Below are 72,089 nucleotides of genomic sequence, written 5' to 3' on the forward strand. Positions count from 1 at the left end.
TTGTAAAGAGGTAAATATATATGGTATATGTATACACATGTTCTTTTGGAAGAGTCTTATCAGTAAAGTCATGGCCTCATTTTGAAAATAAACACCTGGTTTATCATGAGCACTTATTAAAAACTAGTTATTTGAGACAGAAAACTATTTATATCGTAACCAGAGGCTGCTGTAGTTTTTAAACAAAAATCCCATTGATTTCTGTGGAGTTCCACATTTTAAAATGTCGTTTTATGTCCCATCATGGTTATTTATTGTCCTTAGGAACTCAGAAGGATGAAAACAAGTGATTCAAAGTAAAATCAGATAAATATTGCATAGAAAATACTTCTAAACCGTAAAGAATTTCTTTAAAAATATGCCTTGTCTATTTGACTTTCAAAATAGCAAATATAATATTATAAAATTATAATCCTGTTACAGATTTCTATAGTTTGAATTTATATGTACATTTTGAAAGTGCCTATTGCTAGCGAGGTAACAATACTTGCTATTACCTGCTTTTAAAAAATCGGGCCTTTAATAATTATCTGAGTATCAGTACTTTGGACAGGAAAACCCTGCTAATATCTTGCTAGCAATAGCATGGTGTAATAAGACCAGCTGGATCGCTTCTGCGTATGATTAGGATCATTTTTCTACCCAGAGGAATCTCATTCCAGTTACTGTATTTCCTCTATTCAAATTACATCTCTATGATCTATAGAGGTGTCATTTTGTTCCGCCTGGGCCGTACTCTTGAATTTGCTTCTTAATTATAGATATAATCAATCCAATGCAACTTCTGAGTCATTTCTGAAGTATGTTGGCTCTTTGTGATGTCCTGACATCTCTGTCTCTCACCCAAAACTTTGGCCTTCGGCGTGTAACATGCCGCAGCTGGGACTGTCAGGAGGTTTGGAGGCTGCGCTGGATTATGATCATTTCTTCATGGTGGAGAACAGTCTTTGTGGCAAAGGTCTTACCTGCTCTGAACAGCAACAGGTGAGTTCCTCTCTTCTCTTTGCATGATTAAAATTATTTTTACTGAAGCTGAGTACTCTTGAATATTCCAGGTTTCTTTTCAGTTGATAACTTTCATGATTCCAAAATACTTGTGAAGTATGTCCCAGTTACATCAAATGTATTGCTGGATACTTTGTGCAATGTATTTCTTTGCCCAAAAAATTCTAGAAAGGGTATATGAACTTTTTGAAACATACCTTCTGGAAGGGCCTATTCAAAAGGATCCGTTGCCTTTCTTCTGTTCAGACCTCTGTGAATGTACTGAAAACGTTATAAGGCTTATCGCTTACAGCAGTCAATGGTGATTCAAAGGAAGGTACACATTTCGTTGCAGTTCCTTCCAGGAGTGTCATCTTAGAACAATGAAACAAATTTCTTAGCTAGTGCACCCATTTTCGGACTTGCCCCAAATACCTCCTCTTGAATTAGGTGTTAAATTCTTTGCCTGTTGTTTGACAAACATACCCATTATAGATACAGCATCTGCTATAACTGCGAGAGGAAGAGTGTTTCTGAGGAGTTCATGAGCTTGGCTTTAGAACGAACAAAGTTGAAATTAAAAAAAGCTAACTAAAATCGTTCCTTTCTAGGTATGTTTTGAATTGATTCTGTAATTCCTTTGAGGCTAGGCATGAGTGAATATAAAGTTCAGACAGAAGACACACTCCTCTTCACTGATCCAATTTCAAACTCTCTGCCTAACCGGTCTTTTATTCACAAGCACACGTATTGAAAAGCGGCGTAATGTGGATGGGAAAGGCTGAAGTGAGCTACGCATCATAGTGATGAGGTATGCCTTTTCCTCTGGAGCCTTTTTTTTCTGCTAAGGGGCAAAATACTCTGGTGATTACACAATGATGTCGTCTTCAACATAGGACTGTTTTTTCCTCTTGTGATCCTGTTCATCTTTTTTTTTTTTTTTTAACTTTCTATCTACGCATGTAGCACTGTGGACCTGTGTTTTTCATCCCAGAGTATTATTCTCATTTGCTTTTAAGATAAGGAAATCTGGGTTTCTTTACAGCGAAGTTTATACTGATAGAATCTCAGGATGGCGTAAATCTGCCAGTTGTATCAGCTCCTCTTACAATAGTACAGTGTGTATAAAGCAAATACAGAAGTTGCACATTTTTCATCAAAGCTTGTAGAAAAAATATTCTTAGGATCTTTAATTTCTGTATGTCTCCCACCTAACATCTCCTCCAGAGGTTTGATTATTGCACTGTGATAGACGCCTTAGAAAAACCCAAGACAGATAAGATAGATCTAATTTCTAACCCTGACATCTCTGCCACCCATTCATTACTCTTTTTTAGAGTTCTTGCCATGCCCTGTGAAAGCAAATGTGTCAGTTACATCTGCAATTTCTATCAGAGGGGGAAAAACTGTTGTCTATTAACATCAGAGCTATTAAAAAGTGGAGCAAATTGTGTACAGTTCAGAATCTCCTCACTTCGGGTGAATAATCAGTCTGGCAGGAGAGGATCATTCTACCTGTTTGTCAGCGAGTGCGGGCTTTGTTAAGTAACATTTTTCACCGCAGAACAATCAGCCTTGGATCAATAAACCCCAGAATGGATTTACAATATCCACTTGGAATAGATTTGGCTGCATCTGTTCTTGGTGTCTCAGTTACAGTCACATATCCACATAGCCATCTCCTTAGTTACTAATCAAGTCGTTTCTCCTTCCCTGGTTCTTTTTCTTTCATCAACTTTCTACCGTAAAGTTAATTTTACAAAAGAAAGAAGAGTGATATCTGTTGCACTGCCGTTGTTTGTTTTAAATGCCTGTTTCATAACTAACACACATAACCTGTGTGAAACTAACACACACAACCTGCATCCTTCGCCTCTTTGGCTAGCTTAGGGAATGTTTGAAATCAAGCAACGTTTGTTTTATAATACAAAAACTGTGTGTCCCTGTGCTTTTGCACCGCTCCTAATCTCCACAGTGACTCTCAGTGGGTAACTTATAAATGTACAAGAACGTCTCAAAACACATTTTGAAGAAAGAAGGGAGCAAGAGAGCGAGAGAGAGAGAAGAGAGAGAGCGACTCATCTAAAGTTACACCATCATCTTTAACAGCTGTGCACATATTAAAGGAAGTAATGGGGGAGTGAAGGTACTGCATATTTCAAAGCTGAACTGTTGCAGTAACAATAAGAAAGGGGGGATGTTGTGCAGAGTTAGCCAAGTGTTTGAAGTACATTACCGTAAGCCAAACCAATGAAGTGGACAAGATTTCTAGCATGCTGCAGTGGTGCCTCTGCGTACTTAATAACAGATGTTTGGTCTCTCTAGGCAGATAATTGTCCTGCTGTAAGGTTGGCTTGACCTGTGTGAGCAATACTGTGTACAGCACTGAAGCAGTAACAAATGATCATAGCTTTTCTCTTTTTACTGGTAGAATGCTTAGCCACGCTTCCTTTTAAGCACATAATTACTCCAAAGCAACTGGAGCCCATACATCCTCCTTGCCTAATGGCTCTGAAGCCATTTTGCTATAATTTATGGGGACAGGGTTCAAAGTTTTAATAATATTTGGATAATATCATTGCCAAAATGTCTTTGAGCTGTGATGAATAGAATGAGAGTGGGCACATTTCGATTCTGTGCATGACAGCGCGAGTGTTAACAGCACCATACTTTGTTCAACCTTTATGGAAACATTCACTAGCCGGTTTGCTCATGAATTATAGATATGAGCATGAAGAATTATAAACAGCAGTGGAAAACATACAGGGTTGCTTGTTCATAAGGCACTGTCCTGTTAGTGGCTCTTCTTTATGCAGATAAATGAATTGCAGGGAATACAAAAATGGTTTAAATAAACCCTTAGCAGATAATGTATTAGCACATCAACATAAAATACGCATGCACTGTGGCATGCTTTTGGATATTTATGTTTATACTCTCTGCTCAAGTGGCTCACTGATTTTTTGGCTTCCTATCATTCACCTAATAATTTCAGCATCCTAACTGCACCTCTGGGTATGTTTATCTGACAATCCAAGCTGTTCTTTGCTTTATGTTGCTTGCTGAAATTGGCTTACCAATTTGCTCTGCAAGTCGCTTCAGTGTATGATAGGTTAATGATGTTAATCAAAGCTAAATAAGAGTAGACGTGATCCTTTCATTGAAGACGTAGACCAGCCTAGGCCAGAAAGCGCTAGCATTGATGGAGCAAACAAGCCCATTGGGTAGGTGGTACGAGATCCCAAAAATAACGTCAAAATAATGTGTCACTAAAGCTAATGTACACCTAGAGCTTCATCCAAAGCCTGATGAAGTCCGTAGGAGTCTCTACTGATTTCAGTAAGATTTAGACCAGGCACATAAAATTCTGCATCACTTGGCTATGAATATTTTTTTTCCAGTTTGCTTGATAGGATACGAAACTTATCGTGAGCAAACTGTGGCTAAATTCTGTAGATAATTCATCAGTGAGAGGTTAAGGATTTGTTAAGCAAAGAGTATTTTTTAAGTATAAAAGAGTATTTGTTTAAGCACAAGTATTTTTCATTACAGAAATGGCATAGAAACACTGACTTTCTCCACGCGTGACAGCTGCTCTCAATGATAAAAAAAAAGAAATACAAATATGAACAAGAATTATTTAAAATGTTCCCAACAGTGATGGTGGCTAGAAACAATTTAATAAATACTCTCTGTTTAATTCTATTCAATGATATTCAAGCGATGCTTCATTTAATCAAAGGGGCGTTTGATTACAGAAATAATCAGCTGACAGAGTCCCAATTCACTCTGGCCTCTAAGTATGCACATAGATAGCTAGATCTGACATATGTGAGGTTTGGCAATTATTTCTGAAAACCTATTAGGATGGCCTTAATTACAGTGGTCTGATTTTATATTCGATAGCCTTACTTTAAAATCTTAATCTTTATTATGAAATTTTAATATTCATTTCTTGAAGATTCTTTTACATATAAGCCTTAATTGGCTTGTTGTGTAAAGAGGTTTTTTTTCTCAGTGGGTTGAACAGTGTTCACCAGCTAAAATTATTTCCTCTCATTATGCTGAGGCCTGAAGACACCATGAACTTTTAAAAAAAATAACAAAAAAAAAAAAAGAACTAATATATGTGGGATTCAATTAATCTTCCAGTCTTCAAAAAATATCATGTAATCATATAAAAAATTGATTGGTAACTCCTATGATTATCTTAAAACAATACATGGACTATTTTCATTCTGTATTAAGTTGTTGACTAAGTCTTTAAAAATAGGTGTATTTCTGTATTGGGTTATCACTAGAAGACGAAATATATACTTTATTCTTCCTCCTCCTAATTCTTTTTCTCCTTCGACTACAAAGAGAGTCTGGGAACCTTGAGCCTCAGAAGTTAAAAATACAACCTCTCTCTGTTTTTCTTAATTGATTTCTGGAAAAACTATGATCTCTAAGAATGAATTGAGAGACAGGAGTGATAAAGGCAGAAGTAGTTTTACATTTTGAACAATTCCAACAAGGGGCTGAATATTCAACATCTGATAGGCCAAATAACAAGTTGTTAACTTCACAATGCGCAGTCACAGAGTACATATGTGTCACTTTGAGCAAAGATTGAAAAGACATTAGAATTAGAGATTTAACAGCCAGCTTTGATTAAATCAAAACAATCAGAGTAGTTGCATTTGCAACAGAATTAGGTTTAAAAAATCCAGACTTGGAATACTTTGCCAGACCTTACAGTGCAAGCTTATTCAAGGATAAATTTTTCAGGTGATACCTTTGAAAAATATATATTGCAGAATACTTAAGGACTCTTCTGGGAAATGACGATGTATGTTCAATTATTTTGCCTCCTGTCCATGACTTAGAATAGTCAAAAGAGCCACGTAAGTGCTGCTCTTTGCTTTGTTGTAGAGAGAATTCCATCATATTTAAAGTCAAGTCATAGGAAATTCTGATTTTTTAAGACATGTTTGATGGTTGTGCTCAAAGGAATAAAAGGAACACAGATAAAGCCATATTATCCATTTCTATAAACTGAAAATATTGAAATAAAGAGAAACCAGCTCCAGATCTTTCTCTTTTTCTCCCTTTTTATAAATTCACATACAGTTTGTCAGTACTTACTTTGATCAAAAATGTCCACTCCTCACATATGCCACAAAACACAGCGATCCATCCCAGGACAGTGTATCACAAATAGAGGACGTGTCAGTATAGAAGACTGAAAGTCTCAAAAATTGCATTATGCCACAGGAAGAGAACAGGCTTATGCCCAAACAACGATGTCATTTCTACCTATAGTTGGAGAGTGACACTTCTAATTTATCTGCAGCCCTTTTATCCTTGGAACAATTGTATTATCGGTCTTTGGAGAACTGCTGATCTCTGTTTTCAAATCACATCTTGTTGAATGTCCCAGTGATGTCCTTTGATATCATCACATTAAGAGAAATTAACTCAGGCACAGATACAATACCAACCCTTTGTTCTTCAATCTGTGTTGTTCTATCAAGGAAAGGTGCACTCCACGCACCGTAGAGGGATTTCTTAGTACCTATGTTAAATAAAAAGCCTGAGGGAAGTCACCAGAGTGCACAAGATGTGGTCCATAAGCTTCCATGAAAGATGTAGCTACTAATTTAACTCTGGAGCTCATGTAACTCAGTACTCAGTAACTTTGGCTTACGGGTCAAAGTGTATCCTCCCCCGCCACCTGCCTAGAAGACAAGCATATGCTGCGATCCCCAGATCCCACAGGCTTTAGGGAAAGCTAATGAAGAATGGAGAATGCCTGGCAAACCCTCAAGAGCTCTGTGGATCATGGTATGTGACACTTTTGGATTCACGTGCAATTTTATTCAAAACCTCCACGCACCCAAGGAAATTTGGCTTGAAATCTTAAGGCAATGGTCATTCCTATAAAGTTTGAGAAACCTGCTAGTTCTGATTTGATGGGAAATGCACCTAAATACAGCCATGTTGAATGATTCTTAGGAATATCCCTCATTGGGAAGGATCCTGGCATATGTGACAGGCTGAAAGTTCTACAGAGCCAAACTTCTTCCCATGCTTAAAAGTATTTATGACATGGCAATCTAATTTGACAGTGTGTCATGAAGATTATTGCAGAACAACGCACAAAAAATGTTCAAGGTGATTTTTTTTCATTCATTCCCTTTTATCTCTCTTCATCCTCCCATTGTGCTACACTTCTACCCCTGAAAATCGGTGCTGTAAGTTCATGGCAAAAGATCTCCAGAGATCTCCATTGTTTAGTGCTGGCAGGTGTTGAACCTTTGGGAAGACTACAAAGTATTTTCATTTAGCCTTAGTTAAAATTAGTCTCTTGTGCCTACTTCTAAATGATACACCTCTCCAGGTATACTTCGAATTCCTGATTATCACCTCCTTGTGCAGCGGAATTTGAAGCGACCTGCTTCCTCTAATTGAATGGGAGCTCTATTCGATCACCCTGTCCTTTAATTTAGCTCTCCCACCTAGAACAATGGGTGATTAACACAAGTCAAAACAAGCGCAGAAAGGAAAAAGGCAGCACAGCCCGCCTTGGTGCAGCTGCTCAACTCCAGTGGTTGCCTGCTGTGTAGCAGCATGTTACGGTCACTGCCAAGCCTTGATCTCTCTCTCTGTGTCAGTACTCCAAGGATCCATCCTTTAAGCAGCACAGATCACACAATTACACATTGTTGGAGAACTTCAGTGTCGCTTCTAAGCAGTACAGATTCTGCATCTTGAAACAAAAGTGAAGTAAACAGAAACACATAAATGATGCTTAAAGTATTGTTGCTTTTATTTTTTATTCATACTGCTGCTTCTGTTACCACCAATGCTCTTTTTCCCCTAAGTTATTGAAATGCTCATCCGCCTAGTTGTCAGACATTTCAGTTTTAAGGCTTTGGGTTTTTTCATTTTCATCTTGATCCTAATGCCAGCATAATATCTCATCAAACCATACCTTTCTTAGATCAGAATGTGTTTGAATTCTTGCTTTAAGAGAGTTGCACTTTGATTTTGGAAATTATCCCATACTTGTCAGCATATAATTCCTAGAAAGTTGTTTCGATGCAGTTCATTTTGATGCTGGCCCAAAGGCATATAATAACAATGAAATGAAACTCAATGATTTAAATTACATTGAATCAGGCTTAGGAAAGTGCATGTGAAATATTAGCATTGATAGTGACCTTTTCAAAACCAAGTGGAAAAAAATACATGATTTAAGAGGGGTGAAGCCATTAAGCTGTGTAGAATTTACTTCTAAAAACTTATAAACTGTATTGGAGAGCAAGAACATTTCTGTTGATGCTAACTACAAAAGATTGCAAACAAATCAGTTGTCCAAGTGCCTACGCAGATTTCTGCACAGTCGGTAAGGTGCAGTCTGTCCCAGAAACTTTACTGTCCCAATCTTGCAAAGATTTAACCACAGACTACTGTACTTCTGTATACCAAGGTATTAAATCTTTCTGCTTTTAAAGTATTATAAATAAACGTCACGGTTTTCCTTTCCAGTCTCTGAGAGAGTGTATAACACTGCTTACTCGGGCCCAAACCAAAGACCACTAACAGCAGTGTATGTCTTTTCCTTACATTAGTAGTCTTTGCATCAAGCCCTTGATTTTTCTTTCAAAACCTGACAGACATATACTCAATTTCATATGTACATAATATGATTCCTTGGGGTGCAGGGGGGGAGAAAAAAAGTCTTTCACCTCTGGAGACAAATAACCAGGTTTGTAAACGGACAGGGTTACTTGATAGTCACTAGTTAAAATTAGACTCTGGATACCTGCTATGATTCAGTGTTTAGAAAACAAACAGATAGGGTTAGATCCAAACAAAGGATTCATTTTAATAGTAAACATATTTAAGAGGGTGCCTGTGTAAATGTGAATTGTTTAGGGGATGGATTACCATTTTGCATACATTTTAGAGCTCTGAGAGAAGCCATTAAGGGATTAACACCTCCGATTTATGAAAATGCAAGGATGATAAAGAAACAATAGGGGTGACAGCATTGTGTAAACGACATTGATTCATTTCAGAACAGGGCTGTTAACTGCTGGAAATGAAGAAATAAATGGAACAATGGATAGATGCTTTTACCAGCTTGTCATTAATTAGCAGTGAGCACAATTCTTTTATTGTCCTTTTTGAAAAATACAAAATTGGTAGGAAAATACAAGCACTGAGCAAATAGATTACTCTGTGTCACTAGGCTGACATCTGCATTTCCTTTCTTCTCTAATATATTTTGTTTTTCAAATGATATCGAACTTTTAGCCTGGCAGCAAGCCCAAATTTGGCTTCCTTTGAAATTCCTAAAAGGACGTGTTTTCATCCTTGAAACCGTACCGCTTTATAAAAGCGTATCAAAAGCACGGTTTGAGAAAGGGTTAATAAATGTTAGCGCATCCCCTGTAACACAGCTTGGAAGCACAAACAACAGTTCAATGCACTATTCTGCTGACCTATTGCATCCGATCAACTGTGGTTTTATTTCTAGCAATGCCAGCAGGTGGGAACTGACAACATGTTTCTTTGGAATCGTAAAGAAAGATCGTCTCTGATGGAGAATTAGCTGGAAGTAAGCGAGGTTGTTTGGCACAGATCTAAGCAGGGACAATGCTTGATTATGGCTATCACTCTCCAGCTGCTGTCAGAATGTTAAGTTTGCTTTCTTGAGGCCTGACATCTAACACATTTCTTTTTCTAATTAGTATCTGGTACTGTAAGATGCTGATATTTTACTGCATGTCAGTTGCGCAGGGCTGAAATACATCAGTGAACTCAGATGTGGGTGTGGGCACTAGGAATTAGGTTTTTTACCTCTCACGGTGAATTTAAAGCATCTCTCTGTTTTAAAAAAAGCTATGTGGATGGAGAAGTTAGTGTGTATGAACCTCCGGTGGTGTTGCCCGAGAAAGGATGCAGAGTGAAGCTGACAAATCAAACATCAGCTAGGCAAAATACCCTGAATGCTGGTTTCATTTTCATCATCCTACTCAGGCAATATTCTGTTCATGAATATTTCCTCATGCTGGCAGCAAAGCAGCGTGTTTCCCAGCTGCAGATGCAAGGGTATGGGGGTATTTCCACCACACTAAAGCAGTAGCAGCAGCCCTGCCCACCGGATTCTGGTAAATTAATTAAGCTCAGAGTCATTAAAGACTTGCCATGTTGCCACCTGTGTAATGACATTGTAGGTAAGGAGGAGTCAGGGTTTTCACCTGAGGCAAGTATTAAGCACAGCTTGACAGGAGCTGTGGAGGAACTCATGTGTGGATGCAGGTGTGACTGAAAAATTAGATCGTAGGTATAAATTCAGCCAATGCTCAGCAGAAATCTGCTCATGCTTCTTTACTGCCAATCCGTGAAATTTTGCTCTATGTCTAAGTGTGTGTAGGGCTTGTTTTGGTTTGATTTCTTTAAGTTTTATTTTTCAGGCTGAGAGCACAAGCATTATTTCATAAACCACTTTAGCATCCTGAGGTAAAGGTGAGAGTGGTTTTCATCTGAGATGAAGGCAATAGTTTCTCACCTTAAATACACGTAATAGATGTCATCAGAAACTCCGGTTGTTTATGAGAGAGGGCTCTTCAGCCAGCAACAAGTAGGTGAGCTGAATTTTTATTTTTTTTATTGCACAAAAAAAGATGGATTGGTGTTCAGAAGACCAGGGCTAATTTTTCTTACTGAAGTGATACCATTTATTAGATGGTGCCTGGGCAAGTCACAAAAGATATTTAGGAAAAAAATTGCCAATTTAATTTTTGTTTCTTGCTCAGAAGTTCCTTACAAGTTTGTGCTTTTTAGATTGAGTCTATCCAAATTTCAATAATATTCTTCTAGAGAGAATAGGCATAATTATTTTGTAAAACTATCAACCTTAGTAGTATAGCTCCTGGTGTTCCAAAGGTGTTTACACTAATTTGGGGCACTTGCAGTGCCTGTTTCAAGTCACAACATTAATAACCAGTCCTCACGCAAACAGTCAGGGCACACCTTGCTCCAAGCTTTCAGCAGCGCTGGATCTCTGAAGCGCTTACTTGCAGAGTGTTTAATGCAATTTTCAGGAATGAAATTCTGTACCACAAATAGTCTTTCGTTTGCTTCTTGGGGAAAAAAAAACCAAACCTTTTTTCAGCATCAGAGCTAAACGAGGCCTTTATTTGTTGCACATATAGTTTATAGATCTACAATTATTCCATTATATATGTCTATCCTTCACTCTTTGTTTGTCAGGAAGGGCCTCCTTTTTTATACATGCATTTGACTCCCTCTGCTTATAACTAATCTATGTCTCCAACAACGTTTAAATTCTGGTATCAGGTTGACAAAGAAATGGGACACAAGGCTATAAAGCTGTAAAAAGAGGTGTTTAGCAAGGTTGCGTCCTACCTATAGCAGAGATTCTTCATCATATGTGAAAGTCATTGAGGCTCTACAAGGGTTCCTAGAATTATCTGTAGAGAAGAAAACAATTGTAAAGGTCCTATTGTGGTAGAGCACTGAAGCACATGATTTACTCTCAAGCTGCAAGCAGTCCCATTGATTTCAGAAACCAGTGACATGCAGAAGGTTAAACATGTGCTTGGCTGGGTTCAGGCCAAACCTGGTATCATTATTCTGAATAGTTTACAGCTTACAAAAAACTTTTAATGTTATGTAAAAAAAAAAAAAAAAAAAAAACAACCACCAAAAAAACCCCCACAAACAAACTCTTGTAAAGATGTGTTATATTTTAGGTCAGGATGTAAAAGAACCAGCTCTGGTTCAAAAATAAGTTAGTTATTTTTGCAAACACAGTAGGATTTTTTGGCTCTCGCTACCGTAGGCACAGCAGGGCCCCTGCGCATCATCCCTTGCAAGGCGAGACATGTACCGCCGTTATATTAACTGTCCCTCACAGGTTGCCTATTCAACTCTTCAAAGAACAGTTGTAGAAAAATCTCCAAGCACATGGAGCTAAACTGTCAAATACAGGATGGAGGTTTTAAGGACGTTATGATTAACTTTGAATTCTGAGCAGGTGCAATTCAGCATCTTTCCTGAGATTCATGTAAAACTCAGGTTTGAGGAATATATGAATTCTGGACTCTATTCTCTGCTACATTCTCAGAGGCAAACTGCCTCATGCCAGTGGAATAATATGTCGTATATTTAATGTGTGTAACTCTGAAGATTTCTACAGAATAAAAATTCCCTGTCTAGGCGAGTTATAAAACTTATGCTCTGACTGAGAAAAAAAAACCCTGAACTCCTAGAAGTGTAGAATCTAATCCACAAAAGGGAAAATGAAGTAAGATAATGAGCTCTCTGTGTGTTTCTCTTCAATTTCTGTTTCAGTTTACTTTGTTTTGTAACTCGTGAGCACTAATAGTCTTTATAGTTAATTCACAATCTTTAATTTCTTTCATATTGATTATAATGAGATTTCAGATGTCTCCTATACTGACTTATTCTCTCCTAATTTTCTGAAAGGAAGAATATAATACATAAAGACAGAATGGCATTCTTATTCTGCACTTCATCACTATGCATTCGTCAGTTCTCTGTCAGCAATACTTCAGCAGTATGAGATTCTTAAGTTTCCAGAGAAAGACCATATAGCACAACTTCACTAATTCTTCCATGTGTTCTCTTCCCTTGACAGGTTATTGAGAAATTAATTTTGTATAATTAACGCAAATACAGTGTCCATGGCAGGTTTAGCCAGGGGTTTGGACCATTTGCTTCCTCAGCTCTGTATTAAGAGCAAACCTCTTGTTTACTGTGATACTTTGGAGTTACATCAGGCTGTGAAATATGTTTGAGAAGACTATCCCAAAATAAAGGGATCTGATTGATGGAGTGATCCATAGTCACCCCCTGAGCTGACATTCTTACTGTACAGTACAAGTGGGCTAAAAGCATTCGTAAATGAAGTTGCTATGAATAGCTCTTCTGAAGGAATTGCTTTCAGGAGCTACTAGTAATGTCTATGCTGGGACTTAGGGGCTGAGAAGACCTGATTCTGGTGAGAGTCATTCATGGCTTATCTGGCTTATCTTGCAGAGTGCATGTTTTGGTAATATGAAAGTGCTGGGTGAATGCCAGAGCACTGTGAATTTTGGAGGAGCTTCTCTTCCACTTGCTTTGGAAGTTCTGTTCTGTAATGAGAAAATCAATGTCGTATCCAGCTGATAAAGGGATGGGGAAAAACATAAGGGGAGGGAAAACATTCAAAGGGCCCTGTTGAATCTTTCATGATGGAAAATGGAAAAAATCCATGCTTTGATGCCTGATGTTCTCCCATCTATGAAATAAAAGAGTTCTGAAAGTTTTGGCCGTGTTTACATTCACACACTTAGAGTTTTATTCATGTCCTCATAAATAAGTTATCTTTAACTGCAACCAAAAAAGGATCTTGTACAGTTTAGTACCCCTTTATGGTTGACATTGATTTAAAACACTCCATAAGGGGCACAGGACTGCAGGATCAATTAAAAGTAAATGCAGTCATGAAAGTTACATGAAGTACTGTCTGCCAGAGCCTCGCAGACACCGTTCTTCTTATGGCTGTTTGCCACCTTAGCTAAACAGAAAAAAAGCAGCTATATATGTAGTTTATTTCATACTAGTTGGTGGCCTTTTGACGGGAAGGCAAAAGTGCCTGACCAAATCAAGTCTTCTCAGATAAAAATCTTAAGCAGTTTTAAGAAGTTTTTAACTTAGTCTGTTAAAATGTTTAGTCAGGTTTCTTTCAAAATAGCCACCAAATAGGAATGCTGACTGGAGGGTCTCACCAAGGCAGGTCATAAAACATATTGTTGATCACTACATTTGTGCTATGAAAATCAACAAAACCAAAAAAAAATCCAAACAAACTCACGCTAGTGTTTTCAGCTCTTACTAGTTCCAATAGTTTCTGTTCATGACCTTAGATATAAAAAGAGAGATGAGTGTAAAATAAAGTTTGTGTCAGATGGGAACCAGCCTTCCCATGTAACCTTCTGTGGGGAAAAGAAGTCATGACGGGTTTTCTGTTGTCCCTGCACGAAAAGCCAGCGATTCCAGCTTTGGTGAGCTCGTGAGCTGCACTAATTTGACATTCTGGTATAATGCTCAAAAGGCAGCAAGTAGAAAACAGGGATGGTAATTTTAGATGTTTTCACCTGTTCCACTCCAGCTGGCCAGAAGCAAACTGTACCCTGCGGTACGTTTGTACTGTGCTACAAATGTTCACCATAGTCTACATTTGTACAGTGGGTTTTGTAGACTCCACACCCCACGCCACCCCCCCCCCCAAAAAAAACCCACCACATAGTGGTAAGAAACCCATTATAAGTTCTTCGAGCAATGGTAGTATAATGTCTTTTTCCAGTTGTGGGGAGTTTTGTCCCTAACGGCTGTCTGCATGAAAAAAGGACATAACTTGCTATCACAGAGTTACTGTTGGGAAAATGCTGGAAGGGAACATTGGGCAGTGGTAGAGTCTGGACCAGAAGGCCTCCAATGGCCCCTGTAGTCCTAATTTTTCTGTATATGTTAACATTTGAATGAAACAGGAAATCTAAATTAGATAGTGCAAGAGATTGCCATCAGTTTTTGAAATACGAGCTTTTAGAATGTGTCTGAGATGTCAAATTTATGTACTCCTTGTCCTGACATAGCATTTTTTTTCTAATCTATCAAAGATAAGGATGTATCTGTGCAGAAACTGGAGACCAATTTGCATCGTTCCTATGTAGATGCTGCTTTGTATGAACTTTTAAATAGGTATATATTTTTTAGATACGTGAAAATATTTTTTTACTTAATCTCTCAGGTAACATTTTGTTCATTAATAAAATCTTTCTTTTAGTCCTCCCAATGGTAGATGAAAGGGATAACTGGATTTCTGAAGAGTTAGTGCTTGTTACCACAACTATAATTTCTTGCCCATGAGCCCATTCGCTCATCTCTGATCTGCCAATATTTCTGTTGACATTTCATCGCAACTGTTTTACCCATTTCTTGAGAACATGAGAGAATCATCTGTGAAATGCCAGTTCGTTGGCAAGCTGTTTATTTATACTGCAAGACTGAAGTGTTTTGTAGCTGAATTCATTGCAGGGGTCTCTAAGTAGTGGCTGGTTACTAAATCCCTGGTAAAAGGATGCTAATAAAGAGGTTGGGCTTGTATTTGTCCATTTAATCTTATGTTGAGTCCCAGTAATTTCAGTGATACATGACGTGGCTAGAATCAAAGTGAGAGGTTCAACACAGCTTATTATCTTTATCAGTAAACCGCTGTTTATTGTATTACAGAAAACAAACCACTGGGTAGCTATAGGATAAACATGTTTAAATCTGTTCCCCAGACTATGTGGTACTGTAACTTCTATGATAATTAGAAGATGCATATACTTAGGTTAATTGCCAGCTAACAATATTAAGTTGTTGCAGTGTGGTACAATATGTGCCAAGAAAATCCTCTACATTTGTGTTTTCTACTGCTAACACAAATACCTGGGCACTAAACAAAAAAAATACACGTCTGAACTATTTCCACTCTCCTCCTAAGGAACTGTATTTCAACATGTGGTGTCAATAATGGAGAGTGTGCAAGAGTACCTTCTCTCTGTACTGCCTTCGTATTCTCTTTAGATTGTTGATATTTATGGATAATAAGTTCCTATGGAAAACACGTTCAGGTGGCTTTTATTTTCTTGCTCCCCTTCGACTTGTCAAAACAGTTACATCTGTGTCAGTCTATCAATTAAACATTGCTTTTTCCAAGCAAAGATAGTCCAAGTTTGGACACCTTTTGGCACGACTGGGGACTTTTGTCCAGCCAGGTGCCGGATAAACAGGCCTGGCTGTAAATAACAAGTAGTTTTCAGTCACCGAGTGATGGAGTTACTCCTCTTATAAGTCACTATAATTGTATACATGTGCACTGTTACAGAGACATTTATTCAGTCGATACTTGCTCAGAATCTTAGTGTCATAAATATAGGACTTTTAGAGATTTATTTTGATAGTTTGGCAACTCTGATAACATAATGCAGTAGTTGAACACAGTACGTTCTTTGGAAATTTGTACAGATTTTATTTAAAAGCATAATAACATAAATAGCTCTGCATGTCATACTTTGACAGCTTTTATGAGATCAGAAAGAAAACTTTTTTACTTCATCTTTGTAAACAAGAACTTGTTTCCTAAATATTTTGCTTTTGGACTCATTCACTTCTAGTTGGGAAGGGGGGAAAAATTCTCAAATTATTTCAGATAATTCAAACCTCCTGAGAAAAGTAAAGCCCAAAAAAATCTAATAGTTTGTACCAATCCGATTTGGGGGAAAAGCTTCATTGACTTCACATCAGAAGCTTGTTTTAATATGAGGAAGACGCCCCGACTGGGCACTCTGGTGAGTAAGAGCAACTGCATATCAGTCTGACATCCTCTACCAGCTCCAGTCATGGTCAGTCGTCAGTGCCTTAAGGAAAGCAAAACAAAAACCAGAAGCCAAATTATACATCAAAAGGGAAGCAGTTTCTTCTCCTGCACTGCAGGCAACCAGCAGACCACCTCAGAATGGGATTCATATACTGTGTCAGAAAGAAACAGTCAACAAACAGTCCTTTCAGTCTATACCACCCCGTATCTACAACAACAATCCGTATAGCCAAGAACTCGTATTACAAATTTATTTCTTAAATGCCGATTTCAGGCATAGAGTCCTTTCCAGAAATCATACTAAACTTGTAAATAATCTTTATCTTTTTTAACCAAGTGATATATACGCAGAAATAATTGCTCCTCTCTGTGAGATTTTGTACATTAATTGAGTGATGCACTATATAGCCAAAGCACAAGCTGAGGTGGAGACTTTAAAGATTTGTGTTTTGTTTTTTCTTTATTGGGAAGAAGGGAAAGGCTGGTGGCTTGAGATCTTAGAATAGGATTTTGATTCTGGGGGAGAGCAGTCCCAAAAGAAAAGATCTCATCTAGACAAGCTCAAGCCACATTAAGAGTGTTGAAAGCCTCTAGACATTGTCTTGTAAGGGATTTTTTCCACCCATCTTGATCAAATAGCACAGCATCATCTTGGATATCTGCATCTCTTGGGGGGGGGGGGGAAGTGCCCTGTACTTAGTATTGATATATCTGAAGCTTGTGGTGTCCTAATGACACCTTGCCAAGTGAGAACATAAAAAAATTGGAAATATTTTCTGTTCAGATGTATTTCTGCTAAGCTAGCGTGAACATACGGTGTCATTCTAAAAACACTGAATTTAACAGAAAAATTGAGTTTCTGGGTAAATTAGGGGTTACAAAGAATTAGTACAAATATGGGATAATATTATTAAGGAGCAGTTACGGAGTGATGCTCTGGCATTCTTAAATCAGTGTTATGCTTACTGGTGTTTAGAGAGACCCAGCATGAGTTTTGTGATCAGCTAAAGGACTGGTGAAGCATAGATCAAATAACAAATTTTATAGTCTGCTATTCAGTAGGTCCAACTTTGTGAACCAGATATTTAAATTGTCTCTGATTTCAATATTGTTCTGAAAGACTAATTGTTAAGAAATAATAGTACTTTTGTACTAGTAAATGTATTAGAAATATTATAAGTATTTAGAAGTAGTAATAGTATTTTTGTTCATGTCTGTATGTAGAACAAATGGTTGGAAAGAAAGGGGTGATCTATGGTGCTGGAGAAGGGTTCGTGTTGTGTGCCGAGCAGCACTCGATGACTGATGATTCTGATGGTGTTTGCTATTCAAAGGTAATTCATAGCACAGTACACATTTATACTCAGTTATAGTGTGAATCTAGCTGAATAATGTGTACCTTTACACGAGTATAGTTTTATTTTTCAGTCTGATTTTGTTTGTTTGCTTTCAGCTTTGCATAATTAATTAAAAAGTCTGGTTAATGCAAGAGAAACAGCATGTCCAACTGTTTCTCACAGATGTCAATTGAAATGAGCTATCAAATTAATGCCATATGACAATGACAGTTTTGTAAATCATCCTTTGACCTGATTTGCCTCCGAAAGAGTTTATGCCAAAAATATTTATTTTAATACAGGCACATACCGACCATTTTTATCCCACCCACAAGCAATTTATCCTCGAGTCTCAATGCAGAAATAATATTTGGAATTAATTGGAAGCTTTGCTTGATAAAGGAGTTTTGACTGCTAAACCAGCCAGTTCCAGAATCAAATTTTTACTGTTAGGGAATATATTATTATATTCCCTCTACTACTACTAACAGCAATCTTAATGATAGCTACTGCTTACCTTCTGTATTATTAGGAATAGGGAATATTTCTAATTATTTTCAACAAGCAGAAGCTTGAGGTCACGGATCAACTAGTGTACAGCCATGAAAGTGCATTAACTCATGGGCCAATATTCTCATTTAATAGCAAAAAGGCTCTATAATATTTTTTTTGAGTGAAATTTCCATGTTTCTCTCAGAGTACTTAATTCCTAGTAAAGGAAAACATTTTTTAATGAAGCAGAAGGAATGTAATCATAAAATTGTTCCATTTCTTTTATGGAAGCTAAAAAAATACATATATAATTAAAAATAACATATGATCATTAATGAAAAAGTCATTGTCTGTCCCTAATGCCAGACTTCTTGCTTGACAAGAAAGAAAAAGGAATTTGGCATATTAAAAGAAGCTGTTTATTGAAAAACACTAAATTTTACTTGAAGTTTCATTTTCATGCATTATATGATTTAATACCATCCTACCAAAGAAAAGAAAAAAATGTGTCTGTACCTTTTTTGAGTCTTTATGGTGAAGAAAGAAAGCGGGAATGGTTTGGCAGATATTTTAGATTGTTTGCTTTAAAGTTGGGGTTTGTGCTTGTTTTTAACTTAGAACTATCATGAATAAGAAACAGTTGTTTCTCTGTTTTTTTTCCTGGAGGATCCCTTTGTCTCAAGAGGACTAGAAAGGAATCTTTCACAAAGATTTTCTCTCAGTTGTGGTATTGCTGATGTCAAGCATGCAAAAATCGTGAGTCAGCACTCCAAAAGTCACGAGACTGCATTAAAAAAAAACAGTGATCTTTTAAAATATATATGCGGCGCTCTTTTTTGAGCCTTTATGGTAAATCCATGGCATATTTTTATACTTTTTCTGCAAATGGAAATCTTATTTTTCTAAACAAAAGAAGAAAAAAGAAGAAACAAATGAGCTGTCTCAAAAATTTGCATGACTCCCAGAAATGGGTTTTTTGAAGAAAGTTTGAAGCGTTACAAACGTTGCAACGTAATTGCAGGTGCTGGCAACATGGCAATTATTTGTGAGAACTTTGATCTAAATTGAGGTCAATAAAAACAAATGAAAAAAACAATTGAAAGAAAAGCAAAGAAACCTTCCTCCGCATTTCAGAAGCTTGGGCTGCTGTAATACCATTTGTTCTGCAGTCCTCCCAAGAAATCCTCAAGCACCAATTCAGAAGAATAGGCCTCGTGTCTTTAAGGTTAAATAAAAAGACATATACACATCTGATTACCAGATACAAGATATAGTCAGATAATGACAAATAACACTTTGATTTTGGCAAAAAAAGAATAGGCAAACTAGCGCAGATGCTGCTGTTACAAAGATATAAGACCTTTACCACAGTTTAAAAGACAAAGACTATTTGAATCTAGCAACATGGGTTCTGGCCAGAAAAAGCTACAATTCTTTTTAAAAATGTCACCTCATTCACATTCAATGATCACAGAAAATGGAAACATTTTAAGGAGTAATTGTAAACATCTGCTAAAGAAAAAACGAAAACATGACTAAGACAGAAATGAGCTGCCAACATAAAGTATTGTGTGAACAAATCCACCGGAAAAGCACCATTTCTGTGGATGGGTTCTATTTGGAATGTGAAAAAATTGATGATTATAAAAAAAGATTAGAATCCACCTAAAAACATTTTACTTTAGGTCAGCCTGGGCGTCTACTCAAATATCAAGGAATGTGGCTACACTTGCGTTTCTGCAGCAGCTTCGGCCCCTGCTGCTTCTCCTGCCTTGTTCCAACAGAGGCGTTTGCACAGGCACAGTGAACTGGACTCGAACTAATCTAACAATTTCTTTCTTTCTTTTTCAGCTGGGTTATTTTTCAACTGGATTAGCTAAGAAAAAGTCAATGGCAGTGCAGATGGCGATGACAGCTCATACAGGAATGCTGCTAGATTTCTACCCATTGCCTTGAAATACTGATTTCCAACTTCAGTGCTGTAATGACAACATAAATGAAGGTAAATCAGATCCTTCTGTTCCTTAGAAAGTGTTCTCCCAATCTGAGGCTAAGAAACAAGTGGAAGGCATCTATAGCTCTACACCTCAGCACAGCGTTTAAAGTTGTGGAGCGGTTTGCAGGACACAGGGCTGCTTTGTAAGATCTATTGACTCCAGCACAGAGAAACAGACTGACTGAGTTAACACAGAAGAGAAAGTAAAGGTGTGAATTGCCCAATTTTCCAGGTATAACTGTGCCAGTTAAAGATGTTTCCATGAACAGCTCATAATGCTGATTGTAGACATACAACTCCACGTGTCCTCTGGCACAAGTGATCACATGCACATTTTCTAAAACACTGCAGGCAGCCTGGCTTTGTTCAAGTCATCTTTTCTTAATGCCAAACATTACATCTATAAGCGGCTGTTCTGATTGAAAATGTTTTATCACCATCCATTGGTAGAAGCTTGCAACTCTCCCAGTTCTGCTGGCTGACCATTTGAATTATTCCTAACTTATCCCTTTCTGTAACTGGGGGAAATCAGCCAGATTACGTGCGGCTGTGCTGGGTTAAAAGGTTCATGAGCACAGGTGTCTTGCCTCGTCTTCCCATGCTGCAGCTTTCCCTGCCCAGAGTCTGCTGACTGTCCAGTCTCTGGGCAAACAGCTGATACTTAGTCATCTTTTTTTGTTTTTCCCCCCACACTTTCTTTTTATTCTTTTTTTTTTTTTTTTTTAATCTGGATTAACCTGCTGTTTGAATTCGCTACATTCCCATAGGAATGCCTGCCCTTCTGCGGCACAGGGGGCAACACTGGGGAAATAAATACCTGCTGGCAAGGTAGGTGTGATTCTTTGCTCCATTGGCAATGCCAGTTTGAGTACAAGGCAAACCATAGATTAAAAAAAAAAACAGGACCACAATCTTCAGGGTTGACCAGAATTGAGAATGTGAAAAGGAACTTCCAGAAAAATGGCAGTTCTGGGAAAAGTCTCCTAGAGACCTTGATGATTAGCTCTCTAAAATAACTTCTGCAATTATAAGAACAACAAAGTACTTTGATGTCCATGACTTATTGTAGTTCATATCTGGGCTATGTGCTGGTTATATTACTGATTTGTAGGAGCTTGGAACCCTAAAGAAAGACTGTGATGGTGGACGGTGAGTGGTATTTAATGTTACATTTGTCATATGCTCTTAAATCTCAAAATATGTATATAGGTGGTGCTTGGGGAGGTACACTTTTGCTGCTGGATGTCTAGAAGTATTAGGTATGTGGAGACCTGAGGACTCTGAGCAGGTTGCCTCCATTTGGGTGTCAATTGAGTCTGTGCTCTGAAAATAGAGCAGGAAGCCCAATTTCCTTAAACTCCTGAGCAGTCAAAGCCAAATACTCATGAAAAACATCTTTCTAAGGCATTTCCTTGGAATATAGCACAGAATTTCAGAAGATGTATAGCAAGTCTTTTTGAAAATCTTAAAATCTATGAAATATTGAACGTGTACTTTCAAAGTGCATTTTTTTGGTAGTTTGGTAATGGAGGGTTGGCTGCTGGTTTTAGCCCATGGCTAGGAAGACAGCAACAGCCCTTATATAATAAACTAGCAAAGAACCAGCTTTTGACATTCTCACAATGAACTGCAAGCAAACTAGTATTTCCTGAGAATGTTATTTCATTCTTTTTATCTAGGTTGAAAAACCCAAAACAAGACCTACTTCCCACCTCTGGAATCCCCGCTATTACTAGAAGATGATTCCACATTAAAGAGTACAGGTAAAAATAACATTTTTGCTTGCCTTTAAGGAAATGAAAGCTTCTAGAGGTGCTGTAAAACTAGTAAATCCTATTAAACTGAGATTGTCATCCTGAATACTTGTAGATAATAGGAAAAGAAATGGGGTTCAAACCTACCATTTTAATTAAGTACCAGCCCTCCACATTCATGGTGTGCTGCCTTCATTAAAGCCATAGGTCACAAGCCATGATACATTAAGCCCGGCTTTAGGCTTCTATTACTGGATCAAAATGGTGCGATGAAATGATGCTAAGTATTGAAGTGAACGAAAGCCACCCTACCCTGTTGGTTCAAAAGTCGTTAAAAAAAATTTTGACTTTTTACTTGCAGGCTTTATGTGTGACTAGAAACCATCTTTGCAACATCTATTTTTAATCCTGTTTAAGTATTGCTCATCATTTTTGTCACAGAATGAAAACTGTAGATCTGGCAAAAAATATATACACAGTATGCTTTGGCTGGTTTCCTAGAGTTGCCGTTGTAAGCCTATGACTAAGAAATATTGATCATACATACTGAGGAAGTATTGATCTTAACAGATCTGTTATTAACAGCTGTGGAACCACAGCTGTCTAAAGATACACGTCTCTTTTTCTCTGCTGAGTCAATTATACCAGTCTAAAACTTGGTCTACTGCTCTGTCTCCTCCTGACATATTTGATTATCCTATATAAAACACCAGAAACTAGAAAAAGATAGCCGAAGTAAAAAGATTAATATTCTCCCATGGTCTTTGTATTCTGAGTATACCATGTCTCAAACCATGATTACAGGCCCTTTTCCCAACTTAAAAATATTTGCATTGTAGAAGTTAGTTTAAAGAAAAATGACTAGTTAAATAACAGCTGAATCTCAGTGCTGTTCTGTGTTTCTCCATTGTCTCTCCACTTTGAGCTCTGCTCTTATCAGATGGAAACCTGAAGAATGTTGGTTTTAATCACTGATTGTAAATGTGACAACCTGTACTTTCAGCGGTGGTATTTGTTAGTTTTAGGGAACAGAGATATGGAGAAGTTAGAGGACAAAATAAGATACCTATGTTCCTGCATGGACTTCAGTGGGAGTCCCAGAAACTGCCTGAGGGTACAACCTTTTTATTTTCTAATCATTAAATTTATCTGAGTTTTATGAGCCAACTACTTTTTTTTGGTTAGGCCTAAGTTAATGTGAATTACTTAGTGTGCATCAGCGGTGTTGTTCAGATACACACTAGCACAATTAACGTGGAAGTGCGCCTGCTGGACAGTGTTGTTACTAGGGCATTGCCACCTTTTAGACACAGTTTAGGAATTTAGCTCAGTAAAACACACAGTGCAGATATTATTCTGACTTCATATGCAGACACTTTGCTTAAAATACGCAAAATTAATGAGATGGAAATATTTTTCTTCAGGGCCATGATGGACTTTTTTCCAGTAGGAAGGAAACAAAACTGGAATGTGACTGATGAGTCAGAAGGATATCAGTCTTTGATACTGTCTCAAAAAGCTTGGAAATGGGAAAAGTGACAGCAGAATACAACCTTTTTATTTTCAGTACTGCAGAGTACTTCATATCTGAAGACACAGGCTTTGGTTTTCCTTTTACTGTCTTGGTTCATCGGCATTGGACTGCAAAATGGATTAATTCAACCAATAGCATTAATATGGCTTTCAGCTCCCCCATAACTAGCAGAGCGTCTCCTTTATGCTAACTGAACCTTCTCCCAGTTTCAATGGGCAGTTTTAGTTCATGGGAGGAGAAGGGATTGAGCACAGTTTTCTAGCCTGAGCTCTTTACAGCAGTGCTAAAACCCTGCGGTTGGACACTAACACCATCACAACAGTGACACGTGGAAGTCTTTCCGCTGGTCGGTGGCACCTTAGTGTCTTCCCCAAGGGTTCCGCTGCTGCGCATGGGGCTCCCAAGGCTTCTAACGCTCCCGTTATTCATATGCAGCCTTAGTATAAACGTGACATTGATATTAATGGCAGGAACACATCACTCTGGCTTTGCTTTGGAAAAACTAGATAAAGGAAAATGACATTTCATACACAAAGCTGACATCCAGAGACTTCATATAGACCCCAAAAGTCTCCCTAGGTTTGCTTAGGAACAAGATTAGGGATGGAGTTTGACTCTTCATCCTGATGATGCGGAGCTGTTTGTTTGGGGGTTAGCTTTGGTTTGTTTTGGTTGGTTTTTTGTTTTGTTTTTTGGGTTTTTTTTTTTTTTGAAACAGTTAACTTTAAGGGGAAATAATTATAAAAGGTCTACATGTTTACTTTTAAACACAGCATTTTTTCCACTCTGCCCCAAGTCTGACATTTTAATGACCTGCTTTGCCTTGGTTTTTACTGGCAGCATATATTGAAGGGGTATTTTATGTACAGTTTTAACATTTGAACAACACAGCTCCGTGTTCTGTCACTCTTTTATGTTGTGGAAAATGTCTTTTAAGTTTTTATTTCTTTTAATTGCTTACTAATTTGAGGGCATTTTTGCAAATGTCTTTTGAAACTTCCAAATTTATCATTGGTAAGGGTTATTAATTTAAGAAGAGCAAGCAAAGTAAAGGCTGCATATATTTTCACTCAAATTACTATCCTAAATGACTCCATGGGGGGTTTCTTATAGGGGTCACTGAAAGGCAGAAAGGAATGTTTTTACTTCTTTGCTTTGTCACAAAAATTAGGTTACAGGGCTATAAATGCAGGTAATACTTTTTATTACTAGATTTTCCTCTGTAATGAATATAACATTTCTTCTTTTCATATAACGATACCCACTGAATGTCTTGGTACTTAGCATGTTTACTCTTACCTTTAACAAGGGTCTAAAGTAATTCCCCTTTAAAAGGCTCGCAAGCAATCTGAAGGCAAGAAAGAAACCCTGTATGGCAGGATCGCTGCTGGAAGTGGGAGATTGAAGGGCGACGCTGTCTTGCCCACTGCCAACAAGCTCATCAATAACACCAGTCCTTGAGTGGATGAGGTAGCGAGAAGGAAAAACTACAACTGGAGAAGTCACAAGTCTGAATCAGAAAGACCAGAAAATTTTGCAATGCAAAATACAAAATTGGTCACACATTTTCCTGCTATAAAAACACATTGCTCTGCGCCAGTCTGCCAGAATCCACATTTACGCGATTCTCCAGTTCCAAAAAAGACTTAGCCTTGCTGTTGCTTTGAGATTTGGGCCACATTGTAGAGCTGGGAGAAGCAGCTCCACCTCAGTGAGGCTGCGCTCTTTACCAGCTGATCCAGCGAGCGTGCCAGGGTTGTTCGGTACGACTGGGCTCCCAGGGCTCGCTCTTCAGGGGATTACACCTCCTTCCCAGCTTTGCTCTTCAAGAGGGCATTAATATTCTCCGAGAGGCGGCCGCTCGTCTGTAGCTCTGTAAGGCCAATCTACTTTGATCTTAGCCTCAGAAATAGAATGATGAGGGATAAGAGTTCAAAGTATAAGAAGAAACTCAATATGCAAAGAATGTACCACATCTTAATAAGTAATGAGAATTCCCTCCATTTGTTGCTGTTGTAAGGAAAAATAGTTTAATATCTTTATGGGATTAGGACTCCACAGTACTTTGCTAATGAGTGGCCAGAGCTATTAAGATTTTCCTTATGTCTCCAGATAGGCTGGCAAACAAACATCAATAAACAATGGCAAGTCTAAGACTGGCTATTAAGATTTTGATCTGGCAAGTATTTTATTAATGTGGCTAGCATGTTGCGTTATTTTGATTGTAGACCCAATAGAGGAAATATATAACACAGAATTTCAATCTTTTCCTTACAAGCAACTTGAGGATTAAGGAAATTACCAGTAATGAATGGCAGGTTTTTAACAAAGTTTATCACAAATGACCCCGGATTGTGAAGTGTTTGCTATTCAAGCAGCCGTAGATGGACAGGAGATTCAGAAAAGTACCACTGAGGACAGAATTCCTTGTTTTTTACTGGTTCGCTCAGAACTGAGGAGATATCATTCACATGAACACTTAGCCTGCATAGCAATGACAAATACCAGCAAATTTAGCTTTCATAAGTGTATTTGAGGAAGATTAGCACACACCATTCAGTTCAAGTTTTAGTTTTTAGGTTAGCTGCCTTTCATATTAATCAGCTTTGTTTTTTTCAGGGCTGCCTTTTCTGTGTAAGAGCAGTGGGTGAATGCCATGTTTAATAACCCCTTATACCGACTAATTCCTTTTTCCAGCAATTGTGTGGTTTCCAAAAAAATTAAATTTGTATAATTGGAAGAAGAAATGTAGAAATGAATGCTGTTTGTCCTTAAAGTGCTAGAGCAGCTTATGTTTCAAGCAGTCACGTAGCCCTTTCAGGACCATTTACTGTTCCTCAAATTCCTTTCTGTTTATTTTTCCAAGTCTTATAAGTATAGTAGGATTTAAGGTCAGCACAAGATACTTTTTCACTTGATCAGCTCGGATGCTAATTGTCACAATGAAATATAGCATGCTAAGTACAGTGAGATATTTCACATGCAAATTCTGATTTCCTGAGTGAGTGTGATGCCAGGGATTACTCGCAAGGATTTTCATCAGGTCAGTGTTGAAACCTTGTTTCCTTATTCGCTTTTCGTGACTGATAAACAGCCATGCCATCTCTCTCTAGAGTCAATCCAACTACCTAGAAACAGGTTACTAAATTCGCTGCTTTACAGACAGACAGCCATTTCATTTTCCTGTTGGAAAATGTTTGAGAAGTATCAGTAACTTGTACAATAGAGGCCAAGCATGAAAAACTTGTCAGTCAAGAGAACCTCACCCCATAAATGTCCCTAACAGCTCTTTCCTCTTTTCTGATTTGAAAGGAGAGTAACTTTAATTAATTTATTGGTCAGCATCTGTTTAACAGGCATATGTGTGATGGGTTTCTGAACACACCTGGTCTATTTTTTAATGTAACCTCCAAAAAGATTTTGATCTTATTTTTAGCTTTAACCTTATAAAAATGTAACAGCACAAAGAATTCTTACAGTGACTAAACTCTTTTTTTTTTTTTTTTTTAATTTAAATCCCAGTTTCAAAGGAATTTAGCTATGACCTGGATTTTAATTTTCTTGGGGATTTTACTAATGCTGGAGGGGGAAAATCTGGTACATTTTCAGCATATTAAATACCTGTTTGTGTCAAAGTAGTCATTAGATTTCTAATTCATTTGATTACAGTACAGTGATACAGCAAGGAGTATGTCTGGATATTTATCATCTTCTGCTATGCTATCATTAGAATATGATTTCTTTATTTTCATTATTGGGACATGCTACAGTAAATGCACCTAAATATCGTTCGATTTTGAAACCACTTAATTATCCTGTCATTGGTGCAACATTATTCAATTTTACATTAAAATTGTTTTCCTGGAGACCTAAGCTAGATTCAAATAAACTGTTCATTTTTGGCAAACAGAAAGAAATGGAGTCCTTGTAAAAATCAGACTTTGGAGTGAGGAAGTTGGCGATTTTTTTCATTAGTTTCATAGGGCTCATTGTTCCTATTCTGGAAACTTTATAGCTGCAATCACCTACGGCTAGAATCTGATTTTTACTGAGGTGCTATAATAATTACACTAAGTACTTTCTGTTTGTCACTGACAAACAGCAATCCTTGAATGTCACTTAAGGAAAGTAGAAACTTTTATATTGTGGATTAGTTTCCAAAACTTCATGGTTTGAGTTCTCAGGAATAAGTGCAAGCTTTTCATTAAATAAGACCAAACCAAACAAAAAAAAACTACCCTAGGTTTTGCATCTAAACAAGAAATCTCTCAAGCTCTTGGACATACTCATTGAGATGTTCAGGGCAGTGGGGAGGAATTTATGAAAAAGAACAAGAACTTGCAGAAACTTTGAGTTTCTTAAATAAAATATTTTGCTAAGAAACTTAAATATGACTTACTGAGAACCTAAGGTTGATAAGTTTAACTAAATACTGTAATAGCAAAACAAACAAACAAAAACCTTTCAGTTCACTGGTGGATTAGCAGTTAATACACTGAAACCCACAAGCTACGGCTATCTGTGCTGTTATAATCCAAAAGAAGAACTCTACATTTTGTGTTTTTCAAAGGAAGATCTTAATCACCTCTTTGTAAGCCACCAAACCCCTTATTAAAAGTCTGGGCCCAATCCTCCCTTGAAAGAGTGGCCCCAGCGAACTGTGGTCTTTGATCCTAAATTGAGAACAACTCCTCCTGAAGGTAACAGTATGTGATTAAGGACTGCAGAATTTGGGCCAATGACGTTAGTGAGACTGGATGCTGCCATTTAGTAAAGAATAATTTCATAATATTAAGGACCGTTCTTATGCTTGGTAACTGTATTCCTATTAACTCTTCTTCATTATTTATTCAACTTAAATAAGATGAACAATATTACCTGGTTGTCAATTTTAACATTAATCAGTGGAAACTAGAGTGAAAATGACTGCAGTGATTTTTTTATTGACTTATGTTTATTGCATAAATACTATGTAATGTAAAAACTATTAATGATACAGTTGCTGGTCTTGCTCTTTGATGTCATATTTTTTGAATAAGTTACTAACAATCTGAATCATTAAACTTAATTTTCTGTTAACATTAACTCGGTCCCACATGCATACAAATTGTTTTTCTGTCATACTAAACATGTCCGAGTGCGTGCGTTCAGCAAGGGGACGTGGAGAGCTGGGACCAGCCACCTGGTTGGGCCTGGCACAGGGTGCCGTGTCCTCCAGTGGAGGGGGAAGGAAATGGTGGAACATTCTCCCCCAGCTCTTACATACAAACAAGGGCAAATATAGTATAACATTAACAGCTGGGCTGTTCAGTTAACTTCTACAACCAAACCAGAGAAAAAGTCTCTCTCCTAAATGGATGAGGACTTCCCCCATCCTTGGGGACTGGGGAGATCCCTCAACTGACCTGCGCGTTCTCTCTGTAAGAATGTAGGTAGAAGTACTACCCCGCAAGCTTAGGGACGGTAATTTTTCTGAGGTGGGGAGGATGTCTCAGCTGGATCAGTTTGCTTCTCTGTAACTTCAGTTTATCTGCAAAACAGGGCATTGTGACAGCTGTGATACTGAGGTACCAGGAACATCACTTGGGGATTTAAAAAAAAACAAAAAAACCCCAAAAGCAAACAAACAACAACAAAAAAACCCACCAGACATTTAAGTTACTCTTGTGAACTTTGTAAAAGGCTTGCAGTGGTACATCGCTGATTTCAGATTTTTGTGTTTGTCGCAAATAGGAAATGTTGAAAGAACCTGGAGCTTAACAGCTTAGCTCTTTCCTTTGAGAGGAAATAGAATTAGAACCTGCATGTGCTTGGCTTATACTTCATAATACATTTTATTATTAGAATTATAAATTAGGCCCCTGGGCACTAAAATACAGCATAACTAAAAACATAACTAACCAAGGTAAATTGATGCCTGCCCTAATATATTTTACCATCACAGAATACCAGAGACTGCCTCTCGCTCTGAGCCCCCCACTCTTAAGTGGGTCTATTGGCACCAGTATTATACCACTATAACTAGTCTAGGACTTGAATCTGAGCCACACTCTTGGTTTCCATCCATTCATCGCAACTGGAGAGTCTTGTAGGTTTTTGGCTGACTTTCACCTTCTACAGGTGGTGGAAGCCAGCCGCAAGTGTGTTTGTTCTCATTAGCTGTACAATAGTCCCTGAGCTTTTCACTGCTGGTGATGGAAGAGAGAAGAGATTATCGTGTGTGTGTGGTTGCACATCTTTCCACGCTGGCATTTAGCAGCGTTATGATTCAGTGGTGCAGGAGTCAGTCTTTTGCTTAGCATTTTCCATAGGATCAGCAGTCAGAAAAGCTGTGAGAGTGATACAGCCCCATTTCCTTGATATTATGCAGTTATCTAAAGTTGTAAAAACGGGGGTAGTAACGCTACCCCACCAACTTGTGCTTGATGACTGTAATCATGAATGTTTCTGAGGAGAGACAGTTATTTGAATCAAATTGGTTGCCTTCTTTGTAACTTCAGTTTATCTTGTGAAAATACTGTCAGAATAATATGTGCTTCCTTTATAACGAAGAAGTTCTACTCTTGATCGATAGGACTTACATTTCATTTGTCAGGTTAATGAATTATTAGTCTTCCAGGTTTTTTTAGTACATTTCAGTCTCTTTTTATGCAGCAGACAGCTGTGACAAGGCTGAGGTGGAAAAGTAGCCTAAGCCTTGGTGCTAAATAGGGACTGGTACTCTTAGATTGCACTGGGTGCTCCTCATATAACTAAGGTGCAGGTACTTAGGCTAATGCCCACACCTGTAGCCAGAAGTGATGCTGGGAGAGTGCCCTGGTACTTGGGCTTGACAGTACGAGACGGTGATTAGACCTGGGAACTCACCGTAGCCCTGTCCAGGGCTGGGAAAGGTGTCCTTTGCTAGCTGAAATGTTTCATCTGTACAGCAAAGAACCTTACGGACTTGTGTTCTCAGAAGCTCAGCTAATGGGGCTTTAAAACCACAGTATGGGACTGATCTCCCTGCGTGTCAGGATTGTTGCTGCAGACAAACCATGCAGCTCTCTGGAGCTCCAAAGAAACTGAAGTTCATAGGGGGCCGGTATTTGGCTTTCCCGTCGGACTGCTATTCCAGTGGTGTGCAGCAAGCTGTACACAACATTAAGTGCTCTGTATGGTCCCCTCAGGATTTTATCAAGCAAGTAATTTTTTTCTTTTTTTTGTTAATTTACTTTTACTTTGGGTGCGTATGAGGAAAATGAAGATTTCACATTCAGTAAGTTAGGTTTGTTCCATAAACATTAACTAAGCGTGCTAAGGCTGTCCTAGGGCAGTCCCGATGTGCACACAGTAGTGTTTTCATCTTTTCTATAAATATTTGCAGTTGATCATGCATTACAATAGAGCATTCCTCTCTTTTGACTTTGCCCTTTTTTTTAGCTTGTTCAACTGATTTGCACAGAAGGGGGAAGAAGTTTTTATGGAAAAGATAAACTGCAGACTCAACTCTTTGTGTGAATATGTGTGTTATGTTAGTAAATCTGCTGAAAAGCTATTTATGGATTTTAGTGAGAAGGCATTGTCTCCATTTTTATGGAGCAAATGAAATCTTTGGCGTTTTGTTTATTTAAATGCAAAGTTCTGCGGAAAAAAAAAAGTAAGTAGGAATGACAAGTAAACACCAAAAGTAAAAAGTTAGCATAAGTTCTATTATTGCATTTTAAATGCCATATTCATCTTCTTTCATTTCCTCTGTGAACACTTCCTCCAATTTTTGTATGCTACTATATTTCAAAACTTTTTGACCAATAAATGGAAGTCTTCTGACGTCATTCATGCTTTAAATACTTTGCTGCTCTTGGTATCCAAAAATGTCTTAGGAGTGTGTTTCTGAGTGCTTTAGACTTTTGGAATAGCCAGAAAAGATTTTGTGAATCACAGAAGATGATCATCCAGTCTCAGTGAAAAAAGAAGGACTGAGGATTATATTTTCAAATTCCTTCTAGTATATGACTTTATACCATAATATTATTTCTGGTTTTGTTCAAGTATTGCCTAAGCCAACAGTCAGAGCACTCTAAACTAGGCAGTTACAAATCTGGGCAGGAATTTCGTCAACATGTTGTCCCTAGGTCCTAAGTAGAGTCCTCCTATTTGTTGGTTAGTGAAACAACAAAAGTTCTTCAGTGGAAAAAAATAAAAAACCACACATAAAATTGCAGTTATTTTTTAATTAGTAGCAGGTCTAATTAGAAGCTTAAAATGATTTGACATTTGCATAGGTCCTTTGCATGATGCTAACTTCCTGAAAGGCTTTGCAAAATAACTTAAATGTGACATACAAAATACAGTGAATTTTCCCAGAGTTCCACCCTCTGTGAGTTTATGGCAATTTAAATTGAACTAAGCTCCAGAAAGCTAAGCTCTCTGTATTTTTAAATACATACTATTGTATTTATAATGTAAAAAGCCTATACATTTCAAACAATTATTTTAGAAATAAGCATAGGAAAGCTTTAGTTATGTATGGAGAATGTACTGCTGTAGTTCCCCTTTTTTAAAGGAATAATTGAACATTACTGGTCTAGTATCACTGTCTTTTCATTTGTCTTTCATCACTATGCCTTTCAATACCATTCATCTATGGACTAATGCAATGCCCGCTGAAGTCAATAGAAGTCATTCAGTTGACATCAATGAACAATGAATCAGGCCCTTTAAAAAGAAGAAGAAACTAGAGTTTACAAGGGTTAAACAGAGCACTGAGGAAAAACACTCTGAGGCAGGAATTGTGACTTCTCCTGTGTCCACATAGCACCTGGCACTTTGCTACCATACAAAATAGCGACAAAATAAACCGATCGTCAGTCTCTGCTGGTACCTCTGATAAGGGAAGGCAGTTTTGCCAGTCAACATCTGAATTGTTTTTCTATACAAAGCCTTAGTAGGTATCAGTAATTGTAATACACAGTAAAAATCTGTTCAGATAGGTGTCATCGATGCAGATGTTGAAAATCTTTTATTTTATTTGCCTCTGCCCAGTCTTTTCAAAGAACTCATACTTTGCTGTCAGTCTTTCTTTGTTCTGATTAAGTTGTAATCGCTCAAAAGCAGATTCGGAAGCTCCCCCTCCTTCCTTCACAGAGGCTGTGTTTGTTTTATACCCAAATGTGACATTGCACACTGGTGCAATCGAAAAAGGCTGCAATGATCAATTGAGGGCCCAATCAAAGCCTAACAGATAGGCAGCCATTCGTTGCTGTTTGATATAAAAGGTGTTTTATTTCTCATCACTTTTTTGTCACTGAAAGAATGCTTCCTATGTGCAGATTAATTAAAGTGTAAACATTAAATATTGATTGATGCATTATCAGCATGGAGCAGTTGCCTCCACTCAGATTGATTCCCGCAGTGATTTATTGTCATATTTGTGGAGTCATTTCACTCGATAACAAAGAGAAATAGCCTGCTGCCTCTACCTTTCAGGCTTGCTTTCTGGCTTTTGCACTGCACCTCCTCATCCTCACTGACTCCCATTCTTCGTCTGCTGGAACTAACACAGCCTCACCATATTTTCAGGAGAAAAGTTTAGGGCTTTTTATTTTGGCATTTGCATAGCAAGTTTATAGTTCAGCGGGAAGCTGGCAGACCTGTGCTCTCAACTGGAACATCTCTGGTTAACGCTTTCGCCCCCTGTCCCACACAGCTGCTTTCCCTGACCCTGCTCAGGCACAACTTTGCAAGCACAGGTTCAAATCGCTCGAATTAACTCACTGCTAACTTGACAGAAAGGTGAACTTTCAACAGAGTAACGTTGTTTAGGTCACTTTAAGGCTGAATTATCCAATTAGTTACTCTGAGTAGGAGCACAGCCACGCAATAGCATATCAATTTAAAGAATTTCAGGTTTTTACTCTTGTTTTTCGACAAATGCATAAAAGAGGCCTTCATTCAAGTCTTGCAGAGTATTTAAAGCAAGGTTTTGTGGGACATTATTGAGCATCTGGATTAGAAAATCCTTTAAAAAAATTGTATACAATTTCTGTAGCTTTTGGAAGTGGATTCAAAGAAGATAGTAATCCAAATCCCTTCACTCTTCTCCCTGAAAGTCTTTCGTACTCTGTGTTCATCTGCATCAGGGATGGCTATTACACAGCTCCATGTGTTGTCAGATCCGCTGCCCACAGCCATCTGTGCCAAAAGGTGCTGTAGCCCCGGTGCCGTGTGTTTGCTGAAGACTGCTATGTTCCTTCCTGCTTTGTGTTTTCACTGGGAGGATGGTCATTCATCAGGTTTCCAGCCAAAAACTGCCTGTGCTGGCTGGGTGTACCCTCAGTGACCCAATCGGCTGCAAAAGAAAATAATTTGTGAAATTGCTCTGTTCTGCAGTAACAGAATTTAATCTCTTACATACATGGCTTTCATTTAACATTCAGAGAATTAGGTTACTCAAAATCTGCTGAAATCAAATGTATGAGTAAGGACCGCAAAAATATGTAACGGGCAACTGGTGATCTTGATTCAGTCAGTGAATGAAACATTAACCTTTGGTCACAGTGGCAACAAATGCTAAACTTGTGAATTTACTGCAGCGGATAATTTCAGTCCTAGACCTAAAGGAAATTATAGGAACGGTTTCCTACATAAGCAGCAGCTGTGCCAAACTGGCTGTCGAAGAACCGTGGGCTACGATTGCTCTAAAAGGCAATTGCAAACCTTGTACGAGACCTCATTAAGATAGGTATTCACTTGTACTGCTGCAATTCCTGACCACCCCTGTCGCTCTCAAGCACTTGCCCAACAGCACTTTGTTGAGGATGTTTTGCTATTTTACAGATGTACCCAAACCTGGGAGAAAATGCTGCAATTCTAGGTCCTTCCTCCCCACGCATTTTCTACCAGATGCTCTTCCTGTCCTTCTGCTCTGTCGTCATCCATTCCAAGCCAAAATTCTTCCCTTTTGCATCACCTTGCTGGTATCTGGGCGGTCACACTCATATTTGCCACTCCTAAAATTAAAAAGCAAACAAACCAATCAACCCTAAGGTATTGCAACAGTGTGCTCATCTGGATTCCTTCAAAATAGTGCTCTCGCAAGATCGCTTTTCCCCTTCTCTTTGTTCACCGTTGCCCTTCCTAGCCACTGCACACAGCCATTGTCACTTTTTGTTAGATCGTCAGCCTTATTGAAATTGTCAGCTTTGCCGGTCGAGGACCTTGCTTTCCTGTGTGTCTTTAAACGGCTGCAGGCCGGGAGGGCTGTATAACCATCACTGCTACAACTGCCCGTGTGCTTGCAAGACTGCTGTAAACAAAACCTATTGTCACTGCAATTTTTGTAGAGTACATTTACATTTTTATAAAGCCTTTTATTCGAAGATTCTGATGCATTTTATGTAGAAATATAGAAATGTTCTTAAATATCTCTAGTTATTTTTAGATGAAAACATATCATCTATGAAAATAAAGTTTCTTTTAACACTTTTCAATATAGAATCATAGGGTTGGAAGGGACCTCTGGAGATTATCTAGTCCAACCCCCTGCCAGAGCAGGGTCACCCACAGCAGGTGGGACAGGAATGCATCCAGGCGGGTTTGGAATGTCTCCAGAGACGGAGACTCCACCACCTCTCTGGGCAACCTGTGCCAGGGCTCTGCCACCCTCAAAGGAAAGAAGTTCCTCCTCATGTTTATGTGGAACTTCCTATGCTCATGTTTGTGCCTGTTACTTCCTGTCCTGTCACTGGGCACCACTGAAAAGAGCCTGGCCCCATCCTCCTGACACCCACCCTTTAAGTATTTATAAGTGTTGATAAGGTCCCCCCTCAGCCGTCTTTTTTCCAGACTGAAGAGACCCAAATCCCTCAGCCTTTCCTCATAAGAGAGGTGCTCCAGATATGACAGAGAAAGACTTTCTAACAAATAATATTCAGGCTGAATTTCATTATCATTGTTTAGATAGGGCCACACAAGAAAACTGAGAGAGATCTCAGTTGCAAAGATTTGTCCTTGTTACACAGGACAGATGTGGACCCGAGAAGCATGCACAGAACTGTTCCCTCTGGATGACATTAGAGCAGCTTTAGAAACAATTGTAAAGCTTCTGGTGACTTTAATGGGCCCAGGCTTTCCTCCTTGTATCCAGTGGAAGACATACACAGATGCTTACACACAACTTGGGCCTGAGTGTGACCTACCGTAGAACCACAACGGTTCCCAGAAGGCGTCAGTCCCACAGAAGACACCAGTTTTCAAAGAATGAAGGGCTGTGGTTGTGGTTTCCCCTGATGTAAGTTGGCCAGAAGGGCTTGGTAACTGCAGGTGGCTTTCCAACTGTGTGTCTTCATCTTTGCTTTAGGTCTTTTTCAGTAAGGTATGAAGCTGAGCTTGGTATTAGTGTAGTAAATGACTAAAACTAGAATTACACTAGTGGCGTTTCTACTTAGAAGAAGCAGCGAGTCTCTATGCTTATTTTATTTCTCAGCCCCCACAATGGTCGTAACTGGCTGTGGCGGGCAAATGAGTAGAATGAACAGATATTAGGAATATGGGGGGAAACCATGGAACAGAGAATAGAAAACAGATCTCTTTGATATGTTGTAAAATTATTTTGTAAAAGCAGCGTATCATTTAATACTATGTTTCAAATACCGTCCTCCAGGGCCAGATTCTGAAGGAATGAGGTATTTGTGAACTGAGCTTTTCCCTCAGTGTGCCTCGTTGCACCTCACTGTTATACAGCTGTTGAATAAAAGCCATACAGTAGTTAAGAACGAGAACTTTAAATTATTTAATTTGTTTTGGTGTTTCAAACAAGATGAAAAGTTGCTTTTTTCCTTATATGCTTTCGCAGGGTCATAGGATAGTTCAGGTTGGAAAGATAAATGTCGTAGAGTACTTCTCTTGAATTCTGATTAGGGTTTCCTTTCACCATGGACAATTAAATCTGACACGAAGGGATACAAAAAGATGTTTGTTAAGGATTTAGAAAGCTCAGTACTGACCTAGATGCTGGAATTTTAGATGTGTTCATATACATAAGGATTGTAAACCTGTACTAAGGACTCAAAGAGGTTACAAGAAGTTCTCCCCTCAAAAAAAAAAAAAAAAAAGAAAGAAAAAAGTTGTGATGATGAACATGAGCTATAGAAGGCTGCAGCCCTTCCCATTTTACTGAAGAGACTGAGCTGCAGTAGGAGTTGGATATTAATCCAAACCAGTCTGCTGATTTTTCATATAAAGTTACAGTTGTATGACCTTTTTAACTGAGTAGACTCCGTATATAAATTTGGATTAGCATATTGATGCAAATTACCCTACTGTTTTCTTGTGTCTCTCTAAGACCTGCCAGATGGATACTGTTGCCATAAATTGTGATATTTCCTCTCCAAAAAAATGAGTTTACCATTTTTGCGACAACAATTACAGGTTGCATGAGAATGGTGTGTTATTTCCTGAAATTGTACGTAATTTATTTTCAAGAGCTTGAAACATAGTTTTGAAGTTAAATACATCTCATCTTTGTAACTGCTCAGATCAGGTTATTTTACATTTCCTGAAATACCTTTGAAGTTAAATGCAAATGAGGGTAAAATAAATTACAACTTGTGGAGTGACCAGTGTCTGATTATATGTAATATAATTAACTCCATCTTTTACGTAATGTTTATCTTAATAATTATCCGATGTGCTTTAGAATCATTGAAATGACTGGTGATTCTTTGCTTGGGGGGGAGCATTTAGGGGTTTTTGTAAGGTTTATTTTTTTTATTCACTTTCTGGGTCACCAGGACTGAACATTTTTAAAATCTTGTTGTACTAATTAACAGATTATTTAATGTTAATTATAAGCTGGTATAACTGCTGTAATAGTCTGCTCAAAATAGTCTTTTATGATTACCTTTTCTAATTTTTTTTTGCCTTCTGTACTTTGCCTTGCCGGAAATGGATTGGTTTTATTATTTGAATTTCAATATTATTGTATATAGGACCATGAAATAGATTGATAAGGCACATTTAACTTTTCTGTGCCTATTCTGTAGTCTACAAACATGAGATGGGATTTCAAATTAACAGAGCTCTATTAAGAGAAATCATTTCAGTCCAAAACTGAGTTTTTTTCATTCTTAGACTATAACTTGTATTATGACAGAAATTAACATTTTTGTGACTTGTAATTAACTGTATTTCCTCATGCTATAAATAAGATTTGGCAGCTATAGCTGGAGTCAACTGTATCTTGAGGTCTAGTTATCTGTAGCTGTTTTTTTATTTATAGCTTTTTGTATTTGCTAATGACATTGCAGAGTTCGGGGACGCAGACAATAAAGAGCACAAATAAAATCCGTGGCCGGTGTCTGCAGCCCTGTTCCATTTCATTGCTGCAGTGGCATCAGAGTTCCCTCAAATTCTTCCTGTGCTTGGAAATCTCCGGGGTTAGTGTTCAAGTCTTTGATGCTGCTAGTAATTCCAGTCTGCACCATTAAAGCTGCATTTTCTAACCGTCCCTTGGTAATTGTTGCAAGGACTTAGACAAGTAAGACTATCCAAAGGCATCACTAAGGTCAAACTGTGGTAGAAAGTGCTCTGATTTTATCCTGGAGATTGATGCTTGTATCACCTTTTTTTCGATTCAGCAGCTGGGGTTATAAAATGTACTTGCAATCACTGATAACACGTTAGATCAGACTACAAGTGGAGTAACACAGTATTTTATACACTGTGTGTAGTTTTACCTAATGCAACAATAAATCAGTGAAGGCAGAGGTCTTTTGTAAATTTTAGTGAAAATTCCACTGCTGAAAATATAGTTACTTTTGGCTTAAGTTCTAGAAATATGAATTCGCTTCAGTTCTTTAAAGCTGAAAAAATTGTTTTAACTACAAACTTCCTGGGAAGGCTGTAAAGAAACAAGCAATAAAATAAGTGACAGTGCATTCAATATATTATAATTATTTTTGTCATTGGCTATAAGCAAACTGAGGGGAGAGGGCCAGATGATAAAATGTACTTCAAGTTAACTGTAAAAAAAAGTTCTCATTACTGAACACAATCTAAAAACATCTCTGTACAAGAATGAGGCAGAACCGGGTAGAATGGGCCCATTTTACCACATTATGGAAATAAAATAATGATATTATTTAAAAATATTTACCAGCTGGTCAATGAACCACATTTTTTTGCAACTCCATCAGGTTTAGTGGAGAGCTTTTTTTGCCACAGATTATTATAACTACTGAAAAAATGCTTTTTTCCTTGCACTGAATTGTTGTGTTGTAAAATAGCAGTTATATATAGTAAATCTAATTCGTGTTTATTAAATGAGTGGCACAAGAGGGAGCTGGGGTTATAGAAATAAAGAATATTAAAGAATGTACCAATATACTGTTGAACTTCTACAGCATCTTTCTTCTAAGTTTTAAAGCAATGTTTCTGTGAAATTAGCATTATTCTTTCCTAAACCCTGCCTACCTATAGAAATAGACCCGAAGTTGATACCAAGTAACCATGCTCATTAGAACACCGAAGATTCTGAGCAGCATTAGGCAGAATTTACACTTGGTTTTTGTCTAGAAGTCAAGCAGAAATACAGTTTATTCAGTTCTTCGCTTCCCCAAGGTGGATTTTTGCTTGGTTGCTTTTTTACAAATTGCGTCAAGTTCATGCACGTATACGATTATTTTTTTTTAACAACATAAACTAAGAGATGGTATTCATTATTGTTTGTAGTTTCCTTGTTTTTCTGCTGTGCTTAGGATGTTTTTCTCAAATTTCATCCACTTTGGAGTACATTGTCTGGTTAATGGAGAGTTGGTTGCATTTTGTCTTTGATACTTTCATGATTGTTTCAGACCAGAACTAGTAAGACCAAAATTAATATTTTAAAAAAACAGTAATAACAGATAAAATTGGAAATGAAACATCTTTAAAAGGCTTAAGAAATTATACTCCTTTTCATTATTATTAGTGTTTCTACACAGAAATTATGAATTATCACCTTGGGTTTTTCATGTAGCCTGCTCACAAACTTAAAATGATTGTCAGAATTGCACAGGAAAAGATTTTAAATCTGATTCTTTGATCTCATTTATATGTTTCTCCAGGTACAGTTTCACTGGCTTTAAGGAGCTGTTTCCAAATTATATCGGTGTCAGGCTAGAATCAAATAATCCCAGTTCAAACCCCAAACACAGACCACTCTTAACCAAACAACATCACTGGCTTTCACAAATTTAAAAGGTACAAGTGGTGAGCTGCAACGTCCTATCTGTGGGGTTGGGGAAATAGATTTTATTCCGTTGCCTCTGGTGGCTCCACACCTGCATATATAAACAATAATTTTATCTCAATGTAGTATATATTATAGCTAACTAAAATGTATTTCCTAATATTTTTTCTCTTACAGAAACTGCGTGATATGAACTAATCCCTGATGTCCACTTGGACGATGCTTAAGTAAATATCAATTTGCTGTTTAGTTGTCATCCCCCACCATGTAAGCTCTTTTATTAAAATAATAATAATAATAATAATAGCAACAGCGATGGCCAAGAGATTTATATACAGGCAGTGAACAGGAGCCCTGAGAAAGCCTGTAATAGTTTTGAAAATTGTTCTATCTAGATTGACAAAAGTCAAAACTGCTTAGAAGCTACCATCCAGGGGAGGAATGCTGTGCATCCTTTAGAAAGTGTTGGCTTTCACACACTGCTTGGAAAAAATTAGCGGCAGTTTTGGAAAGTATATTCCCTCATGCGTTGTGATATATTTCTGCAAAGCAAGCTTACTATCAAGCAGAACAAGTTTTCCTATGGTTCCGCAGCTGTTTCTGCTCAGTCAAGGTGCATCTGGGAATATATTTTCCCTTGCAGCAGCAGGTGGCGTTGAATAGCTCACATTATTCTCATACTCATAATCATTTTGTCTTATATCTTGTAAAAACTTCTCTCCCCAAAGAGATAATCCACAAGAGAAATTCAACAAGTTCTTACAGATGTAGCAGACTTTCTATGTGACAAAAGTAGGGGTCAAATTCTTCCAACTTTAATCACTGACAAATAAGGCTATAAATAATATATTTAAAGAACATCAAAAACAGGTGTGATACAATAATATCTTAATTACATTTTGTTTTTATTTTTTTATGGACAGAAACCTCCTGAAGCACCTCAGAGTTCACGTTGTGATAAGGTCACATTTATCATGTGCCAGCACTTGTTCACTCTGCAGCACGTCCACAGCCTGAGTTAGTTTTGTGGCATTCTTTGGACATTCTACCTCCTTAGAGTAAAGGAACTGATTCTCCTCCCAAATACTGCTCCATCAGTGTGTCTTCACTGAATATAGAGCAGTGCTTCAGATTTACACTGTGGTGAGTACAGAATGAGAATCAGCATCTTCTGAACTCCTTCCTGAACTTATTTCTAAAAATTACGGGGCATTGCAGAAGCTGTTCAAAACAGGCCTCCAAATGACTTCTTAAGTTTATTTTTAAAATACTACACACTTGTGAAACAAAAAAATAATTTATTTTTACCTGCACACAGGTAAAATTCAAGAACAGAATTCTTTTACAAGCAAATGACTATACATCAGTCTTAGCACTGATTATGAGTATTTAAGAAATCCATCCATCTTTCTTTCATCAACAGTCAGAGTTTTCCATTTGCATATCTAATAATTTATGGCATGTCCTGACCCCAAGCAGTAATTGAACCAATAGATCTTCAGACTAGCCTTACTCCAGTCTGGCTGCCACAGTAATGTAACTCTGCAGGAGTTTTGGATTACTCCAAATGCCATCTCCTCTTCTGAGAGGCTGACAGTCAGAGGCAAAATTTAACCTCCCAAATGTCAAGGCGAAAACTCCATTGCCTAATTTAGACTATCAAACTCTCCTTTTGGAATACTTCAGATAAAAACAGGAGGCACCACGATTACTCCTAACGTTACCCCTGGAGGACTGGTTTTAATGTAAGGCTCTTAATAAATGAATTCTCCTAAGAGTTTAAAACCATATAAGAGCCTTAATCTCAGAGTGAAAGGAGAAAAAAGTAATGTAGAAACCAAAAAGATATTTAAAAAAAAAAAAAGATGGACGCTGTTGTATCAGAGAGGAATCTCGTAATCACAGATAGTCTGACGAGAATTGAGCTGAGAGGAAGTGTGGAAGGGGGAGACAGGGTGCTTTTCTGACTCGAGCAAGCCATGGCACAGGGCAAAAACACCCAGCCAAGTGCCTGTGTTTCTTCTTCTCAAAATGTGGTTGAGAGGCCAATTTCAAGGCAGCATTATATGCTTCAATAAAGTCTTCTCAAAAGCTTTGGACAAGAGAAATACCAGCAAATAGACAGCTCTGCACTGTTGCAGTCTCTTTGCTGAATACTAACGATAGAGGAAATGCAGCCTTGGAAGTAGTGGGTTTACAGCAGGTATCGCTTGGGAAACTCCTTCTGCCCTTCAGCCACGTCGCACTGCCGGGGAAGCAGCAGGTGCGGAGACCAGTCACACTGCCGCCACTTCCAAATCGTATCCCAGATATTATGAAAAGGCATTGAGTTTGAGATTTTATAACCACTCTCATCAGTTAGCTATTTTGTTTTCCTGGAAAGGAGCTCAATTGAATAAGCACTGGCACTCACACAGAGCCATGCTGTTGCCACTGACCCGAGTCCCAAAACAACGCATACAGGCTGTGAGAAAATGCTACTGTCTCACAACTGTGGAGAAAAAAAAAGAGCAGCAAAGGTACAAACAAGGAAAATCTGACCCAATCCCCAATTAATGGCCTAACCAGTATTTATCTATTGGTGATTAAGTGCTGCTGTTGTTCCTTGGTAGCTATGTTCAATGATGATAGACATCTTGGAAAACAGGTAGATGGACAGAAAGATTGATATCCTCAGCTCCTTCAACCATCCATAATATCCTATGTGCTGCCATCGCTGCTTCAGCCTGACCAATTGCCTCGGTAACGTGTTCCATCTTGTCCAGTCAATATTAGCACTTCAGTGACTCTTTGCAGAGTTACAGCTTTCTGCTAGCACGGGAAGAACCTCATCTTGCCTCATTGTGCGGAAAGACAGTCATATGGAGGAAGAAACGCCATGATCTATTTAAATACTTTCATTTAATTGCTTTCATTGACTTGTTTTTGTCTCTGATGCCTTTTTTTGTACCCGTTATGCAAATACTTGAGAGCAAAAAGAAAAAATTGAAGTATCAGAAAATGAATGAACATTGCAGAGTTTAACAGGAAATCTGGGTTTGGTGCCAAGCCTCCTGTCCAGGCAATTACGGTGTGCCTCGGTTCTGTAGATTTAAAATGGGATTAATGATACCATTAAATCACCTGTTGCAAGACTAAGGATGCTCATGTGATGAGTAGACCTATATAAAAAAGATCCAGAGGCAGAATTGCTGCCATTTCCTCCCGAGCTTAGGAGCTGACTGAGATACTGAAGGATGACACGATGCAGTAGTGCAGGGTCAAAAGGAGGGGAAGGCAGGTCCATGTGCAGTATGGGAATAACAGCACTGGAAGAAAACTGTCCCTGGCTTTACTCCCCAAATTCTCTTATTCACTAACAAAGGGAGAACAGCGTAGAATAAAATGTGTCTTATCCCACCCAGCTGCTGCTGGAAGAGTGGGTGTTCCTGGTGAGTGTCAGGGAAAACTGGCAAATACCAGTGAGAGACAGAAATTGTGACATCTCCCTTGGCACCCTGAGGACGTACAGAATGGTGGGAAGTTTCCTGTGTTATCTGGGTGATCACTGAAAGTTCTCCTTGCCATAACGCGCAGAGAAATAGAGGATGAATCCTCTTTTGTTAAAGTGAAATGCAGCTCAGCTGAAATGATCTGCAAAAATTTAAGAACAAAAACATCCCTTTCCTTGTAGATTGTTGATCTCCGATGTTTCTGGCTCATCTGTCAACATTGGCCAGTCACCATTTCTGTCCTTTTCTCCTTTTTTTTCCTGACAGGTTTTTTCAACCATGTTTCTTTTCCGGATCGGAGATGAAAGGTACAGGTGGAGAGTCGACTGCCTAATTGTCGTAACACGAAACATTTGTTCACTTGCTTAAGACACAGTGAGTCCTGGAGAGCTCTTTGCTTACACAAGAGGATTTCAGCATAGAGGCACATGTAGAAAAGGGAAAAATTCTGCAGGTCAGTGTAATCTCTGTTACTCTAAGAAATACTGAGAGCGTAATGTGACATGGGTTGTTGGGGTTTTTTTTCTTTAATGAAGCAGTGGCTTATGGGAAAAATTAAGGGCTATAAAGTCTGCATCCTAATAGAGTCAGAACTGCAACATCAAGTGTCTGAAGCATTTCAATGGGTATTTAAAGTTGTTGCTGAGCAAACTTTTCATTTAAGTGAACAAAATGGGTTTGATCTTCAGGCTTTCCCCTTAAAATTTCCAAACTGAGACAGCAGTCATGTGATGGGGTCAAAATCCCATCGTGTTCTTCAGGACAAATGCCTCTTACTGAGATGCAGGAGTAAAGGCAAGGGTGCTCAGAGCTGACTTGCTTATGAACAACTCTGAATTTTGCTCTATAGAGGGAGCGTATTGCAGAATCTGCGCCCCAGCTCAGGTTTTATCATCGTGAGGACAGCGCAGCGCGACAGAGGTGGTACAAGAAAACCTGCCTTTAGGAGGAGGATAAAAGTGTTAGTGAACTCATGTAAGTAACAGGTTCGTTTCAGGTTGAAAGTTGTTTTCCTTTCTTCATTCTATTTTTTCAGGTTAAAGTCACTAAATGGAAACTGTGTGTGTTTGGTGGGCAGTCATTCTCTGGAGTTGACTGACAGAGGAACCCATTTATGAAAAAGGAAACAATGGAAGTACAGCATCACGACCAACTCCCTGGAGATGGCAGATGGACAGAACGCTAGTAGTTATGGTTAAGATTTAGGTGTTCTCAATAATAGCTGTCCCAGTGTGGGGAGAATACCCATGAGCGCTCTCGTCAACTGTGATTAGCTAAAGAGAGGCCTCTGCTGAGCAAATAGTAACTGTGAGCATCTCACCTTTATGTACCTTTATAAGGACTGCGTAGTACTCCTCTTGCAGGCAATTTTGTGAGGAAAGCAAATTCCAAAGGGAAAGATAAGTGTGAATACACCTGTCCTATTTCTAAGGAAAAATAAATCAAGAGCTGTGTCTTATGAAATAAGACTGTTCACATACAGTTTGCAATTAGAAAGCATTTTATATATTTGCCGTAATTTTGTTTATTAAAGATTCAAAAGTCATTTGAGCAATTGTACCAGAGAGACTGTGATTTGCCATAAGATTTAAAGTATACCTTTGGATCATTTCAAACGGTTTTCCATCTTTGTTTAACTAAATTTGCCACACTGAAATGGAATCAAACCATTGATTTATCAGAAGTGCTTTATTCTTCACTCTAGATCTGTGCAGGTCTAAGCTATAAACCAGGAAAGCAGTAAAAAGTTGCATTTGTAAATAATTTTAGAGAAGTCTGCTATTCTGTGGAGCTTTATGCTGTTTTCTCTGGTGCTATTGAGTGCTTTCTAGAAGCTCATTTGGGAAACGTATTCTTTGATTTTGGTAATCAATTGATCAACATTTGAAGCTTTGCTCAGACACACAGTTATTGTGAAGAGCAGTACTTTCAAATATCCATTTGATTGTGTTTGTGATGCTTGCTTTATTCGACTCGGCTCTAGGCAAATTAAAATGTACTGCTATATAATAAGTATGGGAAGGTTAGCATTCACACTTTAGGGATAAAACATTTTGACAGTTCTATTCTACATTTGCATTTAAAAATTGTAACGCTTTTAATTAGACCCTATGTTTATCGTAGGATCTCTTGTAGGCATTTTACTACTGTGAGATTGTTACCTTTCAGGATTTGTTCTGGACTGCCTGTCTGTAGGGGAAGCACAAAAGCCTCCTGCTTCCACACACGTTTTGTTTTCTGGTCCACAGTATGTCTCATTTTCTTTAATTTCTCATGGGGCTACACCTGTACCACTACCGCTGAGTCATTTGCCTTTGGTTTTGAGATTTTTTAATGTGCAGGGTATAGGAGATACCTATGCATAGTTCTCTCTTACATGCTTGGTATATTTTTCCACTGATCTCCAAATTCTCAATTTTTGGTGCGCAGTAGAATCCCCAAGGGGACAGAGGCAGACAGAGACAGACGAGATACTGCCATGATATCTCTTTAGCCGGTGGACAGGTGATGCTTAAACACAGCATATGCACAGACAATGGTCAACATGCTGAGCTCGTGAAAACGATCACTGACACAGGCTGATGTCTGAAGGACCAATTGCTAAAACTGTCTGTATCATTTGCTCCCCTTTTATGCTTCATCTTTCTGTATTAGTAACATTCAAGAGGGATTCAAGTAACCTGATATAACATCTGCAACATTGCTCTCATCAAGAAAACATTCATTGAGATAATAAGGGAAATGTGCGCTGTCTCAAGAGGCTTGTGTGTAAAATAGACCAAGCAATAAAAAAAAAAAATTAGAAAAAAAAAAACCCCAAACCTAACAAACTGGATAGATATTTCAGACTTTTCAGAAGAGCAAAGAGAAGCAAGAAAACATTGCAGATTTTACCAGTAAAGTGTATTTTAGCTGAAATAAGATCTTCTCTGATAGTTTATCCAGTCCCTAGAGACTTTGTGTAATTATTGTTAGATTTACCTTGGGAAGGATTTGGACTTAGGTGGTACCAGAAATCTTGTGCAGTGAATTCTCCAGGACCTCCTTCCTGCGCTGGGCGCCATTACTCTGGCCCAGGCAACTCAAACACCCTCAGGCTGCTGTGAGCTGCTCTTTTCCGTAGCTTCCTTCACTTTTGGGAGCTGTTTCTTCTGACTCAGCAATAAATAGCAGAGAAGGGAAGTACTCTGGGAATTCAGATATATGATGTATACAAAGTCATGCTTTCTGATTGTGAAGGAGACCGCAAGTAAATCCTCCGTGTGCACCCAGATTGGATCTTCCATTGAAAAACATCAAAATCTGAATTATACAGAGGCTGTACAGCACTATGGGTAAGTACATTGGCCTTTCATGTCTTATTATGTTGTTAATTAGTTAATGTTTGTAAAGCACTTTGAAGATGAAAAGCCCTATATAAGTTCTAAGTGTTATTATCTCTAGAGACCTGGGTTCAATTCAAAGGTGCTTAATTACATATGCCATAAATTAGACTTAATGAGTTGTGGAATCATACACTTTATGTGATGCACGCAGGTTTCTCAGCCAGATCTAGGCCTTATGGTCTGCTGCAATATTGCTTTAGATGTTCAGAGCTGTGAAGAAAAATTACACAAAAATAGAGCAGATAATTTCTAAAAATAATGGGGTTGCATTTCAGTACTATTTAGGACTCGGTGAAGCAAATTACCAGGAGCTTTGCTCTGCTGTATGGGATTTTCCAGTAACCAGCTTCAAATTGCTGAAGGCAACATTATTGGTTTTTAAATTGTGGTATAGATGTAATTCTAATTCTTACTTCCGTTCCGTATTTTGGCTTAGCAGAAGGGAGCTGAGAGGTATTAGTATGACTGCTGTCCTTCCAGTAATGCCCTGAAATGTCCCGTCAGGGCTGGGGACCTCTCGGTGTTGGGTTATGTTCACAAGCATAAGAGAAGAAGTTCCCATCTCTAGAGATACTATCATATAATTTACAACAAGCCATTACAAGCGGGTAACATGCAAAAAGGGGAAGTAACGGTTATGGGAATATGTGGGTTCATTGGCTTTGCAGAGCTGAGAGTTTCCATGTTATGTAACTTAGATATTTTGTGGCCAGAAAGCTACGGAATTTGTCCCGCTCAAGCCCAGGCAGCAGGGCGGCTGTCTGGCAGCGGGCGCAGGCAGCTTCTCCTGGCTCTTCCTCAACCAGCAGAGTTCAGAGACACAGAAAACCAGCAGGATCATTCACCTGTCCTAAAGTGGCTCCCATGCCTTCCTGCAGCAGAATATCTCCATTTTACCTTGAGCCTTTCACAGGCATATAGAGAGAGGCAGGATTTATCCTGCGAATAAATACGTTAGAAGTGATTGTGTTCATTAGTACAACCTAAGTAGATTGCAAAAACTAATTAATAGCAATTTACTAGTGTCTCTAACAGACTTACTTGAAAGTATTTATCCTGAAGTGAAAGTCATTTGATTTCGTTAATGTTTATTGTAAGCATATGCAGACTATCTTCCAGGGGAAAATGTATTTTTGAGTACTCCAGACAATTGAAACTAGTGAGCACTGTCTGGAGAAAGCATCTGTAACCGCAGCCAAAAGAGGAACAAGATTTCCGACATTCTTTCAAGACATGTGTTTGAAGCATGGGTTCCCATCACTTTCAGAGTGACTTGCAGGCCATTTTCTTTGTATAGATTTAGACAAGTCAGTGTGGTCCTAGATTCATCTTGATAAATGCTTTTGCGATTTCTCCCTTGTGCATTTTCTCCTGTGTTATTTTATTGCTTATTTTGAATAGGAGTATGTCCTCAAGAAACTTTAAATGGGACAGAGTTTTGGGCTGTTTTTATCACTCGCATTTCTGTATTCCTAAGAAATGGATCTAGTCTTACACCCTAATTACTGGGGTGCATCTCCTTCAAAAACAACATCACAGAATCACAGAATGTATAGTTCTGTGAATACTTTTCATATACTCTAATAAATAGGAACTTCACATGAATGCTGATTTGAGCTCCAGGCTGTGGTTAAACGTTTTAATAGTGTAGCAAACTTATCAACAAACCTTTCCTTCCCCACACTACCCCCTTCCCTTTTTACAATGAACAGATTTTTATCTGACTGGCTTGTGACTTGGGGATTTTTACAAGCGAGTTTGGGAACTTGTCAAATATTTTGAAATTTGAGTCTGAAAACAACAACAAAAAAATCTTTAAAAATTAGTATTTTAAACACTGTGTATCAACTGGATACAATTTTGACTTGCTGAAGTTCATACAGGAGTCTATTCTCTGACCTATCACTACTTAACTAGAAGTTACCAGTCTGATTACTTTTTTTAACACTCCAGGACACCATATGTACTAGCGTAACGCCATTGAGGTACCGAATCAATGGAGTTCATCTCTGAACTGCTATAGCCTTTTGCCAAAAGGTGATAAGAATATTCATAGTGTTATTATTTCATCTGGGCATTTTAATTCTGTCTCCTTTCCTCCTCTGTTTCCAAGATGTTAGTGACTGACATACTCTAGCAGTGATATCACTATAGCAGTGAAGAAGCTATCCAAGCAAATGAGAAAGTTGTAAGCTCCAGCAGCTGCACTGAAGCGCCTGTTACTGAGACATCAGGCAGGAGAAACAACTGTACAACCCTGTGAAAGTGCTTTTTTACAGCCAGGCCTCCAACTCTGACCAAGCGTGCTAGTGGCTGGTAAGGGTGCTCTTTGAGAAAACAATTCCTTGATTACAAGAAGCATAAAATGTGTGTGGAGAAACATCTCGGTGAGTTAATATCCAGTAAAGAACTCTGGTCACTTGTTGGTTGTGTTTGGGTGAACCAGGTAGGACTTCTACAGTAACAGTCACCATGCTTTTGACTTGTGGCTTCCCAAGTCATTTTCCTGTTTTAAGTCCCTAATTTAACAAAGCACAGGTCTGTCCCTCTCCGAAAGCCTTTGACCATGGAAGCACTGCTGGTGAGCTTCCTCTCCCTATCTGCGAGCAAGGGGTTATCACAGGTCAGCTGCAGAACGGAAGGTGTGGCAGTAAATCGGGGGGTAAGCCTAGATTGCATATTGATGTGTCTCGGTTTTTATACCAGAGTGGATGAAGAGCATCCATCCCTTCTGACAGAATATGGTGCAGATACATGTGAATCATTGTAAACCTGTGGGGTTTTTTTCAGCAGACCTGAAAAGTTTACCAATGATTTGCTGCATGACTCTTGAATTTCTTTCTCTCTACGGTCAAGATGTGGTGCATAAAGGAACAAAATCGCACATAAAATGCAAAAATTGATTGGTTGATTTGTTGATTGAATTGTTGGCTGGGGAGGGGTGAGAAGCACAAAGGGCCTTCAGAATTATTAGTATCACTGGTGTGGTAATGTTTAAATTTTAAACACATGTAAAGCTTTTAAAAATCATACTAATTAATTTCTACTGTTCGGTATTACTGTAATACCTATTAACAGTGCTGGGAGGAACAGCTTAATGTGAATGCATTAAGAATTAGGTTCATAGATATTCAATTCCAGAAGTACTATTAGGACACCAAATATTTTAGTCTCTTGCACAGACCTGTTTTCACCTACGTATTCCATCAGCAAGAAGCTCTGTCTTCTATCGTTGAACAAGAGCATGCCTCAGTTTAGCTCTCAGCTCAGTAAAGCATTTCTATTCTGAATGTAACTTAAGCTTAAGTTTAGACATGTCTGTAAGTCCATTGTATCTGGTAACTGGGGTTAATAAGCCTGGAGTTAACAGCAGGCTGAAGTGTTCTTCTGAACCAGGCTTGATTTGGCAACATGTAACAAAGTACATGTGCACACCAACACTTCTGTTCTTTTAAAGTTTCCTCAGGAAATAAGCAATTAAATTATTTCATAACTATTCATGAGGAAATCAGCTTTATTATATCTAAGTGTTTACAGTTAAGCCTAAATTTAGTTCTGCACTAGCTGTTGATTGAAATCTCGACTTAAGTAGTAGCACGGTCCATGACCATATGTATCTGGCAAGAGAGGTTGATGAATTGAGGCGGTCAAGTCACATTGTTGCCTGACAAAGGATATCAGAAAGCTTTTAAGCTTAAAAATGAACAACTCCATAAAGCTGGAGTTTGTCATGACAACATCATCACACCATCTAATTGGTGTTATTCGTTTACCCCACTAGAGTAATTATTTGTAAGTGTTATTATTGTAGCATATGTCCAGCACTTAAACAGTGCATATTACTGGGAAAAGCTGGATTATTCATCAGGAGAAACTGAGAAATTGAGTTGAAAATGCCAAATCAGGCAGGCAGATGGAATTATCTCATGTGGCATTCATTCTTAAAAGAATTTATTTTTTCTCTCACTTCCTCATACATGCAAACAAGGAAGCAAGCACACACTATCTCCCAGTTTCACAAGAAGAGAGTAAGAAGTCAGAAATACCATAGCCACTGAAAGTCAGGTTGAATATAGAAACACTTTGGTGGACCCAGTCTTGAAGCATGCATTCAGTTTCCCTGACATCGAGAGGCACTTCTGACCTACGGAGACATGCTCCCGTGAGCCATGAGCTCTGACCCAGTGCCACTGAGAAAGGTAGAAATAGCCCTTCAGCCATCTATGAGCAAAGATTAAATCCACAGAGAATTTCAACTGTATTCATTCAATACTGTATGTACCGCTCTGCTAGTAGAAAAAAATAAATTTATATACGGCAAATCTATCACCAATGTTTTTTCAGATACTCCAAGTCCTGCAGAGTTGATTTGGATTAAGAGGAAGGAAAAGGATGGGAGTTTTGTCTAAATGCCAGGTAGATTGTTTTATCTCCTTCCATTGAAATAGTGATAATTAATGAGGAATCTGATCCTAAAATTGTTCTTAAATCACATCTGCGGTATATTTCCATTTATTATTTCCCTTGCATTGATAATGTGATTCAGGCTAATGTGATTTAAGAGTCAGAATTCAAAAATATTCGTAACTGTAATTGCTTCATCTAGATTCCTGAGAGGAACCTGAGGTCCTTTGAAACTTTGCTAAGAATTACCCAGGATTATGAAAAAATGCCCTCCTGTTTTTGCATTAATTTGCTTACAGTTGTTTTTGTAGTATCCCTAAAAATGTTGATGTTGCACCCATCTGCATGCACTTAAGCTCAGTCTGCTAAAATGCAATGCTTGTGCTCATGGTGAAAGCTACAACAATTGTTTGCCCTCGCAATACAAAAGGAAATGAAATGAAGGGTTCGTAATGGACTAGCTGTTTGAAATCAAGACTTCAAAATCTCCGTTAAACTACTTTTTGTTCAGTATCTTTCATTACCAGAAGAGGCGCTTATCACAAATAAAGATATCTGGGAGCAAAACCATAATACTGAATGTTTGCATTATGATGAAGATGAAGCAGCATTATTGTCTTTCCAGTGTCACTAAAGCGAAAGTTTCCATTTACATCAATTTTCTAAAATCAGGGGGGTTAGGTCTTGTTTGACAAAGATCTCAAACAGCTAAGTTAAGCCTATTAGCCTGAATGTGACAGTTAATATGCTGATGTTAAGAATGTGCTTAAAGTCAAGAGCTCTTGGCTAGGCGTTTTGACTCATTAAAGGGGAAATAAATGTCAAAGTGAAGAAGATAAAATTGTAATGCAAAATGTATTAATATAATAAAGCACACTGAAGATATTGCCTCTCTCTGTTATTTGTTAGTAAAGGAGACGGTATCCATTTCTGTAATGGATAAAAAGGTTATTTATAAGAAAATATTCTGCTCCCTGTCTTACACTGAAAGCATTTTATATAAAACAGATAGAAAGTTGCTCATTGTTTTAATACCTAGGATCAGTGTCCACTGAATGGCAATTCATGCAGTCCTATGGTCTGTCATCTTCTGTCCAAGCAACTTGTGGGAAATAATGGAAACAGCTTTTTAAAGGCTGCAGAGAGGTGACAGCCTGGAAAAACCTAATTAAAGTATGTTTAAAAAATTGTGTTTCTTAAGATCTTTCATTAAAAAATGAGCTCAATATAAAATAAAATAAATTAAGAGCATGCTGATGTCACTGCAGCAGTAGTCCAAGTGCAGATTGTATGTGCTTGATTAAGTGATTCAGATATCTTGATTTGGTTTGGCAAATGAAAACTTTGTCTTACTGTAAGTCATTTTTACCATCTGGATTTGCATATACGTATGATATCTGTTATATTAATTATATCTATTTTCACAGGTATAGACAGACATACCCCAGAGTTGTGGCACCCATTAATAGATCCAGCAAGCCCGTGCAGCTGTGTTTTGATCAGCAGAAAGGTTTCCTGGCATCCGAGAACTGAAATCACCTTTTGGGTATGACAAGTGCATCTAAGTATCTAGTGAGTGAAAATCAAGGGTTTCTGTAAGGAAGGAGAAAGAACACCTACCACAAAAAATTAAAAGTAAAATAACCTTTAATAATGGCAACAATGCAAACTCAATTGTATGTATTGCGCTCCATTGGCGTTTAGCCATCCATCATTTGCTAGCTCATAAAGCTGATTTGTGCTCTTCCCTCCCCTCCCTGTTTCCCGGAGCTGTTGGCCTCTTTTCACCACTCCTTTCCCATAGGCACATACGACTGGGACCCAAACACTCCTTTGTCTCTTCCTCTGGAACGCGGCTTTTTATCACATGGGGAAAGGGGGAGTTTTGTGAGCAGCTTTCTTTCTTCTGCATTGCTGAATGCCACTTATAAAGTCTGTCGATAGACACTTGGAAGGTATCTAAAACGCTAGACAAGGAAACAGGTATAATTCAGAGGAAAACTGACCTTGATTGAATAGGGTCAAAATGCTTCAACCACCTCTTTCATTTGAAACTCCTCATTTACAGACTCACACTTCTTTCATTGTAGCTTAGGGTCGACATAAATATATGTGGGATCTGTGTTAGTCTTAAAGATAAGAAGTTCAGCTAGATTTAGTGAATTCCATGACTAATCAAACTCCATGTGAAAGGCACGCAACGATTTCTCCCCTCAAAAAGCTGTAATACCAAAACTGTTGAGAGCACCAAAATTTATTTTCAGAAATCTTGTTTGGGTATTCCCCAGGTATTAGCATCTAGCAGACGAGTTAAAGCTTCAACTTCCTAATTCCCTGGTCTAGTTTTATATGTTAATTAAGCTCCTGAGGATACACAAAAAGTACTGACCTCTAAATTATGTTTAAAAATTTAAGGCTGTTCTTAAAAACATTTAAAGGCTATAAGCCACTAAAGGCTTTTGAACAAAATTCTTGTGGTCATTTCCAGACCCGGTCAGTACAAATAATTCTTGAGCTCTCTGGTGCTGTCTGTTATCGCAGGCCATTTTTGTTGAGTAGGCTAAGAATGGAGATTTACCAAAAATTTTGATGAAGTTTTATCTAGACTGTGTCCCAAGCATTTATTTGCTACATTATGCACCTCTTTTAACCAAATGTTGTTTGTTGTTATGGAAACCCATTCTAACGAGAGCTCCCTGACCCATGAAAGCATTAGCCAACCAACAAAGTTAGCAGCTTTCAAGTAATTCTCAGTACTTCTCATATTCTTTAAACAGCATCTTTCACATTGTCCAAAACAACAGATGGCACAGGCATGACTTTCTTTCTCATCACTAAGGATGATTTATATCACGCCAGTAGTAAAAAGGGACCTGCAAAAAGTGGAGATGTAACTAGAAGCATTTTAATATCTTTTTACACTATTGGAGTAGCAGAGAAAAATCTTAAACCTGTGTTCTTATCCTTTCTGTTTCTTTGCTGGGAAGTGCTTCAGCTGGGTCTGATGTGGACTGGGAACTGGGAATTTCCCCTTTCTGGTTCTGAACTGCTGAAGAATGGCTGCACCAACACACTCAGCACAGGCACGCTTCTTCACATTTGTCTTAGGTTAGCACATTCCTTTATTTAACTGTCTCTGATCTGACTATATCTGATCATTCCTTCATCTCATTTTCACTTAACCTTCTGCCCTCTACACAGACTAAGCATCCTATCAGATATCTCCCAAGGGACCCTCTTTCCCCCCTACTCCCCCTTCCTCCACTCTTTCTCCGATTTAGGTGCTTTATGCCACTCCTGGTAATTTACCTGATTACATGGAAGGAGCTGTAGATCTTTTTATAATTGCTGTTTTACTTAAAACATTGATTCTTTAGCTCCTCTCTGTTTTCAGGTCATCACACCTCACTGGAGGCTTCCCTGGTTTAATGAGCAACTCAGAAAGCACAGAGAGGGCCAGAGGATGGGAGCTGTTGTACATTCTTACATTTGAAAGCTGCTCCATAGCATCCACAAGAGGATTCTTGGCACCTGCCTAGTTAAACTGGATGTCCAATGTTATCTCTCCAGGCAAGTAAGATTCTGGCAATCACTGTAGTCCTATTTCACTTGTTCTCACTCTTTTTGACACAAACACATTAATTCTCCCAAGCTCCTTTGGCAGCCGTAAGAAGTTCTCTTTTTTTTTTTTAATATGATTGATAATATTGAATATTTCTTTTCACCTTTTACTGCAATTCCTGGGCTATGTGATAGTTTCTCTATTCGGATGTTAATCTCCAACATGCAGTAGCACATCTTCCAATCACCTACTCATTATGGAGCTCATTTGTAAAATGCTGCCGTTTAATTTACGACTGCCTACAAGGCTCCGCCTAGCACTAGCCCTACAACATATAATGTCATTCTCCCAACACTCCCACTGTCAAAGGTCACATAAAGCAAACCCTTGCTTTATACAGAAACTCCTTCCAGTTTAACACAGAAGAAATGGCAGCCCTTGGGCAAAATTTGACTATACAGTTTCATATGATGCACTGGAAAGAAATACATTCTGGAAAGGGTGCCAATAATGCAGGTTATCTGGTTCAGTGCAGGAAATGACCAAACTTTAAATGCACTGGCGAAAAATGCCATCATTTTCTTCACTTCCAATTTCTCAGGAAAAAAAAAAAGGTTGTCTGAGGAGACACAAATATATAAAAACAAAAAGACCTCCCAGGCTGACTTGAAATATATTCAAACTACACATCCACTCCCTGCTCCCTAGAACCCAGTAAATATTTCTTTGGCCCCACAAAGTATTTTAGCCTGAACCCAGGAAACCTCAGATTGACCTTGGAAATAAGATTCCTCATTATCAAAGTAAATGTCTCAGCCACATTACTGGAGGAGTTGCACTTTTCTGATTGAAACATGTAAAACTTGTCTCTTTTGGCAAACGGGGTAGATTATACTGTGGGGAACTGGTTGTTTTCCCAATTAACTGACCATAGGCACTTTCAAACTCTTTTTCTCAACTTTTATACCCTAGTACAATGCTGGTGGCAAGGTTAAATTATCCATTTTAGGCCATTAGGGGCAGGGTTAAGTCCATGTAAAGCAGTAGAGCCTATCTCAATGGAGACACACTGACCTACCTTGCTGAGCATCTGGCGCGTGTCTCTACAGAGATTTTGTTCAGTCTTCTCTTCAGGTTGTATTGGATGGTTTAACAGCATTTGATGCTCTAGTGTCCTTTTAGCTTACCTTGAACCCCATTTGAGATTTTAGGTTGCATAGGTCTGGGTTTGATTAGCTTTGTCAATTTGTTTTCTTCTGATGTCTTTCTCCTCTGACAGCTATGTTAACTCGTCTTTCACCCAAGACAAGATCTCACCCTCACCGATGGGATATAATGAAAACAAGCTTTTGAAACAGTCTCCGACAGCGTCTCACTCACATTCAGGTATAAATTTCCCAGTTCTAGTTATCAGTTCTCTGTAGAAAAGTATAAGCGCATGTTCCACATGCAATGTAAGGACAAGAAAGGTCTCAAATTCCTCTTCTGATGACTGGCTGATGTCTGTCAACTGATGCTGAAGACTATTGTGACCACAACCTTTCTTTTAATGACATAGCTGTCTCCAGGACCTGAGACATAACTGCCTTTTGTCCAACAGTCTTGTTTAACAAAACAATAAAGATGGACACTTTGATTGGTGCTTACCATATCAATTGCATTAAACTTGGCTTTAATTCTAACAAAAAAGCAAATGCAGTATTGGGTGTTAAATAAAATAAGGCGATGCTTTTTCTAAATGAGCCTTTTAGTTTTTGCTTCAGTTTGAGTTTCTCACTTAAGGCCAACCAGAGGTCTGGAGCACCAGTGCAGGCATACAGCTGCCCAAGAGGTGGCCCTTGCACCCTCACCACGTCCTGCCGAATCCAGCGTGTGCTCAGGGTTTCACTAGGTTGCAGGTTGTAGCCACGCGGTGCAGATTTAAGAGCTCCATGGGGCTCAGGTAATATTCGTACATCTGAAAAGGACAATGCTATCCGAACAGAATGAACCTTTGAACTTTGTTAGTTTTTTTGATATGATGTTAAGCCTCAGATTTATAAAACCAAAACAGAACAAAACAAAAGCATGCTTGCTTTCATTCTGTTTTCTGATTTTGCACTAAATTGTCAGCAAAGCAGACCTTTTACCTATAAACAGATGGCACACAATTCTGTGGGATTTTCCCACATTTGATGAACACACATCAAGTCCATTTACTTGAGCATGGAAAATATTAAAACGACTACCAGGTCTGTGTAGTGTAAGACACCTGGAGCACATTGCTGCCAGCAAGCTTCTGAGGTGGGGATATTCTGGCACACAGTCACGGTTCTGGGGACTGGGCCATTTTTGACTCAGGTTATTGCATCTTTTGACACCTAAAGACATGTTCACCTCTGACCCAGAAACATCTGCAACGTCAAACTATAAAAACGGGAATGGAAATGTAGCCTTTTTTTTTCCCTTACTGTTATTTTTATTTTCTATTGAAAAGGGTTTTAAAAGGCCTATGAAATGTAAAATTGCTTTTTTGCCATAGTTGCAAAACTCATTTCACTTTTTATCTGAGATGCGCTTGTAGCAAATTTCCAGAGTTGAAAAACGAATACAATAACCCACTTTGAGGACCACAGTCCAGAGCACTGAGCACGGCACAGCCTGCATCTCTCGGTGCTCGAGGGAAAGGGGGGAACCACCGCAGTGGCCAGCCTTGTCCTCACCCCCACCATTCACCCCGCCTTCTTCTCACCAGTTCATATTGCCTGCAAAGGTCTTTCACAGTCTGACTTTCCTTCCTAAAGTAACACTGACTGATTTTTCACTTATCAAGCTCTAACTTTTGTTCCTTCTGTGCAGGCAAAATTTATAAATACCTGGGCCATTACTGCTGCTCCTCTGACGTAGCCCATCATCGGAATAGCAGCTCTCCAGGTGACTGCACAGGTGACTGTAGTTTCTTATATGAGATATTGGTATACAAATACCGGTTTAAGTCTTTCTTTCACCTTTCTTGTTATGATTTGCTCCCACAATTTATACGCACACAGATTTAATTTTTTTTTACTTAATTTTGCCTACTAACTTTTTGCCAAAAAAAATTGAGCCAGGACCTTTCTGTGTGTCAGTTTGCCCTCCTGTAGAATTAATGGTTTGTAGTAGCATGTGACTATCTTTGTATGAACGGCAATATAGAAATTCACAGAAATATTATTTTGACTTTTATCTATGGTATAATGTAGTCAATGTTTTGTTTCATTTACCATGAGAGGTAGTATATAGGGCAGAGCGACTTACTATGTTATTAGATGGGGTATTGCTGTAGTTGAGTTTGCCAAAATTAACACATTTCCCATTGGAAAAAAAAACTTCGGAAAAGTTTCTCTTTTCTGAGTACAGGCATTTTATGTTAGAGCCTTAGAGCTGATTCTGTCTCTTCTAAGTTATAAACCCTTATGGATGTACCATAAAGATGTCCACCTAATGCAGAGAAAAGCAGATTAATTGATCACAGTAATATATTCTTATCCACTGAATAAGAGCATTCCACACATTGTTTCTTGTTTTGTTTCTGGCTTGTAAATCTTCATTGTAGAATACAAATGAAAATGACCCAAATATGTATTATTTATGAATAGGACTCTCAGATATTATGCTTTAGATTGATTGTGTTAGACAGGATATAACAGAAGCACAATAAGTCAATGAAAAATAAAAAGCAGCAAAAATGTTTCATGCTAAAAATGTAGTTCTAGTGACACCTCTTATATAAAGGACATTTCCAACACATTGACATTTATATTTATCATGGCTGTGCACGTGATTTACAGTTGTCTGAGGCACTGAATATCAGGAATATCCATGCACGTACACACCCCTTTTGAATGATGGCAAGTCATAGACTGCTGCATTGCCCCTCGTACAGCAGGCTTTTCCTCCCCTTTTTATTTTTCTTCTCTAGCTTCAGGGAGGCAAGGGAAGCAGTAGATCAATAGGGTGTCTTGACTGAAGTTGCCTGCAGCACTTCCATTTCTCAGACTGGACACTGATGCTAACTATCAATAGCAATAAGAGGCTGTCTCAGACAGAATTAAGGCTCCTTCTTCTGCATGGCTGTCTGGTGCTTACTGATAAACATCTTGTGCGCAGGATTGCAACAAATAAACCATTTCAAGTGTGCAAACTAGCCACTGCCATTCTTCCTATTGATACTTGCTGTGTGGTGAAGGGACGGGTAGTTATTTTCATACAGCTGATAACACATTAGATAAGGGTATAGATGGATAACAGTACAAAGGCATAATGCTATAAAGTGTGGAAAGATCATTGACGAAATTTTCTGTGCTCCTGTAGAAAACCTGAGACAACAAAAGAAAAAAATATTGACTTATGTTTAAACTACTTAAGAGAAGCTACAGCTAAATTTAACTATTTATTAACCTCTGATTTTTAGGTAATGTTAAAGATATCCTGCCAAGCTCTTTTATTCAGATGTTATTCATTTTTACCAGTCAGTCCTCTGGATTTGCAAGTTTAGTCTGGAAATAAAAGCTAGCAGGGGCTGGATGCAGCTGTGATATAGATGGGGAGGTGTTGGGCAGCATCGTGGTCACTTGTCATTTGACCTGAGCTATACACCACACGAGCTGTTGCTAATTTTGGAAGAACTGAGCCTCTTTACCCTCCCTCCCTGCAAAAAATCAATTTCTCAACTGATCTATAGTTCTGTAGCGCGTTCCCTGTTTCCAGCCTGAATAAGGGTGAAGAATCAGGTTCTCACCCACCCACACGGAATCACCATTAAAATACCCTGGCCCAGATCTTCTTGGTGGTAAGTCCCATTATAACTCTGCTTAAGTCAGGTATCCAGTAGAGTTGTGCTGATTTGCATCAAATGAAGAGCTCACGTGCTAATCAGGATTTATTTTTCTTTTAATTTTCCTTTAACTCACTAGGGCGGGGGAAGCGGTTCAGGTGCTCTGCTGGAAAATCAACAGAGCCTTATTTCATACACTCCCTCTGTGAAGCTCTAACTATTTACAGGAGCAAACAGTTTGGTTCTGAGACATCTCCAGCTTTATACAAGGTGGTGCTTTTCAGATTAGGAGGCTGGTTTTCTGAGGGAAATTTCTGTGACTCGTTTTAAGTTTCAGACTATCCCAAAGAAAATGCTTAAATATCATTGCTTTCTTTCATAATAATTTTTATGCTGAATCTAACAAAGGCTGATGGGTTTTATAGGATGAGATTATTCTGAAGATGGTTCTGATGTTGCTGCATGCTTAAATTAGGATGGTTGATGAGAAAATAAACCAGAGCTTCCAAGACTTTAGGGACACCAGCTATGAATACCCCTACTAAAAATATTTGTATAAGGAGACTCCTGAATATATGTCTATGAATGCATGTACTGGCTTTGAAAGAAGTGAAATAAAATGTTAACTGGAATTTAATTTAGGGAGAATAAAAAACAACACTAGAACTTGTAGATTAATCACTTACTGATAGACATTTTCACTTTTTTTGTCTCTGTACCATATGCTGCAATCAGACTTGGAATAGTGGAATAGTTAATGTGTGTATGCTGCTCAGAATCACTATTTTATTAATTGTCCTCCAGTATAGAACATGTACATTTTTCATTAATACGCTGATTGGCAAGACAGAGCATGCAGTTTGTAGCTAGGGAAGCTGGAATTTCAGAAATAGCTTTGCTCTTCACTTTGATTACTTTCTGGCTGGAGAGTTGGAGTCAAACTAATTCATTTTGTAAACATTACTGGTCATTCATGTACAGTACGTTGCATGAATCAGTGTAGGACAGTCAGACGGGGGCAAGTTCAAAAGTCCAGATGAAAATGACTGTTTCACTGTACACAGTATAATCCCTGCACGAAGTAAGAAGGATCTATCTGTACTCTTTACTCGGGCAAAATTCCCACCCCAAAAAAATGGTAGGTTTCCTTAAGAAAGGTGAAAAGACAAGGCTCCTAACTCTTTGCTGATGAGCAATCCACCCCCTGCACCCTAACAGTCAGCTTTAAACAAATATTTATACAGCTCAGGGATACGGCTATAGCCTCAACATTTCAGTACAAATATTAGGCCACAACCTCAACTAGTCTAAATTGACGTAGTCCTATTGGCTTCAGTGGCATTACAGTGATTTACAATAGCTGAGGTTCTCATTCCTTCTTTTTTTTCCTCGGTGCCTCTGACAGAGTATGCTCTACATACTTCTTTCAGCTGAAGAGTGATTAATTTTAAAGTAAAAATTAAACTAAAACCCAAGCTCTTCATCCTATTAAAGTTTCTCCCCAATTTTAAAAGAGGCTCAGCAAAACAGAAGATACGTTACAAAGGTGACCTTGAGTTTTCTGTAGCACAACAGTACTCAGCTGAGTTGGGGTGCTAAGGCAGAAAGCCATTCAAAAAAAGAAGTAATTGGCTCTTTTGTTAGAAAAAGATTATATACGTACACACACGTACATAAAATCTGGTTTTACTGCTCCCACTGAAGAGCTCTTTTGTGTGTGTTAGTTTTAACAGCAGTTATGTGGAGATATAAGTACACAGTTGTGTATTATAATATTTGTTTCTCCAGAATTCTTTAAAAAGATATGAAGTCTTCATTTTTTCCCCAGTTTCTCAAGACAGGAAACATTAGTAAAGCAGGTTTTTTTTCCAATGCAATGGTAAGTGACTTGAAGCTGGAGACAGAGAAATGGATTACATTACATATTTTCTACACAAACATAGGGATTAATTTAAATGATTCCCCTAAATCAAAATAACTAGACTTTTTGGGAGTCTTTGAAGTTTAATGATTGTTTATTCTTGCCATCAAGTGTAGTTTTTGGGACACCCTGCAGGACCACTAAGCCAAGATGATCTAAAGCTATTTATATAAAATCAGCCAAAGCCAAGATGTTTGTATTAAAGTTATGAAGAAAATGCAAGTATTTAAAAGTAGCTAATATTTAGTTTAACAAATTCTAAGTTAAAGATGCAGAGTTGTTCCCACTGTGCTGTCGATGTCTATAGATTTAAGGCCAATATATTAACTAGAGTTCTGATGATTTCAAAAGTAGACTTGATATAGAACAGGTCTCTCCTGTAGCTTGTGTGCTCTCCTAGGTCTGGCTTCCACTCTTACAGGGACACAGAAAAGCTAGCTTTGCTCTTATCTTTCAGAATACATTTGGAATTCCTTTCAAATGTCTCTTATCAAAGTTGACAAGGAGTACCTATTACTTACAGACATTTCAATGCGGGTTTTCTGTAGAAGAAAATTAAATCAGGTCATGAGATGTAATAAACCAGACATAGGATTTCCAAATACATTTTATTTCTTTCATGGTTAATACTTTTTGAAGTGCAGTACTGAAATGCTGCATAAATGTAAAATCTGGTTTGCCTCTGATGACTGTGATTGACTAAAACAGTAGGTAATATTCTTGGAGATATTTAGCTTCTGATAATTCAGCCATACAGACGTTCTCTGATTTTTTTATTTTTTTTTTTCTGGAGGGCCATTTTCACATGTACAAAAACCCCTTGAAAAGTAGATATTTTTTATATCTAAAATTCACAGCATGTCTTGCTGTTAAATTGCCACCTTAGAGGCCTTTTTTAAATTTCATTGAAAATGCATATTAAATCAAAGTGATAGACACATGTAATGTAAAATGTCTGTCAACAATTAGAATCCCATTTGGAAGTTTGTAAAGCATAACAATTTAAAATGAATTTAAATTGAGAAGGAAAGTTTTTAGATTGAGAGGGAAAGTTTTAGCCTGCCGTATTGCAATTTTGTACAGAACAAATCCAGATTTTTTGCCCTTTCCTGAGTGAAAGAGAAATAAAAGAGCCAGAGCTTCTAATGCAGTTAGTTCACCATCATGTGTCAGTCAAGCAGTTTCATTCTTCCCACAGTAAAGTCCAAATTATATTGATTATTTGATTTTGGAAGATATAATAAAGCAGTAAATATGCAAATAATACTGTCCAGTGTAAAATCACGTTGCCCTGTCATAGAATCATAGAACAGCCCGGGTGGGAAGGGACCTTGAAAGATCATCTCGTCCAGCCTTTCATTTTCAAGGAACCTAGAATACATTGCAGTTGAGCTACTTGATAAATTTGTGTGCTATGTATTGAAAAGTGCAGCTGTTTTCCATTGGGATAGCCTAAATCCCTATCCAGTAACAGCCATGTGGTTTGAAAAAAATGCTTGAAGGGAAACTTTACAAAATTTCCTTGGTATTCTTCTAAGATGATGACAAGATTCACACACAAACCTCCTGGACATCCTGAAATCATAGGATCTACAGGCAAACGGGACCACTGGAGCACTGAGGCCAAGTGCCTCCAAGGCAGTTTTGGCCCTGCTCCTTGGCCACATGGCCCCACTGCTGAGGATTTACCTACCGAAACGGGGACTGGAATTGGTAGTCAAAGGGGTACAAAATTTGAGCTAACACTTGGATTTTCCCAAAGTCTTGGGCCAAGTGAAATCTGGGGTTAGATTAGGATTTGTGGCTAATATTTATTGAATACAATGTAAACATTTACAATATGGTCTGTCACAAAATTAAAGTATTTTCAATTAGTTTCAAATTTTGTAGCATATATTTATTTTTAGTTTTATAACATGCATGTTTCCAAGCAGTGTTCCATAATGTCACCTTTCTACACTGAAATTAGTATAATCTCGTAGATATATGCCAATGCTTCAAACATAGATCGCATTCTCTGTAGTGATACATGGCTCCTTTAGGCAGATACACTTCCAGTGCTGATATACTTGTGTATAATTCTTCCAGATTAAATTCTGGCTGTTTCTAGATATTGCAGTTATCATTTTGATTGATTTTATGAGAATGACAATAAGGAAGTAGAATAATAAGAAATGCAAAGCATATTCTACAGTTAATTTCTGGAAGGAGAGTCGGTCCCATGAGAACTTTCTGTAGTGTGTTACTGGTTACAATTATTGCAAAAATAATTGCGTGCTATCACAAGAAATGGATGCCAATTACCAGTAACAGTTTTTGTCTTTGGTTATTTAGTATTTCTATTGTCTTTGAGTAATCCCCTTGAAAAGCCAAGATTACCTGTGATTAGCAGATCTGAACAGGTGGTTTAGGGAGCTGAAGTCCTAAATGTCATAGTTGTTTTGCTTAGAGAAGCAGTGAGTGCTTTCCCTGTCACCAGCAAGCAGTTCCTGCAGGCTTCCCTGAATATGGCATCCAGCACCAGCCACAGGATTTTGTTGCTCTAGGCAAAACATTAAACGTAGGCCCCTTGCAAGGCACAGTCACTAGCTCAGGAAAGTGTTACTAAACATTCTGCAGCCCTAGGCAGCTGCACGCTCTGCGTGGCTGGTGGTGGCAGTGCTGGCCCTGGCTGTAGATGTACCTATCTCTCCCCCATTAGGCTTACGTCCATCTCACTTTTTACCTTTGTGCTGAGTTTACCTAATTGCGTCTGCTCGGTGTGACTCCCATCGTTGAACATGGGCAGGTCTTGTCCTGCTCTGGCGCAATCCATTACCGGTGGGGTGAAGGAGCAGCAGGTCTGGCGGCCCTCGGAGAGCAGCACTGGCTGAAAGTGAATTCTGCTATTAGAAAATTCTAGGAGCGAAACAAAGAGTAAGTGAATGATAGTGCTTGAACAGAGTCCGCGCAGCAATGTTACTGTGTCGTGAGATTACATGTACAGTGTCAGAGAGGACAGTGCTGAAGGGAGAGGAGGGAATGAACCATATTTATCCTTTGTTTAATTCCACTTAATTCACTACATATACAATGCATTGGGCTCTATGTTTTCATGAAACTGTAATTCTTGCATATTAGAGCTTTGCTTCAGCTTTGGTGCAGCATAAAAATGGAAGCTGCTTCAACTGCAGAAGAAGCCAGGTTGAGTAAAATTTAGAGAGAGCAAGTGCCATCAAGCCCTAAAATGTATGGGAGTGCAAAGGTATGCAACTGTCACCTAAACCTATTAGCAGAAGACATCTTACTAAGAGGTATGTTATTTACATGCTAATCGTTGTCAGTGGTGCCTTCTCTAGGTTTTTTTTCTATGTAGCGGTTGTTTACACTCGTCTGAAGTTAGTAATGGGCCTGATCTGGCACACTCCCACAAACCCAGCTCCTCTCAGAAATCAGTTTGTATAGACTGGGGGCTTAGACACATACTTTATTTGCAAACAGCTGGAACAGCTTAAGAGGTTACCATACCACGCACTGTTGCCCCATGCAGGAGATTTCCATCCCTTGCTGGCGGAGGATGTCACGCAAACATTTTGCTCACACCAGCCATACACAGGCTGGGAGAGCACACCTGCCCATTGCCCCAGTTCGGCTGTGGGACAGTGTCTTCCAGGCGCGGGGCAGTGACAGACGGTGGGCAGAAATGACGTACTCGATCATCACAGTTAGCCCCTGCTGGAGATTCGCTCATGTGCAGTTCTAGACCGGAACGCTGCCCGTGCTGCCCTGTCGGTGCTCTGCTTCCTGCACAAGGATGAATTTCACCGATAACGCGTTTAGGATTGGGCACTTGCATTGCCAACTTCTGAGGACAAGAAAAGTGGCTTTTCATGGTCTCAGAAGTGAGTATATGACGTATCCTTGAGCTTTCCAAATGGCTGTAGAATAATCACTGGTGTTTGATGGAAGTTTTCCTATTATATTCAAGTATGACTCTCCCCCTCTTGCTTTGCCTGTTGCAGTAGGTACATGATGGTTGAATTGCTGAACCAGTGCAGACTGGGGCTGCATTTGTCTTTGCGTGTATGATTTTTGCACCAAATGCCTGTAGTATGATCTAAAACTTACTCAGGCTTTAAATCCTTATTCAGGCGGTGCTTCTAGGGTGTCGCTGGCTAGGAACGAGCTCAGATGAGCTTAGTGATTGCATACAGTCCCGCGGAGAGCCGGCTCCACTGCAGAAAGCCGCTTACAACATGCAAATAAATGTGTTCTGCAATCCTGGACACTCCATTGGAGATGGAGTTTGAAGTTCTGTGAAGAAGGACCAAAACACACAATAAGTAACTCTGGGCGAAATTCAAGAAATAGTTTGTACAGCCAGGATGAATATCCAAGCTCACCATATAAAGCATGTAAAGGATGGAAACAATTTTTCTGACCCCAAATCCGGTTTCTGGATTTGTGAGGAAGGGTCTTTTTTAAGTCTGTTTGAATCTTGTGCCTTGAGCTTTTCTTAGGGAAGGAAAGGAAATTGTGAGTTTAATTTTCTAGGTGGCAACTGTATGATCTTGGGTTTATGGAGCAGTAGTTTTCCAGGCTATCTCTGGGTCACTGGTGTAGTGTCTGCTGATAGTTCAGTAAGAGCTGGCTGGCAGCTCAGGGCTCAACTCTTCCCCCTCTTTCCTGCTACAGAATTATTCTAATAAATCAGAAACTCCTGGAGTTACCTTTTGAGGTAGGTGATGGCTGTTGTTGCCGTCTGGACATTAAATGATCCCTAGTGGGAAGAAAAGCAAACTGCAAAAATGTGGCTGGGGGATGAGATGGCTCCAGGAGGAAAAGGGGTCCCCACAAGACCCAGATAACGCACGTGCAAGGCTGTGAGCAAACATATTTGTGCTCCAAGTGGTATGTTTCCCACACTGCCATTGCAGACCAATTCTGTTAACAGGCTGGCCCAAACTGGGGGCAAAAACGTGGATCGAGAGGACTGTACTTAGCTCAGGCACGGAAAGCGGAACATTATTCATGAGGCATTTACTTTATTGCAACTAGTGGCTGCCAGGCCGGCTTCTTGTGTTGATGCAAAGAGTATGACAATTTTCACGTTGTAAACACCACGCATTAATCAGGGCACCTCAATATTATGCAAACAAAATGTATGTGCTCACAAATGCTTCCACTGTATTTGAATCAAAAATATGTCACGAAAATGAGAGGGGTTGTCGGGTTCATTTCATCAGCCAAGAAACTTGGGACTCTACAGGCAACTTTTCCCCTGAGGTCTGAGACATGTTTATCCCATAATTGCTGCATATTCTCCAGATTAAAATGAAACCTTAAAACGTAAATAAAAATGCACGCTCTGTAAATCTGATTTGCCAATGAAAATCTTTTTGTGATGACAACAGGTCTTTCTTTGTTAGGTGACTACCTTGTTGGAAATCATCTGTACGTTCTATTTCAGAGGAAATTGCCATGTGAAATTTTGGCCTTGTGTTTGTATTTTGACAGACTACATAATTGCTGTGTAATTTTGTTTCAAAGGTAAGTAAATCCGAAGGGAACACTTTTTTAAAAACATTTTTTTTACTTAAATATCCTGGAAAATACATCCCTCAGTCCTACTCCTTCACATGCTTTTAAATGGCTCCCACCTCTATATTTTATACTATTTTAAATAGTACTTCGATAAAGAAATTATAACTGTGAAATTTTTAAAAAAATTTACACTAAGGCTCTTGTGAATAGATCTTGTGAATAGATACCCGGCTGCACCACAATCGTGACTGAAGTTTTCCTACTGTATAAAGGCACTTTTCTTAAAGGAAGATGTTTGGAGGAAATCTTGATTGATAGCTAGTTATATCTCATCATCCGATATCAGATGTATTTTTTCATTACTCTTCTTTTGACATGTACATATTTCGGTGTCTTTTCTTTTTTTTTTTTTGTTCTACCCAGAGTTATTTCTGTGATGAGAGACATCACAATATGTCTTTGGAAGATGTCTTTGCAGCCCAGAATGGTTTTTAAAATTTTGTATCTACGGCTGGAGAAATCTCTGTCACTTCATTTCTAAACTTCTAGTTTTCTGGTGGGAGGCACACGGTGGCTTTATATGGCTGTGATAAACAAGGATATTAAAAAAAAATTAAAAAATTAAACTGGGATGTAAAGGCATGTGGCTTGCAGAGAAAACTTCCCCTGTAGCATCAAATAAAATTCTTGCTTCTCTATAGAACTAATAGACTCATTCTGTCCACATACGATGACCACTGTGTAACACATGGTGGGAAAGATACCCGATCTGAGCAGCCTACCTGAAATACCCTCTAATTTATTTATTTAATCTGGAAAAAAAGTGTATAAAGGATAGAGTGATACCTTGGGATCAATAATAATATTGAAATTAAGATATTTTCTCAAGTGTATGGCATTTAATAATAGAGAAAAGTTTCTTTTTTAACATGGGAAATAAGACATTCTGCTATAAAAAAAAGATATCAAATAGAGGAAATAATGATAGGCTTTAGGATGTGAGAGTATTTGTAATTACTAGCACTCTCTAGGTTCTCTGTGTAGTGATGTAAAAGTGCATGGAAGTCTTTTGCAGTGCTGCATATTTATCTTTCTGTATGTTTTTTTTCTGCCTTGTGGGCTGTACGTACAGAATAGTTGCCTATACACTGATGCGGGATATAGCTGGTTTGTTTTTTTTTTTTTATTATTATTCCTTGGGTTTTAACTCTCTTGCCCGAGAAAGAGGATTTTCCATCCAGCTTGTTTACTCCATGATTTATGTCTAAATTGACAGAGTCCTTCGGAGGCATTCGTGTTAAATTTGAAACAAACGTATTTAATGCTCGTGTTGTAATAAAACAGCTAAAAGAGCAGATTAAAAAGATATGCACAGAGGGGTCTGATTGATTGAGGGATTGATTTTACTACTTTTCCCGTAGGTGGGTAGTGATGGCTGTAAATCTCTTGATAATCATTTCAGAAGCACCTTCATCAATAAACTCAAAAGGGACAGCTAGGTGTAAAAATTTGCCAGCCATCAGGTCAGACAAAAGGCAGCAAATGTGTAAAGAAAGAATTGAATTAAATAATCCCACCTTGGCCGGTTATGGCATTAGTCATGTTCATTTTTATCTCGGGGGCGGGGGAGTTCCCCATCACTGCGATTCTCCGGGATTCGGGGGAGAGAAAGAGGGAGAGGCTCTTTCCCTCTGTTTTTTTTTTTTTCCTTTTTCCTTTGGCTCAACCCGTATTGCTTACGATTCACTTATGCGGCTAAAAGCTTGTGGGTTTGAGCAATGATCAATTATTAGTTGTCAGTAATAACGGAGAAGGGTTCGATTCTGGTGCCCCCCTCCTTTTTTTTTTTTTTCTTTTAAGGGGAATTGTTATTAGAAAATATTTTAATTTTTTTTTAAAGAGAGCAAGGGGAGTTAGAGGGGGTGCTGACAGCACGTCCACAGAAGTAGTCATACCTAAACCCACACAGTCACAGGACTTGCCATTTCCATACTGAATAGCGTGATCCAGGCTATTGATAAAACCATTCGGGATGGCTGGTGCTCGCTGCCCCTGGGTAGCTGCGCCCCAGGACTGTCTCAAAAGTTTATTATACATCGGAGCACAAAGCCAAGTTCCCAGCTGACTGCAGCATCTGGAAGCCCCTAATTACACGCGTTTCTAAAATATATGTAACCTATGTTAGCTGAAAAGCGGCTTGCTTGAGAGGTCAGCTGAAGCGACGTTTGAAACTCTCGTGCAGTGTATCTTTTTTGGTTCAAAAAAAAAAAAAGGCAAAAGGAGAACACAGCAGATTAAGAGAAAGAGGGGGGGAAAAGACCCCAACTGCCCTGCTAAGTGAAAAGCGGGTGTTTTTGCAGTGTGGAAACGTGAATGGTTGGATTATACAGAGAGCGTTTTCTTGCCAGCGCTTTAATTTCTGCGCCGAGGCGGCGCGGAGCCGAGGCGGTGCCGCAGGTCGGGCTGACCCCGGGGCTGCCTCCGCCGGCAGAGCCACTGCTCCGCCGCAGTCCGCCCTCCGAGCGGCTCCGGAGGTGAAAATTTGCAGAAAATATGAAATCAATTGGATTCCCCCCCCCCCCCAAGATCGTTATTAACGATGTATTATAACTATGTGGGGATTGTGTAGCTTTTAACCCCTGCGCGTTAAGGTTGTTGTGTCTGATCGCAAACCTTAATAACAATAATCCAGTCTAGTGTGTTGCATCTCATTGAAATCGTCTCTCAGCAGAATGAACTGCAAATTATCCCCTGTTTACCATCTCCCTTCAGTGCTCATCTCAATGAACTGGAGATCGATCCCCACCACGGGTGCCTTCCAGCCAGGCTGATTTGCATTGAAGCACATTAGAAAGCCTCCCACCTCCATTAAAAAGAATAATCCGAGAGAGGGGTGGTGTGGAAATAAAAAAATCTCCAAGGTGTGGCGGCGAGAGAAAAATATCTGTCACTGTCATTTGGAGCTTCGAGAGGGAAAACCCAAGATCAGAGTATTTACGCTTGTGAACTCTCACAACTTCTGTTAGAGACAATGACGTTTAATTGATGTATTGCTATCAACAACAATAAAGACCGATTTTTCTCTAGCCCTGGCAATGCTGCTCTGCCCCCACCCTTTCCCCACCCCTCCCGGCCCCCAGCGAAGGAGAGGAAAACAAACAATAAATAATCAAGCGGTCCTAGATGAAATACCAGGCGCCGCTTTATACGCTAGCGAGGGAGAAGAGAAACGAAAAAAAAAAAGTTATAAAACTTAATTTCTCCAGATTAATTTCTTTTTCTTTAAACCGCTGTTTTTCTTCTTGTTGTTGCTGTTGTTGGTTTTTAATTACCAGTCCACGGCCGCCTTTTTCCAGCCACGAAGCAAAGGTACTGCGCATCTGGGGAAATTTGTTTTAGGCTTAATCGACAAATGTATAATGAAATTGTAAACGCGAATAATTTTGGGAGAGCGGCTAGATTAGAAAGCGTGAGAAGCTAATGGAGTGATGGATACAGTTAGAAATACAGACGCAGATGTGTAAATAGATCCGCGTGGGTATTTTGTGTGCATCTACGTGTGGGTAGCTATAAGTACCGTGCGCGTTTCTATACGTTCAGGTTCGGTTTCTTTCCCACTGTCTCAGGGTAAGGAGGGTGACAGCCTGCGCTGAGTGTATCCATCTCTGCCGAAACATCTCTTTAAATATTCAGTGAAAAATAATGTCATGTGAAGTACCACCTATAGCAACATTATTATCTTCATTCTTCAACATCATCCCCGCTGATAGCTTCGTTTGTCTTTTTCTCAAATTCTACTGTACCAAATGCTGCGGGGAGGGAGGGGGCTCGCCCTGTGCAGAAATGAAAAGAAGCGTCAGTGACCACTTTGCACCGCTGACTAAATACTGGAGTGGCACCTGGGAGGCTTTTTCGGTTCGTATGCGTTTGTTTGTTTGTTTTTTGCGGCTCTTGGGTTTTTTCACCCTTCTCGCTAAACGTTTTACAGTCTCTTTCGTTTAGTAATGAGAAGAAAACGCGAGTGAGCCGGTTCCTCGAATGGGAAGGTTTCTCCCTCTCTCCCTTCTCCTCTCGCTCGCTCTCTAGGTTTTACCGGCTCATTTGAAATTGAAATGAGTTGTATCTGATCAGCCTCTTGCTTTTACAGAGAGTTTGTTAATATTAATACGGGAAAAAGGAGTAGCTTCTATAGCAGAGTAAATAATCCAGCGGGGGGAGTGGGAGGAGAGAGCACTGGATGGGTCAGGGTGGAGGGAAAGAAGCCGCCTGCGCTCCCGCTTCTCCCCGCTCCGCTGCTTTTGCCGAGTAACTTTTCCCGCACGGCCCCGAGTGAGACGCGAAGGGGCGCGGGGAGCAGCGAGCGTGGGGAACGGGCTCCCTCCGTCCCCCGTGTGCGCGTATCGTGGGGTACACGAGACATTAAAAATAGCATCGCCTGTAGCCTCTTCGCAACTAGACTTTTTATTTCAAAATCGCGAAATTTGTTTGTAAGAGGCTCCTCCTCTGCAAGTAACACCCGGGCGTGAAAGTTTGATGCAGGACGTGTGACAGGGTAAGAGCGCGGTGCCCCCAGGGTCCCGCTGCTCTAAGTGTTCGGGACCAGGCACAGACGCCGACCCCGGGAGTGCGGGGCCACACCGGCCGCCGGACCGGCTCGGCCCCGCCCGGCGGAGCCCCAGCGGCCGCCCCTCCGCGCCGCGCAACCCAGCCACAAAGTTCGCGGAGCTTGGCCGGCCCCGCGGAGCGTCCGCGGCGGCTCCGCCTGCGCGCACGCCGGGACGGCCGGCCGGGCTCCGCAGCGGGGCACCCGCGGGCCGCTCCCCACCGGGCGCTCCGCGGCCGCCTCCGGCAGGCGGGTGGGCACCGCTCCCGCGTCCCAGAGGGGAACAAAAGTCGGGAGCAGTCCCACGGGGGAGCGGGGGCACCCGTGGCGCCAGGGGGTGGAGGGGGGAGCGGCGCGGAGCGGGGCGCGCCGCCCGCCCCGGCCTCCCCCGGGCCGGGATTGACTCCGGGCGCAGCCAACCGGCGCGGGGCGGCGGGCGGGGGCGGAGCGGCCGCCTGGTCCGCCCGCCGCTCCCGGCGGAGCCCTAATTGTCCTGGGAATGTGTGAGGTAAAAGACAAACCCTTCCTATTTTCAGCACCCCTCGGGCCCGTGATATATGGAAAGAGAAAGGGGAGGGGGTGGGGGGTGTGTGAAGGGCGAGAGGTGGGGGAGGGCGAAGATGGATCTTTATTTGCAAATGCGGGGAGAAGA

General features: G+C 39.2%; 1 protein-coding gene and 3 long non-coding RNA genes across 10 annotated transcripts in view; all 4 read left to right on the forward strand.

The window, feature by feature from the left end:
* The first annotated feature begins 879 nt into the window (after positions 1–879).
* Positions 880–40,888, forward strand: LOC134515410 (uncharacterized). 4 transcript variants are annotated; one of them, XR_010070977.1, is made up of 9 exons: positions 880–984; positions 1,727–1,795; positions 17,654–17,763; positions 20,110–20,260; positions 21,022–21,082; positions 21,934–22,017; positions 39,628–39,763; positions 39,930–39,979; positions 40,676–40,888. It is a non-coding gene; the product is annotated as an uncharacterized LOC134515410 (long non-coding RNA). The 4 variants fall into 4 exon arrangements; XR_010070976.1 differs by having other exon boundaries at positions 922–984; positions 1,596–1,795; XR_010070978.1 differs by lacking the exon at positions 39,628–39,763 and having other exon boundaries at positions 922–984; positions 1,596–1,795.
* A 4,820-nt stretch (positions 40,889–45,708) lies between these two features.
* On the forward strand, positions 45,709–54,597 carry LOC134515414 (uncharacterized). The gene is made up of 6 exons (XR_010070982.1): positions 45,709–46,578; positions 48,743–48,945; positions 50,974–51,045; positions 52,461–52,579; positions 54,021–54,141; positions 54,428–54,597. It is a non-coding gene; the product is annotated as an uncharacterized LOC134515414 (long non-coding RNA).
* Positions 54,598–64,133: 9,536 nt separating this feature from the next.
* On the forward strand, positions 64,134–69,904 carry LOC134515415 (uncharacterized). Its single transcript, XR_010070983.1, has 3 exons — positions 64,134–64,227; positions 66,720–66,840; positions 69,607–69,904. It is a non-coding gene; the product is annotated as an uncharacterized LOC134515415 (long non-coding RNA).
* Positions 69,905–70,024: 120 nt separating this feature from the next.
* The window catches only part of SALL1 (spalt like transcription factor 1), an 18,664-nt gene continuing 16,599 nt past the window's right edge, over positions 70,025–72,089 (forward strand). Inside the window, exon 1 of one of the 4 annotated variants that reach the window (XM_063334355.1) lies at positions 70,025–70,203. The gene's annotated coding sequence lies outside the window, so the exon portion shown is untranslated. The other 3 variants (XM_063334354.1, XM_063334353.1, XM_063334358.1) reach the window with 3 other exon arrangements.

Source organism: Chroicocephalus ridibundus, chromosome 4, assembly GCF_963924245.1.
Source record: "Chroicocephalus ridibundus chromosome 4, bChrRid1.1, whole genome shotgun sequence".
Classification (NCBI taxonomy): Eukaryota; Metazoa; Chordata; class Aves; order Charadriiformes; family Laridae; genus Chroicocephalus; species Chroicocephalus ridibundus.